General features: G+C 33.4%; 5 protein-coding genes and 1 long non-coding RNA gene across 6 annotated transcripts; 3 read left to right on the top strand and 3 right to left on the bottom strand.

Annotated features, from left to right (window-relative positions):
• The first annotated feature begins 12,523 nt into the window (after positions 1-12,523).
• LOC110230297 lies at positions 12,524-14,236 on the top strand. Its single transcript, XR_002333405.1, has 2 exons — positions 12,524-13,493; positions 13,866-14,236. It is a non-coding gene; the product is annotated as an uncharacterized LOC110230297 (long non-coding RNA).
• Positions 14,237-24,355: 10,119 nt separating this feature from the next.
• On the top strand, positions 24,356-25,291 carry LOC110229649. Its single transcript, XM_021030262.1, has 3 exons — positions 24,356-24,752; positions 24,839-24,964; positions 25,052-25,291. Exons 1-3 carry the CDS (start codon positions 24,468-24,470, stop codon positions 25,214-25,216), a joined length of 576 nt encoding a protein of 191 aa, XP_020885921.1. The 5' UTR covers positions 24,356-24,467; the 3' UTR covers positions 25,217-25,291.
• Positions 25,292-25,590: 299 nt separating this feature from the next.
• On the top strand, positions 25,591-27,615 carry LOC110229648. The gene is made up of 5 exons (XM_021030261.1): positions 25,591-25,618; positions 25,732-26,174; positions 26,255-26,529; positions 26,618-26,702; positions 26,789-27,615. Exons 3-5 carry the CDS (start codon positions 26,351-26,353, stop codon positions 27,446-27,448), a joined length of 924 nt encoding a protein of 307 aa, XP_020885920.1. The 5' UTR covers positions 25,591-25,618; positions 25,732-26,174; positions 26,255-26,350; the 3' UTR covers positions 27,449-27,615.
• Positions 27,616-44,797: 17,182 nt separating this feature from the next.
• Positions 44,798-45,483, bottom strand: LOC9319571 (pathogenesis-related protein 1). Its single transcript, XM_002883458.2, has one exon. It carries the CDS (start codon positions 45,430-45,432, stop codon positions 44,908-44,910), a length of 525 nt encoding a protein of 174 aa, XP_002883504.1. The 5' UTR covers positions 45,433-45,483; the 3' UTR covers positions 44,798-44,907.
• An 11,444-nt stretch (positions 45,484-56,927) lies between these two features.
• LOC9319569 (pathogenesis-related protein 1) lies at positions 56,928-57,607 on the bottom strand. Its single transcript, XM_002883456.2, has one exon. It carries the CDS (start codon positions 57,560-57,562, stop codon positions 57,038-57,040), a length of 525 nt encoding a protein of 174 aa, XP_002883502.1. The 5' UTR covers positions 57,563-57,607; the 3' UTR covers positions 56,928-57,037.
• An 11,275-nt stretch (positions 57,608-68,882) lies between these two features.
• LOC9321691 (pathogenesis-related protein 1) lies at positions 68,883-69,565 on the bottom strand. Its single transcript, XM_002883453.2, has one exon. It carries the CDS (start codon positions 69,512-69,514, stop codon positions 68,990-68,992), a length of 525 nt encoding a protein of 174 aa, XP_002883499.1. The 5' UTR covers positions 69,515-69,565; the 3' UTR covers positions 68,883-68,989.
• Between the last annotated feature and the right edge of the window lie 2,524 nt (positions 69,566-72,089).

The raw sequence follows: 72,089 nt of genomic DNA, 5'->3' as shown, positions 1-72,089 counted from the left end.
TATTGTTTCCCTTTTAAGTCTTTTTTGCATTGGTTTATTTTAACTTTGAGAGAAAGTCTCTCCTCTTTAGATGGATTTTAATATTTTAAATATATATCTTTTCACTTGTTTCAGTGAAGAAGAATGTTCTGGTTGACACCGTTTCCGACTCTAATTGTACTAGTTTCGAGTTTAGCATTTGTTGAAAAATCATGCCAACGACAATGTGACAAGTATAATGTATCCGTTTAGCATTGAAAAGAATTGCTACCTCAGCAAATTCTTTGAAGTTCAATGTAAGAGAGATAAGAAATATGGTGAACATGTGGCATTCCTCCCAAGTATTAACAAGACACTGCTCGAGATTATAGTCTACCAAGGAAAGACATACTCAATCCTTATGGTTCTATTCGCGTCCAAGCACAAATTATGTACATCGATATGATGCCCAAAACTTAGGTTAAAAGCGAAAGAAAAAAATTTGACAGTTTGTTAAATCTCATGGGAACTCCTTATACTACCAGGCGGTCTTATAGCCTTTTGACTATTGGTTGCAACAACCAGGCGTTGTTAACAAACCTTACACTTAGAGTTATCTCTGTTAAGGGGTGTAAGTAGATAAACCCGTAGAAAAGTTTAAAACTAGAATACATTTTCTAACTTTAAAAACCAAACAACTCCATCTAAACCCAACTCCCATTTACAGCCTTAAGTATATGAATTCAAATGAAGTTATATGTATAAGCTATTAGAAACATAATATCCAAAGTATTTTACAAAGATTTTAAAATCCGCACACATGAATTCTTGAAAATGATATCAAAATTTTAAATCATGAAGATTATAAAACATAGAGAAATAATTTTAACTTCATGATTGAGTGACAATCATGTTTCTTTAACTTTTTTATTTTATTTTATTTTTGTTGTTGTGTAAACAATTTGTTAGCTAACAAATAAACATTTTGTGAGCTAACAAATAATAATCATGCAAACCACCAATTCCATTTGGTTCGATCCCCATTAGAACACCAAAAAACTAAGCTTTCCAAAAAAACTACGTGAAAAAGAATCAAAATAGCAAATTCTTGAATTCAAGAATAATGAGTTTACTTTGCATGATATGTGAAAGAAACAAGCAAAACTAATCTAAGATCTCTCGGAAGAACCAAGAACAAATTCTTGAAGCAATATTAATGCATCGTTTGTACAAAAAACGCATGCAAATTGCACACATGCTTCTTCTAAAATATATCCCAAATATATCTAGTGGTCAAACATCATAATCGGTGTGGGTGAGAAATATGGTAGATTTTGAAAAGTTTAATAATATTTATAATTTAAATATTTATAATTTATTAAAGAAACTAAGTAAGCTATACGGAACGCAATGCCATGCAAAAAATCTAGGTTTACATTATCATGCCTAATCCAATTAATGTATCATATAATAATTAAGGTATTCATAAGTTATTATTTTTGTTTTTACTAAATCATAGTAATTGATTATTTTATAACTTTGATTTTAGTAGTTTTATTTGTTTTTTATGTAGGTTTTTTTAACCCACGAGCTCTACCACTTATGACTTTGACAAAACTTCTTACTCGTTATGGTTCATAAAATGTGTCATTCTATCCATTCTCACAAATATTAAGAAAAACAAAAAAATCTCTCTTTTGTCCTTCGCTAAAACACTAAAAATATTTTTTTTTCTATTTAATAAATCAAAATAGTAGGGGTAAATACACTACAAAAAAAAGTGTGTATTGCATCACATAAATAGTATCACAAAATTAAATGATATTATTTTAAATTATTTGTTAATAAATGATACAAATTTTGTAGTTTAACATCAATTATAATAACTGATATAATTTTTGATTTGTTTTACATCGAGTCAATAAAATTGATACAAATCTATATTGGTTTACATCACTTGTAAAGAATTGAGACAAATATATGAGTTGACATCAATTAAGTAATCGATGTATTCACTCATTTTTGTTAAAATCGTTTAAAAAATGATAGAGATTTTACATCAATAAGAAACGATTCTAATATGTATGTGACTTAGCTTCACATTCCAAAAACGATGTAATTATTTACTCATTTTACATCTGTTGGATTAAATTGATACTAACTTGTATCGGTTAAAACATTTAACACTAATAAAAGCTAGTTTACATCATTTAAAATATCGGCCTGTTAGTTTAAACTTTAATTATTGATAATAAAAATATTAATGATTTTAACTTAAGTAATTAATTGATATCAATAGTAAAAACAATAGTGAAAAAAATCAAATGGCAATATATCTATCGGCAGATATAACAACTGAAATCCCTAAAATCTCTCCCTCTAATCACGTTCTATAAACATTATTCTACAACTGTTTACTCTAATTAAAAAAAAAAAAATCATCTTTTTTTTCTAAAGATCAACTTACCTTGTTTTCGTTTTCTCTCTCGCTCTCATTCTTTCTATACTCAAATCCACCATTGATGAACAATAAGGTTTACCATTAACTACAGAAGTTTAAACACCTCTCAATCTTGCCGATTCGATTAGATAAGTTCATGGTTTTTTCTTTATATTTGTGTTTTTTTCTTTCTAACTCTTTCTATTTTCAAATCTCATGTTTGCTTCTCTGTAATTTTGTCACTTCTCATGTACTAATTTCTTACTCGTTCATTGATTTTTCCTATAGAATCCTAAATTATACATATTGGTTTTATAAATTTCAGTTTCTAAATGATATAAGATAGTACATTAAATATATCCCCAAGCTTGGTTTATTTCAAAGCATTGGAACAAGTTCTTATAAGTGATAAGATTTAAATTATTTATCTTTTTTTTTCTTGCAGGATTTAAACTATGGCAGACGAAGTTGAAACGAACAAAACATACATTCATCTATAGAAGCCTATCAAACAAAGAAAACCACCACCTCAATGACAGAAGGCTTGCCGCTAAGCTTTACCTAGTTATTATTTGTGTCTACACTTTTAATCATACTTTTGCTTTAGATTTTTGTAGTTATATGTTTTAGTTTGTAATTTTTACCATTGGTTGTACTATTATAATTATAATAAAATGATATAATGATTTCCAATTTATATTTCATTTTACGTATTTATTGAAAAATTAATAATAAATTACAACAAATTAATTATTGTCAAATTAATTAATTCAAATGACAAAAATTTTAAATCAGTTATGAAAATTGATACTAATTTGACATCAATTGATACAAGTGATAGAAATATGATTATTGGCATCAATTAGTATAACCGTTACAAATATTAACATCATTCATATTAATTGATTCAAAGTTTAACATCATTTTTTATAATTGATATATGTTAACATCGATTTACAAAGAATTGATACAAAATATTTGCATCACCACTTTTGGAGTCACTTTTTTAAGTGATGTTATTTTTTTTGCATCATTTATAACTGATATAAAATTAGAAAATAAATGATGTAAAACACACATTTTTTTGTAGTGATATGAGATTTGGTTTAAAAATTTAATTTGGAAATACAAAATGACACTCTTTGTGAAACAAAAATAAAATTTTAAAATGACACTTTTTGTGAAACGGAAGGAGTATATATAGAAAAAAAAGTAATGTCTACATTGAAATGTTATGGTTTTATTTAGAGATGTCAAAATGGATAATCCAACCCAATCAAACCCATTACCCAATAAATAGTATGTTATATGGATTATGGTCAACCCAATCCTTTAAGTAAATGGGTTGGATCAACCCATGATCCATTAAATTGAGTTGGTTAAATAATCAAATGGGTTGACCCAATAGCCCAATAGATAGATAGTCAAACATGAAACCTTGATTTCAAACCTCTATCTATTACAAAAATATAAAGAACATTGTTCTTCTCTTATCTTAAATTATACGAATACAAAGAGTACACATAGTCTCAACACCAACAAAGACCAATAGCTGTTAGAAAAAAAGAAAAAGAAACAGTTTGATAGAACTTGGAACATATTCTTACAGCCTTTGAATTTTCTATAGATTTCCAAAATCTGACAGTAGCTTGTCTGAGATTTGGTTCCAAGACACTAAAAATACAAAAATTTCCGAAAAATAAGAAAGCCAAATTTAGAGTAATCATAAACACTATTGAAGAGCAAAGTCAAAGAAGTGTACTCACAGACTAGTTAGTTTGCGTAAATCTCAAAAGCACAATTAAAAACATATTCCTTAAACATTCTATCTTTTTTTTGACGTCTAGATTTATTATTTATTGCAAATTATGAGAACTGTTACATAGACGATTCTACAACGGACAATTCCTTCCGACCCTTATTAGATCCACGACAGACGACACTTCTTTCTCCATGCTCTTGACGGACACCTTCAATGATCCACGACCTAACGACACTTCTCTCTCTGCGTAGAATCCTGGCGAACGGCTATAATTGTACTTCGCTGGAGATCTCTTGCACACTTGCCTCATTTAATCTGCAAATTTATTAATAAATCGCAGTATCTGGGACTCGAACCCCAGACCTCTTGGTGTAGAAGCATTAATTAACCCTTGGTCAACCAATGGGCCAAGGGGGCTTCCACAAACATTCTATCTTAATTTCAAAGATATCTTATTTTCACATATATTCTAAACTGATTTCATAACCACTTTAATTAGCATTCACTATTTTCCTAATTCTACCTAATTATAATTAACTAGATTCGGACCCGCACATTCGTGCGGGATTATGTTTGTAGATGTATTTATTTGGTATAACATTCATTATCCTACCTCATATCAGTTTGGTATTCGGTTTAGTTTCAATTTTGTTTAGACAAAATAATTTTTGTCAAAAAAAAAAAAAAAAAAAAAAAAAAAATAATTAATCAGATTTGTTTTTGGTTACAGTAAAGACAATTACATAATCAAAAAGAGAGAGAAAATAGACATATCAATTTTGAGACAGAAAATCTGTATGGTCACATATCTACCACACACATTTAATCACATAAGAGTTGATTTACTCGTTTGTGATTGTATATCGTGTAGGTCTAAGATTCGGATGGAATACCCGTATTTTATGTATTTTCATGTAGGTATTTAATTTTTACATAATTAGTGGAAGTTATCCATATTTTCTTTATTTTCTCAATATTTCACTATTATGTTTTTGAAAATACCCAAATTTCCCAAAATTTCCATCATGAAATAAACTTTACCCGTCCCAAAATCTTTTATTTGGCACATGCTATATATGCTAGATAATTTGAAAGAAACATTTTAAATATATGATTGCAAGCAATGTTTTATTTTAATTGTAACATGTTATACGACATTTTTTTAGGAATTCTCATCCCATCCCGTTCAATCTCGATCCCGTCCTAAAATTTAAATAGGACATAAATAACTTTTGATAGTACAAATATGGAATGTTGATTTGCAGCCATGAGGGACACTCGAGAATCAAAAATTCATGTTCGAGTTCTACTGCAAGCGTTAGAACTTCATTTACCTGTCTACAACTTAGACAATTTCTCTTCGTGCTCGTCTTAATTCATTTTTTACCGTTACATTAATTCAAAGAACACTTACTTTGATATGGATACTTTTCTACAACTTTTCCTACTTCAGTGAATTTTTTCTTTAGAAATATAGTCTACTCATGTATTTGTGTCAAATTTGTTGAAAGAAGTATGCATTCACTCTGTCTAGCTTTGTAAGATCAATGATTTGTTTCAATCTTTTTATGTGAATTATTTTATATGTCGTATTTATGTATATGTTAGAACAAAAAACAATACAATAATACAACACAAACCGAGAACTAAACACATAAAATCCAAACCACATGAATTCAATATTCCTTGCATTAGATGGCCAAGATCCGTAATATGTAGAAAACGTATCGCAGTATGAAAGGTGTTTACCTGTCAAAATGAAAAATAAAAGGAATTTTTTTTGTATACGTTTAGATTTATCTTTGTATTTAAGTCAAAACAATCGATTGTTTTTATATAAAACAACCAACAGATTCACACATGAACAACACATTGCTAATAAATGAGAAGAAGATTCAAGAAATAGCACCATGTGTTTCATTGAAGTCCTTTAGAAAACACGTATAATTAGTGAGTAGTACTGAATAATCGACTTCTATATTTATAGGATACAAAAATTCAGTTTAAATATTTAGGGTTAACAGACTATTATAATCTTAACAATATGTTTGCGAATCAAAGTATTAAATATAGATTCCAGTTATATGCTTGATTTAAAAAAAATAAAAATAGTAATCTATAATTAGAGTTATATTTGGCAAGTATAATAACTGTTCGTGATATGATTTCATAAACTAATTTAAGATTTGATTTAATCGTAAACAGATGTATTTTTCATTTTAATTATTTTGAATTTATTATTGTCAATTGTTATATATGGAAATCTTATTAAATCATAACAGTAAATTTACTTTGTTTAAGTTTTGGATACAAAAGGCAGAAAAATCTTTTTGAATATATATTGTTAATGCTCCAGTGAAATAAATATATATACTTTTTGAATATATTTTTTTCGAATCTTTTTCTTTTTTTTTGTTTTAAATTCAATAATTCTAATGGCATTTATTGTAATTAATCTATCAAAATAAGGTTTGTTAGTTTTGAGTGATTCCCAATTAATAATATAGATTTATGATATCTAGTTTTAATTAATTTCATTACCACTTTAACTAGCATTCACATATACTGGATCAAATGTTATCATGTAACCTGGCATTATAATCATAACTTAAAAAGGAATAGCAAATAAGTCCATATGCAGTATGCACATGTAATTCATAATTTGCGATATGTTTTTATCGACGTGATATTATTTATGATTAGTGATCGGTTTATACTTGGTTTTGATCAACGGTTTATAAAAAACAGGACCGGATATTGAATCGGATGTGTCTTTGGAGTGATAAAAAGATCAAGTGAGGCCTTTCCTTAATGTGTTCTTGGTTGATATTGTTGATTGTGAAACCAGAGGAAGGAAAGAAAAATGAATAGAAGTCGAGTCAAATCATGTTCTGTTCGGTGTATAATTACAATTCTGTAGGAAAACGTTTTGGGTTACCATACTAGCCACAAATCAATCATATATAATACGGGAATTTCATTTTCTCTTTATTGAATCAATTGGCATATATATATTAAAATTTTAAGAACACTTATATGTTGCACAAAAAAAATCACTATAATATATATATATTTTAATTAACTCAGTAGCAATAATCCGCAATATATCGCGGGACAAATTTTTTTTTACATAATCATAATTGAATCAATTTAATGAAATATGTATAATATTCTAATATTGATGATGTTAGCAAAATAATAAAATAATTTTTAAAACTAATTTATGTTAATATCGATTCAAACCCGATCCGCCATACAACTTGTCCCGTGATATTTTAAACTTTTTATAAGTGTAAATGTTCATAATATTTTAAAATTTTTAAAAGTTTAAAATTTATTATATCCGTTATGATTAAACGTTTCGACTAAAGAACCGAATTAAACCGGATATAAATTTTTAAATTTGGAAACTTGCTAAGTTCAACTTCTTGCTTATTCGGATTTAGATTCATTTTGATCTTATTTATAATATGACTCTCAGCCATTGTCTAAAATTTTAGACGATATAGGATGTTGAACATACAATTTTTTTTCATTGCTTGAGTAATACATGTCCGTTTTTCTAAATTCAAATCACGACAAATGCATAATTTTTTTATAGTTGCATTAATTTTATGTATTATATGGTTATTCAAAGCAAACAAAAATATATATTTAACAAAGAAAATAGGAGAATCATAATTTTAAAATATTAACAAAATCTTCTAAATATCTATACTATTAATTGTAGAACATTATATGGATATTTTTTTTAAATTTTACCAAAATCATAAATGTAGAGATATTTTAGGAAAAATGTTAATTAAATCTTAACAAATATTTGAGTTAGATCCGACTAAAGTATTCTGATCAAAATAAAACTGACCCAATAAGTATTATGGTCAAAATATACTTCAAAAATAATAATATAGATATTAACCCGCGGTACATCGCGAGACAATTCTTTTATCTAAAACATTTAAATTTTAAGTTTGTTATAATACATCATATTGGACTTATAACCGGGCCCAATAAGCCCATCAGGGTTATTCATTATGTATTCTAAAACCCTAGGTTTATATGCCTATATATATGTATCGTTATTCATGGAATGGAATAAGATAACAATAAGTTTCACAACAAAGTTGTATATGTTTGTTAATTTTGTTTGTTTTGTTTAGTTTTTAAGATTGTACAATTGTATGTTGATTGTTAATTCTAGAATTTAACCAGCTGTATACCGTGGAACAATTTTTGCTGTACATAATTAATTAAATCAGTTTGATTTGACATGTCTTATATTGATATTGTTAATAATAGTGAAATGAGGATTTAACCCGTATTGAAATATCATATTAATGAGATTTTAACATTTTAGTAATATCGATTCTAATTACCCGTCCCGTCATATAACCCGTCTTGCAATATAACCTGGTCATGGTATTTTAAACTTTTAATATGTTTAAATATTCATACTTTAAAAGTTTTTATTAAGTTTAGATATATCAAATATTTAAAACTTATTAAAAGTTTAAAATTTTATAATACGGTAAAATTAAATATTTCCAATAAAAAATCGAATTAAACCATATACAAAATTTAAATTTTGATGCTTATTAAGTGAAACTTCTTTCTTATTCTGATATGGACTCATTTTGATTTTATTTATAATATGAAATTGAATCATAATATAATTATTTTAGCCGATTTAGAATATTGAACATACATTTTTATATTAATTGAGTAATATATATCTGTTTTATAAAATTCGAATCACAATATATGCAGAATAAAATTTAGATTTTTATTATTTTTATGTATTATATGATGATTCAAAACAATTAAAATTAAAATCAACCAAAGAAGATATGAGATTCGTAATTTTAAATCTTGACAGAAGAAAAAAAATATGTAAATTCACAAAAGAAAATAGCAATAATTAATATGGATAATATTAATATTATATTTGTTTATAAAAATACCTATAAACTAGAATTTAACCCGCGGTATACCACGGAATAATTTATTTTTTATATAATAATAATTTAATCAACTTAATTTAATATGTTTAGTATTTTATTGATGTGATAAGAAAATAAAGAAATGATGATTTACCCGTGTTACAACATCGAGTCAATAATATTTTAAACCTGTCTCGCCATATATCTCCGTCCCGTGATATTTTAAACTTTTTAGAAGTGTAAAGTATTCATAATATTTTAAAATTTTGAAAGTTTGCCAGATCTTCGAACTTTCTCTCTCCAAAAGGCTTCTGGCAAATCTTGAACATCGTATCGTTAGCTCCTTTTAAAAAGGAAGATATATATGGTATAGTTAAACGGTTTGACTAAAAAACCGAGTTAAACCGGAAATAAACTTTTTAATATAGATGTTCGTTAAGTTAAGTTTTATGTTAATTCAGATTTATATCATTTTGGTCTTATTTTTAATTTGATTCTGAATTATTGTCTAAAAATTTTAGCCTAAGTGGGACGTTGAACACAATTTTTCATCATTAATTGAGTAATACATGTCTATTTTTCACAATTCGAATCACGAAAAATATAAAAAATATATTTTTTTATTTATTTTATGTATTATATGATTATTCAAATAAAGTAAAAAATATCAAACAAAGATGATAAGTGAATCATAATTTTAAACTTAAAAAAATCTTCTAAATATCTATAAAAAATATTATATGGATATTTCAGATTTTATAATTAAAATTAAAATCGTTTAACTGTGTTTGATTATATTGATAGTAGAGAAATTGTAGAAGTTTGTTTGGATGTATGTATATAATTTTTTTATATTTCTAAATTACCCTTAATGAGGTTCTTAAATTGTTCTTAAATACAATGACATTCTTTGTAAGTACTTATTAAAACGAAGACTTTTCTTCAAAATGTACTTCAAAAATGTTATATAGATTAATTAGAATAAAGGTGTTTGGAATCCAAAATGACTTTTAAAAAACTATATAGATGATGATTCAAAACAATCAAAAATAAAATCAAACAAAGATGATAAGAAAATCATAATTTTAAATCTTGACAAAGTCTTTTAAATATCTATATTTTAGAAAATCTGAAATAAATGTTAGTTTACAAAAAAAGAATCTAAAACTAATATGGATAATCTGAAATAAATGTTAGATTTATGTAGATTAGAAATTAAATATATATTCACTCTTGAAGAAAATATGTTTAGTTATTTATATTGTTGTATAATATGTGTTTTAAAACTAATTGTTGATGCAACATATTTACATCAACATCCGCTGTCATTCCTGGTACGACTATGCCACGGCCTTTTATCGAAGGACTGGATTGTCCGGATTTCTCACGTGTATAGGGAAGCTAACCGTCTTGCAGATGGATTAGCTAACTATGCGTTTTCGCTTTCTTTAGGTTTTCATTCATTTGATTCTGTTCCGATTACTTTGGATTCAATATTCAGAGAGGATAGCCTTGGGTCAACACGACCAAGGCTAATCCGTGTGTAATGACGTTTATTTACTTTTCTTGATAAAATACGGGAAACATTTGTTTCCCGGTGAATGAATAAAAAAAAAACATATTTACATCAACTAATAGTATACTATAGTTTTTAATTTCTGTATTTATATTTGTTATAGATAGGATTGGCAAAACTTATTTTACCTGGATCCGAGTTTTTTTTATTTCATCCATGGACATGCGTGTAATTCATTAATTAGAAGATGTATGTTAATGACTAATTTAACCTTAAGCAATCAACTTATATTTTTTGATTATTTTTTTTCTAATGGCATTAAGATGTGATTGTTTACACTTAATGAAGTTTGCTTTTTCTTGAACTTCCGTTTTAATAATAAAGAGATATATTTTTATTTTAAAAAAATATATTGATCATTCACAATTTTGACCCGTTATAATTTTTTATTTTCAGATTGAAAAATTTACATTTATATTCGTTTTAAAAAATTCAAATCATGCCATATGCGGAAAAAAAAATCTATATTTTTTATTATATACATGATATGATAATTTATTTGTTTCACAAATATTAAATCATATAAATATGAGAGGTGAAGTCTAATGATTAATAACAAATTAATATGGTAAGTTAGATATCAAATCTTAAATGTTCTTTTTGATTGGTTATTCAAAATTTTAAAAATTAATAATGTATTTTCGTTTTTTATAAATTAATTAAATTGTATAAATTAGTATTTGACATTTTTATCTTTAATGACTATCATTAATTTGTTCTTTGAAACCTATATTTCTAATGACATTTCATTGATAATGTTTACAATTTTCAAAGTTGTTTTCATAATGTAGTTCCATCTTCAAGATTACAAAATTATCTTTTAAAAAGTTCAACCCTGTGTTTTAGCACGGGTTCTAATCTTGTAGGGGATGTGTAACTCCTAAACACTATTGCACCAAGTATATATGATGGCCAAACCTGGACTCACAGTTCCTGCAAAAATCAGAGAAAACACAAGCTATTATGCTTATTTCAAGGTATGGTTACTAAGAAATCTATTCAAGGTACACTTCAAAACAATTTAAATATTCATGATTTTTACTGGATTGCGTTGGAGTAATTGACGGTACACACATTCATGCAATGGTGCCTGCTTCTAATGCACCAAGCTATCGTAATCGGAAAGGATATACATCACAAAATGTTATTGCTGCTTGTAACTTTGATCTAGAATTTATATATGTCCTTAGTGGATGGGAAGGTACAGCTCACGATTCAAAAGTATCAAGTGATGCTCTAATGAGAAGTGCGAGCAAGCTACTTGTTCCCGAAGGTATATACATATGCTGATAACATCATATATTGGCCCATTTTAAGCATGTTTTTGATAGGTATTTCACGAAGAATTCAGGTGTTTTGAGAATCTTCAAGGTCATTTCCAAGTATTTAAGCTTCCAGAAGCTTTTGAGAGTTTTCAGGCAAAAAGGAGTAAAAGACGAGCAAAACCCCGTTTCTGGACAGTTTCGTACCATCAGAAGTTTGGCCATCGTTGAAGACCTTCCCGTACATGAAATTGAGTGTTCTTGGTCTCTATGGAAAGCTGAAGGAGTCAAGAATCATGTCGAAGTGGAATTAGGTCGATACAATGAGCCAATTGTTTTTCACGCCCAATCTACTGAAGCCTGTCGCAGACCGGCCAGAAGAGACGAGACCGATCGTGGAGCTGCTCCCAGACCGGCCAGAGAGGCCGTGATCGGTCCCAGACGGCCAGACCTTCACCACCACCGGTCACAGCTCACGTGACCGGTCCAGACAAATTCGACCCTCATTAATCAAAACGGCGTAGTTTTGATCCCGGAAGCCCTAATCCAATTTCCCGAGCCCTAAGCCTATAAATACAGGCTCTTGCCTAGGGTTAGGGTATGCTTCAGAGTGCCTCACACGTCCTTCTTCAGAACCCTAGAGCCGCCTCTCTTCTCCTCCAGATCCGACGCCGCCTCTCTTCTCCTGAAGCCATCCTTTGAAGATCTCATCTGTTCTTCATTGTTTCTTTCATCTATTCTACTCTTTCTTGCTTTTGGATACAAGATCTCTTCTGTGACATTTAGAGAAGTTTTCTTTGAACCCTTTTTGATTATTGAATCGTTTATTATGTTGTTTCAATTCAATATGATTTCGTTTCTTTGCATCATGAGCGAGTAGTTCTTTTTGTTGGGTTTGATGGGGTGATTCAAAGGGGATTCATGGTTCAAAACTAGTTAGGTTGTTAGATCTGATTTTTTACTTTATATTTATGATTCCTCTTGGACTTCTTATTCTTAATGCATGATACTTGATTGATCACGAGTATCTGATCTCAGGGAGAGGGAAGCGCTAACCGCGTGACTTGATCTCAGATCTAGGGTTGCGAGAGCTTCGCGCCATAACCTGCGAAAGTTGAGTTATGGAGTGTCGTGGACCTATCAAACTTGTTAAAACTGCTGATCTCTATGCGTCATTGCCTGCGAAAGTTGAGTAACGGAGTATAGAGGTTTAGACATTTGGTTTCTCGAAAGAGGATCAAGTGTACTACCAGTGCTTTGAGTCGGGAATCTAGTAGACAACATTTATTAATTAATCTTCTAATTTGATTTGTAGAGAACCATGAAAACCCTGAGATAATCCCTAATGCCCAGCGCCTTTCTCTTATTGATTTACAACTTCATTTTATTTGCTTATTTCGTTTTCAACGTGACAACAAACCAAAACCCCTTAATCGTTTTTCTTAGTTGGATTTCTTTTCAGGATTCATTCGCGTAGTTATTCACTCTCTGTGGGATCGATCCTTAAATACACAACCGATTCACTGTGCACTTGTAGTATCGTGTGTCATCTAAGGTAAAACCTTGAGCTGAAATTTACAGCACATCATATGCATTACATATTATATTTTTTTTATTTTTTTTTAATTTTTTATTTTATTCTTTTTGTTAATATAACTATTAATAATGTTATCATATATGAATTTCAAGAAAACTTTATTTAGTTGATTATGGATTTGCAAATCGGCGTAATTTTTTAACTCCATTCAGAGGTACCAAGTTCTACAAGATTTTAGAGGTCAAGGTCGTGATCCTAGTAATCAAAATGAGTTGTTCAACTTGCATCATGCATCTTTGAGAAATGTGATCAAGATAATTTTTGGTATCTTCAAATCTTGTTTTCAGATTTTTAAATCAGCACCGCCTTTTCCTTTTAATGTTCAAGCAGAACTTGTATTAGCTTGTGTTGGATTACATAACTTTCTTCGTAAAGAATGTCGGTCCGATGAGTTTCTCCTGAAAAAACAGTGCAAACAACGAAGCATACAATGAGAATAACGAGAATAACAATTTTGAGGAAAATCGAGATACGGAGACTCTCCAATCGCAACAAAGAGAATATGCTAATAATTGGAGACACAATAGCTGCTAATATGTGGGCAGAAGCTACAGGAGCAGGGAGTATGCAATGAAGATCCTGAAATTTTTATTTTCAATATTTTGTGGAATCTTACTTTTCATCTGTTGGATTAATCTTTTGTTCTAAACATTGTTATTAAATTATTTCTTAGCATGTTACTAGTTTTAATTGATGCATCAGTTCCAGTAATTTTCTTCCAGCAATATTTTTCAATAGATGCAGATGATGTTGCAAGTTTTTCACAATTTCTGTTTCTTGGCCAAAAAGCAACGCGAATAACTTTCGGATCTTAACTCCGATTGACAAACCGTTAGTTGCCGTGGACTCTTGGGTTGGTGGTGGTCATGACGGTGCCTTTATTTTTTTTAGCCTCCATCTCCTCCAGCGCCGGTGAGCCTCCAAAAAAGACTACTGGAACTGCACTTCTTTTCCTTCTTTTTTTTTTTGTTTTTCTCTACTTCTCCTTCCTCTTCTATGATCTGGTCTATCTATGCTCCTTCATCACCATAGACCACAACCATAAGATGTGTGAACAGATCCACCGGTGATAACCACCACTTCCGCTACGTCTCAACCTCTACGTGAATAAAAGTTGCCACATAAATTAGCTCTACCTTGGTTAAGTTGATATTTTGACAAATCTCTATTTCAATGATATTTTCCATGATTTCATTTTATGAAGAAAAATGTTACAAATTTTAAACCAATAACATAATAATTTAATTCTTGAAAAATCCGAGATACTTTTGTTTTAATTGATTAATAAAAAAATTTTATTGACTTTATAAAAGTATGAATCCAATAACACCAAATTTATAAAGATTTTAGATTATTTTTGATAAATTATAAACCAATAACACCAAACTTCAAAAGACTTTTAAACAATCTTAATTGAATAACAAAAGATTCTTCATAACATTTTAAGTCATTAAAACTCCATGTAAATCATAAACTAATAACACCCCCAAAAATTATAGTTAGTAACTCCTACGACTTCTTCATCATTTTTTTCCTCGGAGGATTTTTCTTTTTGCCTAATCTTATTATATAAAGTTTGGTTTTAAAGTTAGTAACTCATGTGATCGTGACACGTGTCAAATATATTGATAAGATTTTGACACGTGTCAAAAAAGAAAACAATCTACTATAGTATTTTTGAAGTACTCATATGAACATATCCAAAAAATTTGAAGTATTTACAGCAAATGCCACTAGCCAAAGACACATAATAAACATTCATTAAGGGCAATTATGTACGACAATGTAGCCTAACAACATCTTTAAATTTAATCCTATTCCAACCATGGTTAAGAAAACCCGCTTTCCAAACATGATTGACTGTATCTTTTAGATTTCCTAATTCTAATATAACATATTTAAGCTAATTTCCTAAAATTTGTTTACCTAATTTAAACATAAACATATATGATTATACTTTCACTTTTATTTGATCTTATATTTAAATTATTATAAAATACATATAGTTAATAAAATTATAGATTTTTTTCTGCGTATGATGTGATTCAAAATTTTAAAAACGGACATATATTACTCAATCGAAAAAAATAGGTGTACAATGTCCCACATCGCCTAAATTGTTTTGCAATGGTTAAGAGTCATACTATAAAAAGGACAAACATGACTCCGAATAAGAATGAGCAGGGTGGTTGATTTATCAGACGTCTAAATTTACAAGTTTTATTCGGTTTATTCCGATTCTTTGCTTTAATTTAAAAAATTTAAACTTTTCAAAAGGTTTAAAATATTATAAATATTTAAACTTATAAAAATTTAAATATTATAAATATTTAATTATTTATATTTATATGAAGTTTAAATATTATAAATATTTTATAAGAAGTTTAAACATTATAAATATCTAAACTTTATAAAACTTTTAAAGTATATAAAAATTTTAAAAAACTAAAATATCACAGGACGGACTTATGTGACGGGACGAGTTTGGGTCGATATAAATATGGGAAGGTATACTGCGGGTGAAATCCTAGAATTAACAATCAAAATACAATTATAAAATTTTAAACACTAAACAAAACAAACTTACAAACAATTTTACAATCTTAAAACTAAATTTTATATTTACAAAAACTCTACATTAAAAGTTTTTAAAAATTAAACATATATCCGTGCTGTAGCACGGGTTAAGTCCCAGTTATAAAATTATAAAGTTTGGTTTCAAAGTTAGTAACTCATGTGATCGTGACACGTGTCAAATATATTGATAAGAATTTGACACGTGTCAAAATAAAAAGAAAACACTTATAAAATTAAATAAGTTTCAAAAATGTTAAAGATAATATAATAAGGAAATTATACAATATCATTATTATAAGAAAATTATACAATGTCTTACTAACAATAATGTATCTTAAAAAATATACTTCTATAATTAAAGAAATTCTACAATTAATTATTAATACAGTAAAATAATTATAAGGAAATCATACAAATATTTCTAATGATAACGTAATCGATAACAAAACAAAATCTTAGAAATTACTAATTCTAAAAGAAAAAGGATTTTTTTTCTTTAAAACTATGAACTTCAATAGTTGGAAATTATATAATTAATAATTAATCCTAGAGGAAATAAAAATTGTAAATATTCACCTCTATATAAGTTGTTTCATATTTTTTTCATCAAACAAAACACCACCACTGCTTCAACTTCGTTCTATTGGTAAATCTTCTCTTTATTTTTTTATTTTAAAAATATATTTTTTATGAGATCGTCTCAAATTATAGAGTAAAGATACACTATAACTCTATAGTTTTTTTTTTCCTATGGGGTATGTCATGACTCATGATGACGAGAACGTTCTTTTATTTATGTTTTATCTTTATTTAATTCTCAAAGTCTGTAAATATTTGACCACGTCTGTTTCTATAAACAAGTAAGTAAGACCACAACCATATGTTTGCAAACGAAAATGTTGAAGATTTATTATTCTTGATCAAGACCATGCATATATCAAATTCTTTTAGATTTTTATGATTAATAAGTTTTCTTCTAATTTCAATTGTTTTTACTTCCAATTTACAGAAAATAGTTATCATCAAAAATAAAATGAGCAAAAAATTTTCAAAATTCGCATGGTAAAATAATAGGTTTAAGTGAAATAAGAATAAGATAATCAACCGATCAATTTTTTTTTTTAAAAAAACAATTATTAAATTTCATTCAAAATAGGAATAAGAATAAAAAAACAGAAATATTTGAACATATGTGAGTAAATTACTAAATTTCATTGGAAAAAATTAGTAAAAAATTTAGGATTATTAAAATAATAATTTTCTGATTTATTTTCACATCTCATCTCCTTTTGTTTTCCACATTTTTTTGGCTTTTGATTTTTTCACACGGGTTATAAAAAGTTTTAATTACAAATCCCGCGTATACGCGGGACCTAATCTAGTAATATATAAAAAACAAATTAGTATATTTATTTATGTGTAATAAAAGTTCTATTGTTGTGATTTTCTTCGGTCATTATTAGATATATTAAATCTATATTAAATATTTAAATCGTCCACAATCGTAGATTATAGAGCATAATGTGAAGTCTCACATGTCACATCAATTGTTTAAAAGTTGATCTTACTATATAGGACGTGCACCATAGTATTGATGCACCATAAAAGTGTAGGCTCTCACAGGATGAATTTGGTAGTTGAGAATCAAAACCCTGAGGTACATAAATTTTGCAAGTCCAGTAGTTCATAACTGTGAGGATGTTATGTGGATCTTTAACGGTATGAGGTGTTCCGTCTGTTCAAGACATCAAAACTGCAACATTATTTTAACCTTCTTAGGGTCTTGGGGCACCAATAAACTCAGCTTGAAGCAATTCTGCATTAGAAGCTGTTATTGGAGATAAGATGAAGTAGTTAATTAAGAGTCGTCAATAGAATATAAAGATGGAAGTTTTAAGTACAAATACGTGTCTGAATTTTAGTTGGAGTTTGTCGTGATGGGATTTTGTGTAGTGAATAGATTTGATTCCCTTTTCTTTTACCTTGCGGAACATTAGAAGCTAAATAGCATTAAGTTACATTATGCATTTTTATTAATACCAATGGGGTTTTCTTTTGTTTGTTTTAACGTGGATTTTTGTCATAAATCCTAATCATCCAAGAAAGATTATTATTGATCGTTCAATTATTTTTGTAACAATGAGATGATATTGTGAATAGTGTGGTTGAGTTGAGGAGCCACTACGGGAGGAAGTCAAACATACCAAGGTGAAGATAAAGCGTCTAAAAATATGTAATGCAAAGCCAGTTCCGTAGCATTTTTTTTTAGTATTATCATATAATTCGTTAGATTCTAAGATAGTTAAGCTTTTAAGCATGATTAGAGGAGTTGGTATGAATAACAATGTTTTTAAAATGGTATTTAATACAAATCCCTGCGAATTCGTTTGTAACTTTGTATCTTAATTAATTACGTATGAACGATATATATTATTCTCAAAATAACATATGTATTTAGATTTACAACCTTTGTGAACCCGATGAAAATCAATTTATTCTATGTCTTTAGATTGATATTCTGCACAGGTAAAACCGAACAAACCCACCAACAACGGGTAAATCGTTATCCGGTCGGATTATTTTAGGATTTTATACCGGTATGCAAGAGAATTGTGCTAATGATTTGGTTTAGGTGCTTTTATGTCTTCAAAGCTTGCCATAGCTTCCTTGAAAAAACTCACATCAAACACACATAAGGTACGTATTTCCTCTTTAGGAAACTCTTGCTTAGCATACATTTTTTGATCTACAAAAAAAAAAAAAGCTAATGCGAAAAGTTTTGACTTGAAATAAAGTAAATTAAATGTTTGAGTCACTGCGATGAAAATGAAAAGCGATGAGAGCAGAAAGAAGATCTGTTGTTCATGTTGTTAGATATACACACATTCTCTCGCTTGTTCTCGTTGAAATTGAGTTAGACAAATTTTCTCACTTAACTTAGAAGAGTCTGTTAGAGGTAAGGAGAGAGTTGGAAATCATGAAGATTATAAAACATAGAGAAATAATTTTAAATTCATGATTGAGTGACAATCATGTTTCTTTAACTTTTTTTTTTTTTTTTTTTTTTTGGTGTAAACAATTTGTGAGCTAACAAATAATCATCATGCAAAACACCAATTCCACATGGTTCGATCCCCATTAGAACACCAAAAAACTAAGCTTTCCAAAAAAAACTACGTGAAAAAGAATCAAAATAGCAAGTTCTTGAATTAAAGAATAATGATTTATTTTGTATGATATGTGAAAGGACCAAGCAAAACTAATCTAAGATCTCTCGGATGAACCAAGACAAAATTCTTGTAGCAATATTAATGCTTCGTTTGTACAAAAAATGCATGCAAATTGCACACATACTTCTCACTCGCTTTGTTTCATAAAAAGTGTTATTCGATCCATTTTCACAAATATTAAGAAAAATAAAGAAATTTCTCTTTTGTCCTTCACTAATACACTAAAAATATTTCTTTTTCTAATTAATAAATCAAAATAGTAGGGTTAATATTAGATTTGGTTTAAAATTTTGTTTTGGAAATACAAAGTGACACTTTTTGTGACGGAGAGAGTATATATATAATAAAGTAATGTCTACATTAAAAGGTTATGTTTTACTTAAAGAAAAATTGATTGAAAGATAGATGACGCTCTCTCTCGGAAAAATGGGTAAAAAAATCCTCACCTTTCTTAAAAACATATAAAAAACCCTCAACTTTTTTTTGTGGGTTTTTAAATCCCCACCTTTTCATAATGGTAATATAAACCCTATTATTAAAACACTCAACTTAAATTCAAAGAAATCGTTATATTAAAATACAAATAAATATAAAAAATTTGATTTAGGATTTTTTCTTATAAAATTCTAGTTTACAATCTTTTTCTAAATTAAATTTTTTTTTAAATCATGATGTAAAAAAGTTAATTAATGAACTTTTATTCGGTTGTATTACAAAAATTCATCAACGTGAAACTAAACAAATTTTGTTACGAGTGATATATACATTCTTATACCGAACTGAATATGAATTTATGTTAATAAATATTTATTAGGTTCGATCACACAAATTGCTAACATGAAACCAAAGCAAATTTTATAATACTACGAAAAGTACAAGAATTTCCACGTGAAAATATTTTCATCGGACAAAATAAACTAAATAAACATTTATTAGCAGTTAATAATTCTATGTAAATTATGATATATTTAAATTATAATTTAAATTAAATTTAGTTAATCATTATTTAACTAACCTCCAACTGAATCTGAATTTTGTTATAATTTTGAATATTTCTTAAATCAAAAGCTGAAAAACTCGAACAAACCAAAACAATCAAATGTGCTATCCTATAAATTTTTGTAGTTTACATAACATAAATTTTAATTGTAACAAAATTGATTTATCCAATCTCAACTATATGTGAATAAATTGCCTACCAAAAAAACTATATGTGAATGAATTTTTATATCGCAAAAACCTTAATTTTAGAAAAAAAAATAGCAAACTCGAATTTGAAAAGAATAAATCATAAATTAAATTGTTTTCGTTTATTGTTGTTTTAATATAACGATTTTTTAAAATTTAAGTTGAGTTTATTAATATTAGGGTTTATTTTACCACTTATGAAAAGGTGAGGGTTTAAAAACCCATAAAAAAAGTTGAGGGTTTTTAATATGTTTTTAGGAAAAGTGAGGGTTTTTCTACCCATTTTTCCCTCTCTCTCTTCAAAAAAACATGTAAAAGGTACTTGTTGAACCTCTATATTAAATAAATTCATGGCTAAAACATAGAATAAATTAAAATATATCAATCTATTAGAAGAAAAAAATATGATTCTGTAATGTGTTCTTGGTTGATATTTTTTATTGTGACACCAAAGGAAATAAAGGAAACTGAATAGAAGTCGAATCAAATCATGTTATGTTCGGTTTAATAACCCATAATAGGCACAAATCAATCATCTATATAACATTTTCGAAGTATATTTTGAGAACAATTCTTTGTTTTAATAAGTATTTACAAAGAATGTAATTGTATTAAAAAATAATTTAAGAAGCTCATTAAGAGTAATTTGGTAATATAAAAATACAAATATACAAGCATCCAAACAAACTTTTACAATATCTCTACTATCCATATAACCAAACACGATAAAAAAAATTTAGTTTTAATTATAAAATATGAAATATCCATATAATGTTCTTTATAGATATTTGGAAGATTTTGTTAAGATTTAAAAAATTATGATTCACCTATCATCTTTGTTTGATATTTTATTTACTTGCTTTGAATCATCATATAATACATAAAACAAATAAATCTTTAGATTATTTTTCTGCATTTATCGTGATTCGAAGTGTGAAAAAGGACATGTATTACTCAAGTAATGATAAAAAATTATGTGTTCAAGTATTAACGTCCCACATTGGCTAAAATTTTTAGACAATAGTTCAGAGTCATATTATAAATAAGACCAAAATAATCTAAATCTGAATAAACATGAAGTTAACTTAACAAATCTATATTAAAAAGTTTGTCTCCGGTTTAATTCGGTCTTTAGTCGAACCATTAAACTATCCCGATATATAAATTTAAATTTCTAAAAAAAATAAAACATCACGGGACGGGGTTATATGACGGGACGGTTAAAAAATGATTGACTCGATGCTCCAACATGGGTAAATCATCATTTCATTATTTTGTTAACACCATCAATAGAATACTAAACATATCAAATTATGTTGATTAAACTGTGATTATATATAAAAAAAACAAAATTATTTTGTGGTATACCGCGGATTAAATAGTATATATATAATAAGGGTTTCATTTTCTCTTTATTGAGTCATTTGGCATTTATAAATTAAAGGGTTTATAAATAAAATAATATTTCTAACATAAATCCACGTAATAATTGAAAGAAATTAACCACCATGGGAAGATATTTAAATTTTATTAATTCAGGAATCGTATCATGTCTACTGTCAAAGAACACAGTTTATCTACACAATTAACAACCACATTAAATTGATGCATTTTTGTATTATATTTTTGAACAAATTGTAATGAACTTCTTACATAAAATTTTCACGTTTGGGTTGGAAAAAAGATTTTGTCTCACAGTTTGGCAAAGTGAGATTTCATTCTCATGTTTTGACAGTTACAACATTTTTTGAAGAAAATGCCCCTAACAAATTAAACCAAACCGCACAGTTACTGACCGGTTTAGTTTCTTTTGATTTTTGTTGCGGTTTAAAAAAAAAAAAAAAAAAAAAAAACTGTCGAAGAAAACGAAGAAGAAGAAGGAGAGAGAGACAGAGAGATTCGAGAGAAGTTGAAATCAGTTCGAAATTCATTCATCCATCTTCGTTTTTCGACATCACCGTTCGAATTGTTGGATACTTGATTTGAGGCATCGCATTGAACTCCAAAAACCGGCGAATAGAAAGTTGAAGTTTTTCTGGCGAAGACGACCTGAGAAACCTCCGGCGAGATAGAAACCTTCGAGATGGCTGGGAATAAACAAAACGACGAAGTACCGAGGAAGCAGCATACGCGGGAAGGCCCCGAGAAGGAGAAGCGGGTACTCAGAGTATCCCCGAGGAGGAAACTCTCTCCGACAAAGCCGCCGGAGGAATTGAGTAAGTTCTGATATTATTTTGTTTGTAGTTTCTTTGGGTGTATCGGAATCTTAAAGCTTGTTTGATTAAAGGGATAGAAGTTGCCGGATTTTGCTAAATCTGTAGTTTGAAAATTTGAAGATGAATTGGAAATCTCTTTTTCCGCCAAAATTCAGATGTTGAGTATATAATGTTGATAATTACTGTGTACGTACACGAATTTGTATTGTTTACATCCTTACTTAATTGTATATTACTTGTAATTGCAGGCAGTACAAGCGTGGCTCCGACTGAAGATCTTATAGTTGAAGAGTTACCACCTAGACTCTTTGCCCTAGACCGGTACCCTGTGAAGACGAAGATGAACGCGTACTCCAAACCGGAGTACCTTTCTGACATAGCGTAAGTTCTTAAGGGAAAAGAGGAGATGAAGTTTCTTCTCGAGTCTCCATTTGGGGACCTTTTTAGGATACGTGCTAACAAGTCTTCCTTCTCAGGTAAGCTTGTTCTTGGACTAATATGTCGTCAGTTAGTGACGAGTAAAGTGAATGAGATGTGGATGGTCTTCGGCGGTCATCCAATAAAATTCGGATTAAGAGAATTTAGTCTGGTAACTGGTCTAGAATGTGGGACATATCCCAACAAGAAAGACGTGACGGATGTGCTAAAGGTTAAAGCTGGTAGTCAAAGTGTCTGGAAAACTCTGTTTGAGGAGAAGTTTGGGGAGAAGCCGAATCCAACAGTGCATGATTTGGTGGTCTGGCTGAAGGAGGAGGAAACCATGGATGGGTGGAAGCAGCTGGCCTTATCTCTTATAATCTTGGTAGATGGTGTGATAGGGTGCCATAATAACCCCATAAGGCCTTCTGAGTTCACTGTTGAGATGACGAAGGACGTGCAATTCTTCTGCAAATACCCTTGGGGAAGGGTGTCTTTTACCCGTACTTTGGAGAGGATAGCAAAATTCCAAACCCCTTCAGATGCTCAAAAACTGATAAGGTGTGTAAAGGATGGGTCTTATGCACTACATGGATTCCCATTAGCACTCCAGCTGTTTGCGTTCGAAACAATCCCATCCCTTGCTAAGCTAGTACCTGATGATGAAGCTAACAAGACATTTACTCAGAGGTCTATCCATCATCTTGCCTCACTGCGGGCAATCAGGACATCCAGCATCTTGGAGTGTGAGGCTGCTGAAGAGGTATGTACAATTGTTTATGTACGTACATTATTTAAAAAGTAAGTGTACATTCTCTAAGTGGTCAACAAACTTATTGGTGTAGGTTGAGGTAACCTATCTTGTGAAACCAGAGGACAATATTTGTCCTTCATCCCTGTCATGGGATGATGAAGTTGAGGATCCAAGAGTTGCTTACATTGAGCGACTGTTGTTAGCTGGTCATGAGTGGAAGGAGGAAGAATGGGTTGGAGGTAATGCTGCATTTCCAAAGCAGGAGCGCCCACCACAACTTGGAGAGATACGTGAGTGTAAATGTTGTTTTATACTTTCTGATTATTGTCCCTTGAAGACCAATCAATGATTAAACTGGTCTATCGTAGGTGTGAAGAAGAGGAAAAGAAATGTACCAGCCCCGAATGCACCTTCTTTGAAAAAACAGAAATATGTTGTGGAAGAAGAAAATGAGGACACTGCTGAGGATTGTTCTGAAGATCCCCAGTTTGAGAAGTTTGTAGTTGAACTTAGGAGGTGTTTCAAGAGGCAGGAAGCACAAAATAAACAAATGCAAGAAGACTTGAAGAAATTTGTCCGTAAGGAGATTCGTGCTGCCTTAGATCCAAAGGTCAAAAAGACAGAACCAACCAAAACTTCCCATGCTTCACAGGGCCCAAATAAATCGGTGGTTAAGGCACCGATGAGTGTGACGAAGGCATCTAAAAAGATGTCTACAAAGAAAGTCTTCAAGTCTGGAACAAGAAAGTCTTCAAGGCTGAAGAATATAATGACGTCAGTTGCGGAGATTACTCAGCTTTCTGATGGTAACTCTTCCTCTGAGGAAGATGACCAGGTATGGCATGTACGTACATTTATATATAGTATTTTAAATGTACGTACATGAAGATTAATAACTGTAACTTGTCTGCTATGGTACAGGATGAAGCCAACAATGAAGGTGGTTTTTCTGTAAATGATGGAGGAGATTTTTCGAACAGAGACGAAGGTATGGTTGACACTGGAGTAGCTAACATTTCAGTTGGTGGACCTACACCTTCCCATCAGGTATGTCGTGTACAAATTTTTTTTCAATTATTTCCAGTTGTGTACGTACACATAGGCTTCAGAAGTGTATGGTATACTATGTTTCAGGATGAAGGAGCACGTGATGGTGGTGAGTCTGTCCTTGTTGGTACACAGTCAGGGACCGAGGAAAAAGCTAGTGCTGACACAGAGATGGAAGAAATTCCATCTTTTGTACCTTCAACCTCTGTACAGGTATGTCTTGTGCTAATAGTCACATACTGTTTTCCATAAGTGTACGCGTATCAATTATTTTCAGTTCTCCACGTACATATAGCTTAAGAAGTGTATGGTATACTATGTTTTAGGATAAAGAACCAATTGATGGTGGTGAGCCTGTCGTAGTTGGTACACAGCGAGGGACAGATGAAAAACCAACTGCTGACACAGAGATGGTAGAAAATCCATCAGGTTTACCTGCAACATCTGGACAGGTATATGGTTTGCTAATAGTCAAATGTAGTTTTCCATATGTGTACTCACATAAAGCTTAAGACGTGTATGGTATATTTGTTTCAGGGAGAAGAACATGGTGCCGGTCTTGAGAGTGAAGCAAATGTTGGGGAGCAACCAGAAATTTCTGAGGATAATGATAGAGATACATCTTATCAGGCTGAACACACCGAGGAACCCGGTGTAAGTGTACGTACATTTGTCTTTCTTATTTCCCGTGTATGTATAAGTAATGATTGTTTCAGACATCACAAAATAGAGGATATAGCTGATGAAGTTGATAACTACTGCCACAGGTTGATGCGGGAGATGTACCCAATGTAGTTGCAGAGAGTAAAGTGGATGACTCAGTACTTGAGGGCACCCTAGGGGATCCCCCTTCACCATTTGCAGTAGTTAAGAATGTAAGCTAACTATATTTTTAAATAAAATAGTGTAGGCTTGTTTAAATTTATAATCTTCTATTATGCAGGTGTTACAGGAGTTGGCAACGATAGCCTCCATGGATGTGGATGCAGCTAATGTAAAAGAGGTAAAAATCTCGTGTTTGGTTTAAAATTATACACAGTTATTAACATACGTACATAGGATTGTATGCGTACATTTAAATAATTCTGCACGTTAATTTGAAAAGGGAGTGTTGCAGCAGCAGGGGATTGTCGACGGGGTGGAAGAACAAGAGGATTCAAACCCAGGGTTAGATGAAGCAGACACGACAGTTGGTACACTGGAAAATATTGTGAGTATCTTCCCAGTAAATATTATCATTACATTTTGAAATTGTTTAATCATGCTGTTTACAATAATACTTCTTTACAGGATGAACCAAACAACGATGCTGCAGTCGAAGCAATAGCAGTTAAAATTCCTACGCCGGTTGTACCCAAAAAAGTGAAGAAGCAAATAATTGTTGAGATGGATGAAGCCCTTCCGGAAGGTTTTAAGGAAACAACAGTCCTCGTGGAGGATGTTCCTGGACGAGCTGAAGATTCAGAGGTGGTTATAGCGGCTGGAAATGTCCCTTACAACCCCTTGGAGAAGGTTGATGCTTCCAAATTAGAGCTCTTAACCAATGTCCTCCGCGGTCCGAATGTGTAAGTATCGTGCATTATCAAAATTATCCCTTAATTGATACATTGGTTTTCTATAACAACCAGTCATACTATAATATTGGATATACAGGAAGCACACTCTTTTCGGGTATCGCAAAGTGGACAACGAGTTTTTCTCCATGCTTATAGCACAAGGACAGTGGGTGGATAATATGGTAAGTTGAAATAGTACATTTGTGTACATTTTTTTAAATATGCCTGAATTGTACGTACACTGACTGCCTATGCTATTATCATTCAGGTCTTGGAAATGCTCGCAATCTTGATGTGGCACAAGAACGGTCAACAAATGATAGCAAACCGATGCGTTGTTTTGGACTCCTTCCTGCTTTATGAGCTTACTAAGCGTGCTGTCAGCTTCAGGAATTGTATAAATAAGCTTGGGTTCAAATGGGGCGACCGGCTATACGACATGGCCAATGGAATACACATACACCATGAACCTAGTCTTAGGTGGTTCAAGGATGTCGACGTGGTATATGCTCTGATGAACTGGAAAGGTGATCATTGGGTTGGGTTGGCAATCCACCTCAGAGCCCGGAATATAGTTGTCTATGACGCTCTCATAGAACACACGCGGGAGTCTGTTGCATGGTCAAAGATGCAGCCTGTCTGCGAGATGATGCCGTACCTAGTGAGAGCGATGTGCGCGGATGTATTGCCTGCGAAGTACTCAGTTGAACCTTTTGCCTATGAGAGAAATGTTATGGTCGCTCAAAACCCAAGTACAGGAGATTGCGGGCCTTACGCAATGAAGTTCTTGGAGTTGCTGGCGTTTGGTAACCCAATGTCAGACTTGGTGAATATTCAAGAAGCAGATATGGCCACCTACCGTCAGGTGTACGCAACAGAAATCTACGAGCACGGCAAGCGCGAGTGTGGTAATCGGCGTTTATTGTAATCATCCCTGGATGTTGAATTATTTTTATTTCCTAGTACTTATTTCCTTATTTCAACAACCTAATTAGAACAACGTAATTAATTATGGAGATCCTCAAAATATTTATGTAATCGTTATAACTATCTTCTCTAAACAATCTGCACATCGTACACTTATTCAAAAACCAACATGTGTACGTACATCTTATATAACGTACGTCTTTTACACAAAGTCGATTTTTCTCATAATAAGATATCTATTTCTTTACTTACATTGATTTGACAACCCTCCCCCACTGCATCATCACTTACGTAAGATTGCATTAACTACAACCATAACTTAACCAACTAACTTCATTGTTCTTTATTTAAGAGTAGGAATTGCATTGTTTTGAAACACCAAATTCCAAGAAATGTCTACACCAAATCTACCAGAAGATTTGCTAGCCAAGATAGCCAAAAAAATGGCTGAAAAATGTTGGTGGTACCTCGGACCTCTGTTAAGATCAGGGCGTGGTGGAAGAAACATTGTCTACAGGCCGGATGTCTTGAAAGATGCTAATATTTATAGAATGTGCAGTGATCCCGATGACTTCCATGCGGCAGGCCATGATCCGAATGACATCAACGCTGAAGGTCGATATAGACCCTTTTTCAAAAGGTGTCTAGAGGCTGGTAACCCGATTGCTATTTACCATGAAGGACTGCGTCTAGTTACCCATGAGTCTGACATTAAGGGCGCCATTGTACTTTTACAGCGGAATGTACCAAGGCATGCCGATGCAACCCTGGCCTGCGCTATTCTGTGCATATGCGACGGGAATGCTCACATGGGTGGTGTGTACCTACGCCTGTTCGCAAACAACCATTACGCTTTGGAATCAGAAGAAACACGTGACATATGTGAGGAACTCCTAGAAGAAATAAAAAATTATGGAATTAGGTTAAACAACACATACGGCGCAACCTTTTCGTACCCTGAGGAACGTGGTATTCAAACGCCTCCTTGCGCGATGCTGTGTTACATCAGATTTGGACCCTTCAAGAATGTGTGCAACGTATGTTACCTCTGGTGGTGTGCGAGAAGAATTAGTCAAATTCTCTAGGGATTTCTTACGTAATATTATCTGAATTTCTAAGTTTTTATGTTATAATATGTGGCCTTTGCAATTGTACTTTGCTTATCAGTAATGAATATCTTTTTATCTACATCCTTGCTTGTTTCTCATATACTACTCAATCTTATGAATGGTTACAAATAATTGTAATATTTTATATTAAATTGAGAAACAAGTTTCTTAATGTTAGATAATGGTGCCTTGTCTACACTGGCTTACGAATTATCAGTAAATACATATTGACCTGATTTAGCCATTGATAATGACCTCTATCTTTTCAAAAAAAAAAAAAAGAAACGCAAATTAATGTACATATATACGTACACATCCCTGTAATTAATGTACACTGTCTTTTGTCAGATAAAACGAAATTGCAAAAGAAAGAGATTTGGTTTTTAATGCGTTTCCCCCAGATTTAGCCATATACATGAACTCAATATTTTCCCCTAATTCGGCGACAGACATTAACTCAAACTTTTAGTCAGAGAACGTAATAAGGGTAGACATACGTACACGGGTATACGTTACTGTGTACACGATTTTAGTTGGTTTGAAACTAGAAATATGAGAAGCGACTTTTGAGATGGTAGTAAATGATGATGCAATGCTGATTGATTTGACCTGTAATAACCCATATCTACAAGTTTTGGAGTGGTTATTTAATGCATACTGTCAAGCTCTATTCATAGAATGACCTCTATCTTTTCGCACTAAATCTCCTTACTTTACGTACACGGTTTGCAATTAATGTACACTTGCATTTGTCAGATAAGAGGAACTTTAAAATAATGACACTTTATTAATGCGTTCCCCCCCCAAATGTAGCCATATACATGAACTCAATATTTAGGCCCTATATAAACGATATCACACACACTAATTTATTTGCTCACATTATTCTAAAACCTCCTTCTTTTATCAACTACAAGATTATTTCTAAACCTCCTTTGTTAACAACATGGCTTTCCCCGCAACCCCTCCAACCGAGATGTACCTTGCAATACAATTACCAAACCCGATTTCCGTCCTCATCAACTACCTGCCCGTATCCCAGACTCCCATCGAGACCCTCCGCCACTTGGTCGAAGCAAGTGACGTAAACGCAATAGTGATGGACGACTTCATCACATGGCCTCACTTCGTGCAGCCGGAGTCTCCCTTTAGGGCCTACTTCAGCCTCTTGCTGGAAAGGGGTGCGATCCCGGCTATATACCTCGAAGGTGTCCGCCATGCAAGCAGCTTCCTAACGGTGGCCCACGGCATTACACTACTCAACTCCGTCGCTCCATCTAACCCTCTCGCCTGCTTCGCGACCGGCTTATTCCTAACTTGTACTGGCAACCATGTCGACTTTCTTCCAGTCAGCGATATGTTCTGGGCGATGACACCCACATTAACGGCAGCTCACGCAGTGGGGGAGATGGTGATGTATCACATAAGCCAGCTTCACACCGAAGGTCCTCGGCTCTGGCAACGTTCATGGATGTATGTGCACACACCGGCATGTGTTGGCCTTTGCACGTACAGTTCCGGCTGCAGAGGGTGTTTCTTTTACTGGTACGCGAGGGAGATGTGTGTCTTCTATTAGATATGACTTTGATAATGACGGATGAGGCATACAATTTTCCGGCTCATGTGTATGCTTCGGGCTCTACTTTTTAGTTTATTGCTTCCGCATCTAATATATAGTTTGTCTTTCTTGAATGTATGTCCTTCTTCGGGCACTTAATTATGAATGAATGAAGTTTTTGTTGTTTGAGGACAACAATTATGATATATGTATGTTTTCGTGTACGAACACGGGTTTCGTACAATTTGCTGATTGAAGAACCAAAAAGCGAGTAAAACGTACATGGCAAATTAATTGTAATTGTAGACACTGTACGTATAAAATGTACGTACAATTACCCAATAGTTTATTATACAAATTCAAGTAATTAGAAAACGACAACAAGTTTATGTAGTTTTACAATACTTAATATAAATCTGGTCTTTAATAATAAGAAGACTGGGGAAAACAAATCCCCCTATCTAAAAAACGACCTGCTTGATCTCTTCCTCTTCCGGTGTGTCCGGATCGGCAAAGACCTTTGACACAGGACCATGACTCACAACCTTAGGATTAGCTCTGTCGGTTAAACGCCAGAAGACGAGTGCGACAACAACATTGCGCTGACCTAGACTCCGAAAGAAGGTTTGGAATTCCAACGCCTGTTCATTGTGTGCTTCGCATTCCAAAACTTCGTTGCTACATTAGATTAAAAGAAGAATCAAGTCAGCGTTTAGATTAAAAAGTGTAAGTGAATCAAATGTGAAAAGAACATTTACTATCTATCTTTGATCTTGAAAGGAAGCTTGAGACCGTAGAAGTCTCCGGTCAAGTGGCCAACCTCCAACAACGCTCCAATGACATCTACATCAAGGGCCAAAAAATAGAAACAAACTTCTAATTTCAAAAATGTGTAAATAAAACGTAACTTAAAAAACATCTCACCGACTAAAACTTTCTTATCAACTGTTTTCTCCAAAATGTAGTCGAATTGAGTGAAATCGTAAAACGATATTGGGTCCCTTCGTAAGGCGTTAGTAACAACGGTCCGATCCATAAACCATATGCCGTAGTCATGAGATGTTGCTCTCACTGGGTCAGCGACGTTACGGACCAAGAAAGTGGTCACAATTTTCCACTCATTTTCTTTGATTCGGTCTATGTAAAAAGGAGCAAGGCGACGATCAATGGTGGCCTCGATACGGGAACGGGATCCCTACAGAATATGATATATAACAGATTTATATAGAATTGAACCTAACGTATGATAAAAAAACATAAACACGGCACAGGGAAACTACCGAATTATCTGCCAAGATAAGGCCGAGTTCGAAGATGTTGGGCGCAACAAACTTCTTAAACACTCTCACGACAAATACACAAATTGTCCACCCAGTGATCTGAGGACACAATTCAGAGATGGTGTGATACCCGTCCATCACACGGTTAGCAAGAACAATCGAAAGACTTTGTGTTTGATTGATGTAACTGCCGAATGTGAAAGGGTTTTCGTTTGAAGGAACGTGGATAAAATTGAGGAGGAGATGTGGCTTAAATAAGGAAATTCCGTAACGGACGCGGTGGGTAGTGCGAAAGTGTTCCAACGGTTGAGATACAAATGTTTGTAACCGTTTGTAACCGTTTATTGCATGAAGATTATACGTACACAGACACAACAAACACGTACACTAACAAAAACGTACACTCAGAAAACGTACATAGTTATACGATGGCAAACATTAAACGTACGTACACCGTCACAACACTTTGGTACACACTGTCCACACATAAACGTACACTGTCTTCGCGGAGACATAAAGCTTATGAGGAGAACTAAATAGGATTTTTGTAAGTCTTCTTGTTATGACCTGCTTGTCTACATCGTGTGCACTGATTCGGAATAAGTCTTTTCTGTCTCTTTTTCTGAAATGACAACAACAATAAGTTAATAATCTACGTATCTTATATTCAAAACATAATGTTTGAAAAATCTGTACACGTTTGAATGATACCACTTACCCGGTTTTCACCTCTAGATGGAATCCTTTTGGTTGTTGGTCTTCCTGGTGGTCGTCTACAGTATGGAGGAATTAGTATCAAATCCGATATATGTTGTGGGATGACAACATCCTTCGGATCCGCGATAGGTAGAATCGGTTCTTGAAAAGAATCGGAAAACGTTTGAAGTCCATACCACCATCCTACAACAACCTTCGGATCTATTCCAAACTCGATTGCAGCTGCTAGACCGTGTTCACATGGGATTCTCAACTTTGTGTACCTAAGACACGTACACGTACACTCGTCCAGAACGACATGAAAATGCTCACCTGACTTGCTTGTAACTTGATAACTCCACGGTCCAGACATCTTAACCGCAAATTTCCCTGACGCAGGCAAATCTTGGAGAAAACGCTCATCAACCTCAGGCGTCACTAAAGACTTACACCTAGCCACTTTTTGCCTCCTCGCTGCGAACCATCGCATTAGGACCTCTCGAATGAACTCTATCATGTACACAATCGGATATGATTTGGCTCTTGTTAAGACATTATTCATAGACTCCGAATTGTTGCTAGACATGATATTGTAGCGTTCCCCTTTACAGTGAGCTCTTGTCCAATGCTCAAATCCAATTTCCTCTAAGTAATTTGCGCATGCAGCACTCTTAGCCCTTAACTGTTCGAAGTATTTTTCAAAATCTCTCACTCTGTAAGCTTTAGCAGCGCTGAAGAATAATCCAGATACACCATACTTACCATAATGGGTGGAGATATTTCGCTCAAGGTGTACTGCACATGCACCATGATGAGCTTTCGGATAAACCACACTGAGGCCTTTATATATTGAAGAATGTCTGTCCGATACAATCATTAAATCTTCACTGTCTGGAACAATGTCAGCTAATTTATCAAAGAACCACACCCATGAAGCGTCAGTCTCACCATCCACAACACCAAACGCTATTGGAAATATTTGGAAGTTCCCGTCTTGGGCACATGCAATGAGGAGACATCCCTTGTAACGTCCTACTAGCTGCGTTCCATCTACGATAATTACCTTCCTCATATACTTCAGACCTTTTATAGAAGCCCCGAGAGATACAAAAACATACTTAAAGCACTGCGTACCATCAGCTTCAGGTGTAGAGTGTAGGTGAGTTATCGTACCCGGATTAGCTAATTTAAGAAGATACAAATATGTAGGCAAAAACCTGTAACTTTTTATATCACCCCCCCTTACATTTTCCACTGCAACCTCTTTAGCTCTCCAAGCGGTAGAATATGAAATCCGAACATTGAGATCATTTAGGAGCAACTGTGGTAAATCGACAGCTCTCGGACCCCCTTGCGTAGAACTGTATCTGCTCTTCACTACCTCTCCGAGAAGCTTATAACTAGCATGTTTATTATAATTCTTACGAGTGTCGATGTCACACGTATGGGTGGTATCATACGATGTGATTTTGAAACATTCTGAATTCTTGACAACTTGAGCTGTCAAATGCCATGGACAAGTATCATCAACGTAGACCATCTCCAATCTTGTAGGACATGACCTACGTTGCTTGTAGCAAAAGCATTGTTTGATTGCGAGATAAGACATTGTTTGTTGTATGACTTTTCTGTTCTTAAAAACACTCCCGACATACAAAGTCTCACCTGTCGTACTCAGTTCGACTTGTGTCTCATCATCTCGTAAATTGGCTAAATCATCGAATACCGGAGCAGCATCATTATCGAGAATCTCCAACTCGCCACCATGTAATGTAGAAAAGTCATTATACACTTCGTAAGCCTCAGCTGCGGTAACTAACCGATTATCATTCAGTGTCCCACTTGCGGAAGCTCCAATACCACGGTCGATAGTGACTTTGTATATACCATTAATATTGGTATCCGTGTTACCTTCGCAGCCTGTATCTTGTACACACTCTGTGGTGTACGTACATTGGTACAAACCATGTTGACACGTACGTCTTGGAGTCACCGTTGGTGTACGGTCACCCGAATGAGAAATGTTATCTCCGCCAGGTGCAGTAACTAGCCGATTATCATTCAGTGTCCCACTTGGGGAATCTCCAATACCACGGTCGATAACATCGTCCCCAGAGACATCGTCTATACCATTAATATTGTTATCGGTGTTACCTTCGCAGCCTGTATCTTGTACACATTCTGTTGTGTACGTACATTGGTACAAACCATGTTGACACGTACGTCTTGGAGTCACCGTTGGTGTACGGTCAACCGAGTTATCTCCCCCACGTACACGATGACTTGTGTACGTACACTCTGCCAATAGACGACTGAATTCCCCTGGATGTTGAACCGTTTGTTGAGTGAGAATGACGTCCTCCTCAACATTCCCTATTCCATATTCTTCAATAATTAAATCGTTCCACTTGTTGTAATCGTAATCTTCGCCACTGCCTTCACTACCGTCTATAGTAGGATCGAGGGTACTTCCCCCCATAGATCCATCATCACCCTGATAATCATCATACCCAGCACCATCTTCGTTGTCCTCCTCCTCTTCTTCATCCTCATCTGTTTTATCGTCTTCAACATCGTCTTGCTCATCTACGGCCTCATTATTTCCATCTACATTTGAAGCCGCTACGATGGGATTTGGTGTCGTTGCACTCCCACACACACGGTAACTCTCACCATCGGTCCTAGGGACAGTATTCCCGAGTGCCTTGACGGTTGTAATGAAAGAGACAAACAAGGTGACACTAGGATCCCCACCATGAATCAAAAAGAATGTATCCAGGTTCATTTGATTGTCAATGTATACAGGAGGGCGTTTACTTTCTATCATCACTGACATCTTTCCCGGCATCCAGTAACTAATTATTGGATTGCATTCGGTGCACTTCAAACTGAAAACCTCGCATAATATACGTACAAATGCCGTGTACGTCATGTTTTGCCTAACACGTACACAACGACCAAACCAGCCTTCCCATGGTTCAAATTTCCATTCTTCTTCTTTGCATTTCCACTCACCCACCATAGTAAATACGGGAATATCCATTACCAACCTGCATCATAAATTCAGCAGAACCTCATTAAATGCAAATGAAAGCATGATTATATCTACAAAAAACAAAAAGAATTCCCAACTACACACTTATAAACATAAATCTATCCTCATTTAGCAATTTCAACTAAAAAAAGTGGAAATAAAAATATTCTGGGTTTTTATATAAAAACAATGTTGATCTTAGCACACAATCAAGACCCTAGTGTGTTAAAACAAAAAACTTCTTAACCAATTTCATTACTTACACGTTCAATGCTTGTCTTGGCTCCAAACTTTGTAAATCAAGAAGATCAAACCGATGCAGAATCACATTCGTTCAGAAAAATTTGTTTGTTTGATGGATCATGTTTGTCTCTTACAACTATTCACACATATAAACTAATATTAGAAAAAGTAATGATGACTTTTGCATTAATTGTGACATGAGTCATGTCTAAACTTTTTGGTCATTAAATACTGATGTCTCATTGTGTTTTAATGTTATTAATCCCAACTTGTCACTGTACTCCCGCACGAATCAATTAAGAACGAAATATATTGCTTAACCAGAACAGTGTACGTAACTGAACCGCTTCACTGAACCGTACAGTGAACAGTACATCGGTAGGGGTAAAATGGTCAGATTTTGGCTAAATTGTCAAAACTTGAAAGCCCATTTTCACTTTGCCAAAACTTGAAATTAAAACTTGGTCAACTGCCATAACATGAAATTTACCCTCATTTTAATCTATACTAATAAAAGGGACAATTTGAGCCCGTGTCCACATCAGCATTCTAAAGTCTTTTCCTGTAGTGCCACGTCAGCCATTCCACTCTTAAAATGTAGCTCTCGAAACGACTTCATTCGGGAATCTACATTCATCGCTCCCCTCTTATATCCTAAACGTATCATCTCCCATAAGGCCACGATCCCATCAGTTTCAACTTCTTTTTTCAAGCTCAGAAATGGATCGTCGTAAGGATCGAACTTTGAGTTTGAATAAGGGGAAGAAGAGGTAGAGGAGGTCGTGCAATAAGAAAAACACCATTTTTTCATTGAAACATCTCTTACCTCGGTGGAAAACGTCTCTTCGACTTCAAAATGGCTCGATGTTATTGGCAAGGCAAGTATCAGCGTGACTACGTCTCAACAATTGTCTTAAGTTTGCGAGGAGGAATATATTTCTTTCTGAAGTTTTGGATAACATAAGAGTAAATCTGTTTCATAAATCTATGGCTATCAACTGGCGCTTGCGTTAGGAACTATGAAACTCGCTGGTCGTATCTAACCGTTTTTCTTTCTCTTTTTGGGTTTAACTTCGCCTCCCTCCGGCTTTGAACATGTTCGTGAGTTTTTTGATGGGAAGAGTGAGATCTTTATTACTTCATTACGACGACATTCTCTCTCGATCGTCTCATTTTCCTCTGTCAAGCATATTTTACGGTACTTAATTATTATTTTGAATGTAATATGATTATGTGTAAGTTTTGCAAGTGCAACAAGCTACAGAAGATATATATGGCTTATTACTTTGTAATGGCGATTGAATTGATTTAGTAATCCCATCCCAATTTAAGATACATATATGATGATTAGTATGATTTATTCTCAAACTCACATTCTAACTTCAGATTTTTACGTGTTTTCTTCCTAGATTTCATTACATCATTTCATCCAGCTTCGTCCTGGACTTGGTGAGTTATTACACTTATGTTATTTGTAGTAATAAAGCAAAGGAGTTTAAAATTAAAAACAAAATAAGAAGCGAATGAGTTATGTACTATTTTTAAGAGTTTAGATTGTGGAAAGGTTTATTGTATCTTCTTCATGGAGCTCTTCTTTTGACTTAGCTTTTACCCTGTAAAAAGAAAACTTAATTCTCCTCTTTGCCTATTTTTACAATTAGTATTCTCTTACTGGTGGTGTTTAGACATAGGAGTTATTGATCACAGTTTTGGTGCCTAAAACATTTTCTACATTTTGTGCCTTCACAACATTTCCTCCGCCACCACTATTTGTAGATTGTCAATCACACTTCTCTGGGGTAAAATTTTGTTCATTTTCATTCGAACTCTTTGGATATGAGATGTTAGTTATATAAATTCCTACGTTTTCTTCCATATGTGTCACTTCATTTAGAAATTAAATAGAAACTAAATCCATGTGTCTTTGAACTTAATTGACAGTGGCTTTTGGGTTTAGAGAAATGAACATTGTTACCTAATATTCTTGCAGTTGTAGTGTTTATGAATGATGAAATATTTTCCCTAGGTTTTCAGATAGTTTGCTGGTCATTTAAGCTTTCAAATCATGTTTCACGTCAAAAATGATATGAAACTCTTTCTAAAGCAATCCCACTAATATTAACAGAGTCAGTGGAACATAAAGAAGCGGTTTTGTGCTGCAACAGGGGAAGAGAAAGCGACGTAGATGTGTGAAGGTAAGGAAAGATCAGGACCCTGCAAATAAAAAATATTGTGCTCCACCCCGGTGAACTCACGAGAATCCGACGTGCCGAGAGCGATTTTTTGCAAAAAGATGAGGGGGAAACTCAGTAAGATGTCGTAGAGACGACTGAATCTTAATATACCTCAGAAAAATATATTTTAGGTAGAATCCAATCCTTATAGTAGGCTAACCTGTTTCGAACCAGGTGTTCAACGAAAGAATAACTGGGTTTTAGGTAGGCCTCGGCATTCGGATACCCGTTCGGGTTCGGTTCTTTTTTTTCGGGTATCGGGTTTATTCGAGTAGGGGGTATTGCTTTGTTAGTGTAATTTTCATGTGTTAAATTTAAACAATGTACTCTTTGGTGATAGGATAAAATATGGTCGGTTCGGGTCGGTTCGGGTCGGTTCGGTCATTTTAATAAAAAAGAAGCAAGAGCTCTGTCAGCTTACACTCCCGTTTTTCCGTTTTGTTTTTAGTTCTGCAATCATAAATTATAGTGTAGATAAGCGGTTCCCTCTTTCTCGGTCACTTACGAATTGTTTCTTTCATTTGTATGACTCTTGGTGATCCTTCTTGGAGATATTTTTGTGGCTGCAAAAAAGATCTGCAAATAAGGTCCGCATCAAAGGTATTGTAGAGGAAAATTAACCATAAGGATGTTTTTTTAAAATATCAAAAATCATAAGGGGTTTCAACGATAGAGAAAATAACAGATGATTAATTTCAGAAAATGTTTATCTCCTTATGCAAAAAACTCAACACTGTGTTGTATTCTGAGGGGTTTTACTATCATATGTCATATGTGCTATGTGGTCAGGTCATTAACGTATTTTTTAGGAAATTTTTTTTTTGTAAATTGTTACGAACTGAGTTATATATTATGTTTGGTTGGTTACTGAACTTGCAAATTTTGCTATATATATATATATGGTTTACGTTTAGTCTTCACAAAAAAATCCAGGACTGAAACAAAAATATCTTAGAAATTGAAAATAGATGTCTCATTTTTAGTGTAGGATTTGCTTTAGCAAGTCCTGTTTGGTTGGACTTAAACAAAGTGAATTCATTCTTAAGCAAAAGAGAAGTCAACTGTTAATCTGTTATGCTAAAATTACGGAAGAGCAACATGAACGCTTAGCCTTAGCTTAACAAACGTGGGGTCCTCAACATATTAGAATTCTCAACATTGTTGGTTAGATAATTGGCACCACATGCTTTGTTACTAGTGATTCTAAAGTTCCAATTCATACTACGTACCATAAGCATGCTATTTTCTCCCAATTATATACATAGTAGTTCTCTCAGTTTCTAGCGCTTATGTTACACAAGGCTATTGTTAAAAATTATTAGCTATATTGCTGATTTTAAATCCCTAATCAAAGAATTGTGTAGTCAAGAAAATGTTTTCAAACAATAGTCCACAAGTTAACAGTTCCTCTGTTTTGAAGTAACAGATAATCTCGAGAAATCAGACATTAAGTTTTAATATAAATAACAATAACAATAACAAAAAGGTTATAAATAATTTTAATGAAATCATATATGTTTTCTTTATTAAAATGTTGAATACAACATCACATGAGTTTACACAATGTATTATAAAAAAATTAAGAAAAATGTTTGGTTATAAACTTTATAATAATATCAAATTTTAAATATACCCGGGCGTAGCCCGAGTTCGCCCCTAGTCTATACTGATAAAAATGACAATTTGAGCCCTCTCAAAGTGTCCACATCAGCTTCTCAAACTTCTCTCTTAGATTGCCACATCAACACACTTATGCTTCTTATTTGCGTTAAACAATAATCAGAAATTCTAAACCATAAATTTAGTTACTTAATGAATGATATAATTGGACAATTATAAAACGCTTTCAACTACCGTGACAATCCCTTAGACTTCTTTGATTTCCTCAATACGGTGTTCCTCTAACCTCTCCAATATATTTATCAAATGCGAACGATCAGATTCATCACTCTTTCGTGTCACAGGAAGTGGAAGAGAAGATGCAACGGGAGTTTCACTTCACGATTGAGATTCGACAGGTAAAGCCATCTATTTATTATTTTGATTTTTACTCCTTTTTTGGGGTTTCCATCCCTCGATTAAAGTGATAATGAATTACCAAAATCATCGTCGGAAATTCATTTCTTCATGTTTGTTATTCTTTAGGAATTTGAATCGAAGATTAAATGGGAAAAAAACTTGAAGAAGTTAGACCCATTTGCTCTTTTATTGTAACAGATAAAATATTGGAAAATAAGATTTGTGTCAAAAAGTGAAAAAACCAAAATCTAGAAGGAAATGTCAGAGACATCATCAATCGTCATAAGTTACCAAATTTGGAAAAATATCTCATTCTCTCTACAAACTAACACACACTTCTCTTTTTTTTTTTTTTTCCTACACTCTTTTTTTATCTTTTCTTCTCAGCTTTCATAACAAATTTCAAAAGCCACATATTATAACTCCTAAGAAAGCGCTCCTAGGAGAAAGAGATCTCAGACAACTCTCATACATATCATTCCATGTTTCAAAACCCTTCTAATGAGCTTTGATCGTGCGGCTAGACACACCATGTAGCAATTTCACAAATCCGAGAAAGCTAAGCTTTCCATCGGTATGCCTAAGCCAATCGTGAAGCACTGCGTGAACCGGTACAGAAGGACCAAGACCAAGTTCCTGAAATATATTTTAACCAACGAGTTGATTTGGGCATTTTCAAAGACTTGAAACAGACTTTTGTATAAAGATAGGGTTAGATAAAAAGAGACGAACCGAAGCGAGTTCATCGATCATGATGGGTCGGTTTCCTTCCTTTTCGAAAAGCTCATAAGCTCATAAGCACCAAGTTTATAGGCAAAACTTTTCCTTGCAGAGATAGAGCTCGTTTCACCTTCTTGCGCCTTTAATTTATCCAAAGAGATTCTCGGGTTCATATATGGTGCTATGTCACTTGTGATAGAAATGATCCCCACAACATTTGGTCTTGACAGCAAACTCCCCGGTCCAGCTCTCTCCATTGACACAACGTTGAGCAACATTCTACGCAAAGGCAGCATTCTGATCATCTACAATAACATGAAGTACCCATAAAGCTTTTTTGACATAGCATTCCTGGAACAATCATGTAACACGCACTCTGAATTCAGGAATATGGTGGTGCATGCGGAGAGGTTTATAAGAATTGATTTGGCCACCTATGTCACCAAAGTGCACTTATGTTTTCGGTCAACTGTCCTGAGAGAACTCCAGAGTTAAGCGTGCTTATGTTGGAGTAGTTTCAGGATGGGTGACCTTCCGGGAAATGATTGTCGGAACTGTGTGAGTGGGGACAAAACACGGGGAAAGATCACGTGGTGATTTGTAGGGTCGGTAAACAAGTCTTTAAAGCCTCTCGGACGTAGCGAATTGACCGTCGGACAAGAGTGGGGCCCACGGACCTGAGATTGGACGTGGGTGCTCACTGGCAGGGACGGTTGGGGCGTTACAAGTGGTATCAGAGCCGAACCCAGATGAGTGTGGAGTCAAGAGAGCTCACACCATTGGGGGTGACGGTCTTGGTGCGCAACGAGGACGTTGCGATCAGTTAGTGGGGGTGAATTGTAACACTCCGAATTCAGGAATATGGTGGTGCATGCGGAGAGGTTTATAAGAATTGATTTGGCCACCTATGTCACCAAAGTGCACTTATCTTTCCGGTCAACTGTCCTGAGAGAACTTCATAGTTAAGCGTGCTTATGCTGGAGTAGTTTCAGGATAGATGACCTTTCGGAAAATGATTGTCGGAACCGTGTAAGTGAGGACAAAACACGGGGAAAGATCACGTGGTGATTTGTAGGGTCGGTAAACAAGTCTTTCAACCCTCCCGAACGTAGCGAATCGACCGTCGGACAAGGATGAGGCCCACAGGCCTGAGATTGGACGTGGGTGCTCACTGGTAGGGATGGTCGGAGCGTTACAAATCATGTCATCGAATTGTAATATGAGAACAATGCAAAACGTCTATACATGAAATCACATCACTGGCTCATTAACGAACAAATGGTTAATCAAATAGAATGAAATCCAGAATCATAGCAATTGAGTACAATTCCAAAAAAAAAAAGCCTCAGAAATTTCTAAAATCAAAAATGTAGGAGGAAGCCATAGACTAACTCACCAAAAGATAATTCGGGTATTTAGATCTAAGACATGAACAATGTCTTGTATGGATCTCAAGAAGCATTTGGATAATTATTTGGGTCATTTAATTTGCATATAAAAATTCAATTACTCTGAAATCCTCTTACCGTAAGAGGGCATGAAGGGGAACATACATAACATATAGTTGATTACAATTTCTTAAGTTCCCAGCAGCTTTTTAAACTCCTTTCTCTAGTCGTAATTTATGAATTCTCTCCTTTTTTGTGTGCCTGGAACTTGAAACAAAACCACACGTGACTGTAAGACACTGACTTTGGTTAAAGCTGGCATGTTCGAAAAAGTCTAAGGTGCATCCCCAGGCTCAGCAAAGTTACTCACAAGCTGAGCCATACCTAAAATGAATACACGAAACAAATTCAAAGCTCGTGAGAATAAACTTAAAAAACAATCAGATATAAATGTGGGCATTTTCTCTTCTCCGATGGTGGTTTGTACTCCAATGGCGGCCGTGGTTCAAAGAGCTTCAAGAGATTATTTTTGGATAAGCCAGTAGGGTGGCTTTGAACCATCTGCAAAATAGAAAGATATATCAACACTAAAGCAACAAGAAATCTTCCCTAAACAAGCCTTACATCAATCAAACTGATTCTAAACTCTTAAAAAGGCTCAAGATCAATACACAAGACCTTGTGTACAGTCAATCATAAGGCCTAGAATCTGAATCTCGATAATAAATTCAATCAAAAACTGAATACCGAGTGTTAAAATGCAATTGAATATAGAATCGAAGAGCACCAAACGAGTTGAGTATTCAAATTGACGAAGTAGAATCATTAGCTAGACCTAATAGACAGCGAAACTAAAATCTAGACAGAGGGAGAAAATAAACAAGAGTAATCACGAATCATCGAATTTGAGATAAGAGACGAACCAGCTTAAGGTGGAGAACAATGGCTCTGTTCTGAGTAACGACGGCGATTGGCGACAAGTGATCTCGGAGCTCAGCTATGGTGGATTGAGAAATGAATCAATGGCTAGAAAGCCACTATCTGAGAAAAAAAATGCTGGAATGCCACCTCCTAATTTCTAATTTCATTTAACATTTTTTTCTAAATCAAAAGCTAAGGAAATGTCCAAAAACCCTTTCAAAAGATCAATAATTACAAATCCTACCTCAAATTTACTATCTCTACAACCATGTATACCCTCAAAATCACCACAACCAAATACATGGTTGTTTTGAGGTATACATGGTTGTGGTGATTTTGATTGGTTGTAAAATCACCACAACCATGTATACCCTCAAAATCACCACAACCATGTATACTTCTCTGCGCACAACCACCGCTGCTTCTCGTCTCCTCCGCTCCTCCTCTTCTTCCAGATCATGTTACCTGCCTTTGCCAATCGTTTGTTTCCAAAATCAACAAAAAAAAAAAATGGCGAGACTTTTCGTCTCTTTCCCTATGCAACCCACACAAATAAGCTTCTCTGCGTCTTCTTCCCAGCCACTATTCTCTCCGCTGGTGAAAAATTTCCCCGATGGTGTAGCCGGGGGATTATGTCTTAGACGGAGAATCAGAGACTGTTCTGTGGTGACCCGAGTAAAGCTTAGTACGAGCAGCTACTTGCTCACGTTCGCAAATTCCTGCTACTCTTGTCGCCGCCACTGTCTGCACTTCAATCAAAATCGCTGATAAACTCGACGAAGATTTACTTGAGGACGTAAGATCACCGTTTCCAAAAACAATTCCTTCAATCTTTGTCATATCTAATTCAGATTCGAATTTCTTCTAGCTATTTAGTGGAAGTGTTAAACTTGCTTTAGGTCTAGTTTGGTTTAGTGCTAGTTATAGGATTTGAGGTACATAGAAGGTAATTTTAATTTCTAGAACAAGAAACGTTCGAATAATTTGGGGAAAACAGTGAAAAATGAATTATTAGCACTAACTTTTGAATTTGGGTTGACTTGGTTCAAGTTTAGTTAAAGTTGTTGAATTGACGGCATCCTTAGAAAGTAAGAGATAATCACATCCTCTTAGAGTCCATTTTGCATTCTAGTATAATTGGTTAGCATCTTTTACACTTGTTTGTTTCGTTTGTTTGCTATAAGCTTTGTTTGTTTCTTTTGTTTAAGTGATGTAAATGCTTTAAACTTGATTAAGGATATCGAAGAAAAATAATCTAGGGAAATGATTCGTAGGTTCTGATTTATTTAGTAAGTATAAAACTTTTTAGCGTGAATCTGTTGGTTATGAAGTTTAGATTTCCGACATGAGGAAGTAGATTACCTTGTATGCATTAGCTACATCTCCACAATTGACGTATAAATAAAGCAGAGATTTCTGAGCATATATCAACGAACCAAACCCACTTCTTATAACAACAGAATGAATCGTCATCGTCGTCGGAGCGGTGGTGGTTGTTGTTGATATCCATGGCGGAAGATTGAGGAACTAAGAAAGAATCTCCCAGTTTCATCAATGGCGGAGGAGAGAGAAGAACAAACAGATTGCAAGGATGAGACGCCGAAGACGACGGCCGGCGAGATCGGTGGGCAAACCGCTCCGGTGTGGGAGGAGAAAATCGGAGGTCTCGTGAGGATGCGAGAAAATTGTTTTTATTTTTTTGTTTTTCTTTTAGTTTTAATTTCTCAAAATTAATTAAATCAAAAATATTCAGTAAGGGCAAAATAGAAATAACACATACTATGATGGCATACATACTCTAAAATGGCAGGTGTGATTCATTTTTCTGGTTTAGTGGCATTCTAGCCTCTGGCTCTTGAGAAATTGCAGAGACAAATCAAAATTAACAAAATCCAAATAAATCTCAAACCGGATTCCGGTTATTAAAAAATCCGAAAAGATCACAAAATGTGGAAACGGTGTCGTTTCGATATTTTTCAAATGTTCTTGTGAGTTGTGATTATAGTTGTCACACTGGCTTAGCTTAACTATACAATTGGTCAATAGGGAGTACGTAAATTTATTACGTATATGATTGCTTTTATTTTATTTTATTGATTTGCAATGTAATTGTTTATACTAGGTCAAATGTTATCATGTAACCAGGCATTATTAATCATAATAACTATAAAATTTTCATTGATTAGTTTATTCTTTGTTTAATTAATATCATAAAAGCACATAGCTCAATATATGCTTTAGATTCATTATAGTAAACATCAATAGGGACGTTCACCAGGGATATTTCCCGGAGGATCGTAGCTACATATGATCCATACGTTCGCATCATTCTGACATCTCACCGAACCGCAACCGAGCCGGACCGAATTGCGCCAAACGATCTGAGTATAGTCATGGCACGCAAAATCACACTTATTGAGTTTATAATTGTAATTTGGTTTCTCCTCCATCCAATATCCAACCGCGACGGGTCCGCTCAGGTTGGAGTCCGGATATCTCCCGAGAATAATATTCTCACCATAAGGTCCCGAGGAATGCGTTAGAGCACAATCTCCGATACGTTTGTTAGCAAAGCTCTGTGCATAGGCTGCAAGAGTATCGTTCCACACCATTGGACCCACCCCATCTTCTGCTCGGGCTTTGTTATGAGCCGCAAGAGTTTGTTGCGGGTTGATATCGGCTCCTGGATGTCCCTTTGGAGGTTGAGCTAGGGTGACTCGAGCCACGACCGACAATAATGTGACGACGATGATGATATAGCCATAAATTGACTTGTTCTTCATTTTTGTTTTCTACGAGAGTTTTTTTTAATTTTTTTGGCTAATGTGTTATATATAAAAGTTGTATAGATTTAATTAGTAAAGATATTCATTAATTTGGAAACTGTTGACTATTAATTAGTAGAGAGATTATCATTAACTGTTTAACTCTTTGACCCTCAAAATGAAAAGAAAAAACATTAATTGTGTTACTCTGATTTATTAAGAAAATTTATTAACTTAGCAATCTATATATATAATGGGAGAGTTTTTCTCCTCTTAGGGTGTCCACATCATCACCAAATTAATATTATGGATCCCACTAATAATTATTTCAAAATATTTAATTTTATGGTTAATTACATCTCATTATCAAAGAAGTAATCATCAATTAATGCACAATTTTAAATAAAGGTTACTTGAATAATAATAACACAAGTGTAACATATATACATATAAAAAACTTAAAATTAATTTTTTGTCAATATATAACTTAAAATGAACATAATCCCTAAATATTTAATTAAGAAATAAAAAAATAATTATGAAAATTTCATAGAAATACTAATGCTATTTAAAATGGACAAAAGGATTCTTAATGAAATTTATTATACAATTACAAACAAATAATAACTTATTAAAAATTAAAAAAAAACGTTTAATAAGAAAACGTCAAATATAATTTAGGATGAACAAAAGAATTCAATTGAAATGGAAGACTATAAGAGTTTTTTGTTTTTAATAATAAGAAGATATTCATATTTCATTGAAACATTAACTTTAAGAGATAATAATGAAGTGGAAGAAATTTATTTAAAATAATATTATTTTTATATTTAAAAAATAAATGGTTAAATGTTATAGTAAATGTATGATTGTATAAGTTTTTTAAGATATAAGAAATAATTCATATTTAAAATTGAAAATTATATTTCAAGAGAGTAATAGTATAAATTCACATTGACGAAAAAATAGAAAGATTAATTGTATCTTAATATTAAATTATATTAAAATATAAGAATTAAAATAATATAATTATATCTATATTATTGTTTGCTTTCTAAATAAAAAGGTGAAGTTGCTTAAATATAGGTAATTAAGAATCTAAATAAATACTGTTGAAGAAATTTTAACAAATATATATCTTTCGTAAAATTATATTACGTTAAAGCGTGGAAACCATATAATTAATAAAAGAAAAATAAACTAAGAAGATGAAAATGAGGAAATAGTTTTGAATTAAGAATCAATTTAAAGTTTTATTATATGTAAGTGAGCATAGAAGATAAAAGAATAGTAGATGTTGGGTAGCGAACAAGTGCATTATAGAAGATGACGAAAAAATGTTTGAAGAGAAATTTAGTAATGTTTGAAGCATTAGATATATGTATGCATTATCGGATAGTTTGGTTTAGTAAACCAGACTATAAACCAGACTAACATATTCAACCTCGAGTTAAATCGTCGAGCCATGTAAGCGTAGTAGGATAGATAAGATAAAAACATTCATGATTTGGTCAAAACTTTCTTTAAGGTATGATGGTCTTGCTTCAATAGGTAAAATGTGCTCTCCAAACCTATTGAAACGACATGAATATTACGTTTATACATTTTCATAAATTGATGTTCAAACTCAGCAAATTTACTTTTAGTATGAGGTACGAATAGGTCAAAACATCACGACAAATATACTTACAAGATTTGTTTATAGAAATAACTCTCTTTTTGATAAAAGTTCATTGATGACTACCGAAACCGATTGATCTTATATAACTTTTGTTATTACGTGGTACCTACCAAATGTATTTTATAATTTCTATGTTGTATAAAATAAGTATGAATATATATATATATATATATATATATAGTTTTTGAAATTCAAATGATTATGATTATTTTTAACATTTTGTATTGTAGCCAGTTAAAATTTGATGCGCGGGCGAGTAAATCTAGTATATATATAGAGAGAGAGATAGATATCAAAAGAATTGGCAAAAAATTCCAAATGTACACGTATTTAATAAGTTACGGTCATTGACGTGATATTATTTGTGATAAGTGATCGGTTAACATTTGATTTTGAGTTTTGACCAACGATTTATAAAAACCGGACTGGGACAGGTCTTCGGAGTTTGAGAAAGAAGTTACCGTTGTGTTTGCTGATGCAGTTAATGTTGTTTGTGCATATTGATATTAATAATTAGATTTCATGTAGGCAAAAAATAACTTTTTTTATTTATTTTTTTGTCAAAAAAATGTATGAGTGGGTAATGAATTTGTTCATAATTGTTCACCAAAAAAAAATGAATTTGTTCATAATTTATTATATTTTTTACTTTTCAAGGAAAAAAAATAAGAGAAGAATACGTTGAGCTTGTAATTAACTAAAGAAAAAAAATGGAGAGAAATGAGTCGTGATGGACACATATGACATGAAAAAAAAACAAATAAGAACATCAATGTGGCCTGTGGAACATGGCGACAGCCCACCAAACTACTCATGTTTTTAAAGAGAGAAATTGACAAATTTTAAAATCAATAGAAGCTTCAAATTCCTATACTTTAGGACAACTAAAGACGCGAAGTAAAGTAATGAAGAAAACTAGAAAAGAAATTAGAAGCAAGGTCAACCTTTTTGGTACTATATCATCTATTCTAGGTGTTTGTTTAATATAGGGTTTAGTTTGGATTGTTTCATTTCATATTAACGCTTTTCATCTTTGCATATTTAAGAATTTGTTTCTAACCCAATTGTCACAAATGAAGGAATGATAAAGAAAATAAAATAAATCATTCAAGTGCATTTTATCGATCTGATGGTGTATAAGCATAAATAACTCTTTTAAAAATATAATTATTGTAAATTTTTGACAATATATTTAACTTTAGCAAATATTTTTATTCTGCTTGATTTCATTCGCGCTTTTTTATAGAAAACATTGCATATTTTATATTTCATTAGAAAATACCTAAAAAAATAATCGAGTATTTTTCTTTAAGACTGAAATTATTGGTCAAAAGATCTCTCATACTACAACATTCCTAGTAACAAATGAACTCTCATCTATATGAGTAGCAGTGTAGCACATCTGACATGCATAAATTTTTAAGAACTACACAATAATTATCAATAGCAGATATTAACCATTTTCTCAATATCCCTAACAACTGATTGGGTGCTTTCCAATTGTCTATCCTTTATAGCTAGAGATAGACTTAAAATTGATGATTTTATGTGCAGACACAAACTTGTATATATCAATGAAATGAGCAATGACCACCATATAGCTACAAATTTAAGCTATCATTGTCCATGTGAGGCACAATCATTGTTTATATAGAGTGAAAAAACTCTTAAACATTTTTCTTTGAAGTTAGGCCAAAAAGCCATACCACGTTTTGGTTCTACTGTTCTAGGGTTTTACGTACATTATACTTTTCTTGTTAAATAGCTAAACCAACCAAACAAACTAATACCATCTCAAATTCAATCTTAAGAACTCGAAAAACCGATCGGTTTTGTAGAACTGAACCAAACCTACACCAAAAACTTTGTACTAGTGTGGTAATTTAATGAGGGTTTTAGGTAGGCCTCGGCATTCGGATACCCGTTCGGGTTCGGTTCTTTTTTTTTCGGGTATCGGGTTTATTCGAGTAGGGGGTCGAGACCCATTCGGGTATTCTAAAAATTCGGTTCGGGTTCGGTTCGGGTTCGGGTCGGTTCGGGTCGGTTCGGGTCGGTTCGGTCATTTTAATAAAAAAGAAGCAAGAGCTCTGTCAGCTTACACTCCCGTTTTTCCGTTTTGTTTTTAGTTCTGCAATCATAAATTATAGTGTAGATAAGCGGTTCCCTCTTTCTCGGTCACTTACGAATTGTTTCTTCCATTTGTATGACTCTTGGTGATCCTTCTTGGAGATATTTTTGTGGCTGCAAAAAAGATCTGCAAATAAGGTCCGCATCAAAGGTATTGTAGAGGAAAATTAACCATAAGGATGTTTTTTTAAAATATCAAAAATCATAAGGGGTTTCAACGATAGAGAAAATAACAGATGATTAATTTCAGAAAATGTTTATCTCCTTATGCAAAAAACTCAACACTGTGTTGTATTCTGAGGGGTTTTACTATCATATGTCATATGTGCTATGTGGTCAGGTCATTAACGTATTTTTTAGGAAATTTTTTTTTTGTAAATTGTTACGAATTGAGTTATATATTATGTTTGGTTGGTTACTGAACTTGCAAATTTTGCTATATATATATGGTTTACGTTTAGTATTCACAAAAAAATCCAGGACTGAAACAAAAATATCTTAGAAATTGAAAATAGATGTCTCATTTTTAGTGTAGGATTTGCTTTAGCAAGTCCTGTTTGGTTGGACTTAAACAAAGTGAATTCATTCTTAAGCAAAAGAGAAGTCAACTGTTAATCTGTTATGCTAAAATTACGTACGGAAGAGCAACATGAACGCTTAGCCTTAGCTTAACAAACGTGGGGTCCTCAACATATTAGAATTCTCAACATTGTTGGTTAGATAATTGGCACCACATGCTTTGTTACTAGTGATTCTAAAGTTCCAATTCATACTACGTACCATAAGCATGCTATTTTCTCCCAATTATATACATAGTAGTTCTCTCAGTTTCTAGCGCTTATGTTACACAAGGCTATTGTTAAAAATTATTAGCTATATTGCTGATTTTAAATCCCTAATCAAAGAATTGTGTAGTCAAGAAAATGTTTTCAAACAATAGTCCACAAGTTAACAGTTCCTCTGTTTTGAAGTAACAGATAATCTCGAGAAATCAGACATTAAGTTTTAATATAAATAACAATAACAATAACAAAAAGGTTATAAATAATTTTAATGAAATCATATATGTTTTCTTTATTAAAATGTTGAATACAACATCACATGAGTTTACACAATGTATTATAAAAAAATTAAGAAAAATGTTTGGTTATAAACTTTATAATAATATCAAATTTTAAATATACCCGGGCGTAGCCCGGGTTCGCCCCTAGTCTATACTCATAAAAAGGACAATTTGAGCCCTCTCAAAGTGTCCACATCAGCTTCTCAAACTTCTCTCTTAGATTGCCACATCAACACACTTATGCTTCTTATTTGCGTTAAACAATAATCAGAAATTCTAAACCATAAATTTAGTTACTTAATGAATGATATAATTGGACAATTATAAAACGCTTTCAACTACAGTGACAATCCCTTAGACTTCTTTGATTTTCCTCAATACGGTGTTCCTCTAACCTCTCCAATATATTTATCAAATGCGAACGATCAGATTCATCACTCTTTCGTGTCACAGGAAGTGGGAGAGAAGATGCAACGGGAGTTTCACTTCACGATCGAGATTCGACAGGTAAAGCCATCTATTTATTATTTTGATTTTTACTCCTTTTTTGGGGGTTCCATCCCTCGATTAAAGTGATAATGAATTACCAAAATCATCGTCGGAAATTCATTTCTTCATGTTTGTTATTCTTTATGAATTTGAATCGAAGATTAAATGGGAAAAAAACTTGAAGAAGTTAGACCCATTTGCTCTTTTATTGTAACAGATAAAATATTGGAAAATAAGATTTGTGTCAAAAAGTGAAAAAACCAAATCGAGAAGGAAATGTCAGAGACATCATCAATCGTCATAAGTTACCAAATTTGGAAAAATATCTCATTCTCTCTACAAACTAACACACACTTCTCTTTTTTTTTTTTTTGCTACACTCTTTTTTAATCTTTTCTTCTCAGCTTTCATAACAAATTTCAAAAGCCACATATTATAACTCCTAAGAAAGCGCTCCTAGGAGAAAGAGATCTCAGACAAATCTCATACATATCATTCCATGTTTCAAAACCCTTCTAATGAGCTTTGATCGTGCGGCTAGAAATCCGAGAAAGCTAAGCTTTTCATCGGTATGCCTAAGCCAATCGTGAAGCACTGCGTGAACCGGTACAGAAGGACCAAGACCAAGTTCCTGAAATATATTTTAACCAACGAGTTAATTTGGGCATTTTCAAAGACTTGAAACAGACTTTTGTATAAAGATAGGGTTAGATAAAAAGAGACAGACCGAAGCGAGTTCATCGATCATGATGGGTCGGTTTCCTTCCTTTTCGAAAAGCTCATAAGCTCATAAGCACCAAGTTTATAGGCAAAACTTTTCCTTGCAGGGATAGAGCTCGTTTCACCTTCTTGCGCCTTTAATTTAGCCAAAGAGATTCTCGGGTTCCTATATGGTGATATGTCACTTGTGATAGAAATGATCCCCACAACATTTGGTCTTGACAGGAAACTCCCCGGTTCAGCTCTCTCCATTGACACAACGTTGAGCAACATTCTACGCAAAGGCAGCATTCTGATCATCTACAATAACATGAAGTACCCATAAAGCTTTTTTGACATAGCATTCTTGGAACAATCATGTAACACGCACCCCGAATTCAGGAAAATGGTGGTGCATGCGGAGAGGTTTATAAGAATTGATTTGGCCACCTATGTCACCAAAGTGCACTTATGTTTTCGGTCAACTGTCCTGAGAGAACTCCACAGTTAAGCGTGCTTATGTTGGAGTAGTTTCAGGATGGGTGACCTTCCGGGAAATGATTGTCGGAACCGTGTGAGTGGGGACAAAACACGGGGAAAGATCACGTGGTGATTTGTAGGGTTGGTAAACAAGTCTTTAAAGCCTCTCGGACGTAGCGAATTGACCGTCGGACAAGAGTGGGGCCCACGGACCTGAGATTGGACGTGGGTGCTCACTAGCATGGACGGTTGGGGCGTTACAAGTGGTATCAGGGCCAAACCCAGATGAGTGTGGAGTCAAGAGAGCTCACACCATCGGGGGTGACGGTCTTGGTGCCCAACGAGGACGTTGCGATCAGTTAGTGGGGGTGAATTGTAACACCCCGAATTCAGGAATATGGTGGTGCATGCGGAGAGGTTTATAAGAATTGATTTGGCCACCTATGTCACCAAAGTGCACTTATCTTTCCGGTCAACTGTCCTGAGAGAACTCCATAGTTAAGCGTGCTTATGCTGGAGTAGTTTCAGGATAGATGACCTTTCGGAAAATGATTGTCGGAACCGTGTGAGTGGGGACAAAACACGGGGAAAGATCACGTGGTGATTTGTAGGGTCGGTAAACAAGTCTTTCAACCCTCCCGAACGTAGCGAATCGACCGTCGGACAAGGATGAGGCCCACAGGCCTGAGATTGGACGTGGGTGCTCACTGGTAGGGATGGTCGGAGCGTTACAAATCATGTCATCGAATTGTAATATGAGAACAATGCAAAACGTCTATACATGAAATCACATCACTGGCTCATTAACGAACAAATGGTTAATCAAATAGAATGAAATCCAGAATCATAGCAATTGACTATACAATTCCAAAAAAAAAAGCCTCAGAAATTTCTAAAATCAAAAATGTAGGAGGAAGCCATAGACTAACTCACCAAAAGATAATTCGGGTATTTAGATCTAAGACATGAACAATGTCTTGTATGGATCTCAAGAAGCATTTGGATAATTATTTGGGTCATTTAATTTGCATATAAAAATTCAATTACTCTGAAATCCTCTTACCGTAAGAGGGCATGAAGGGGAACATACATAACATATAGTTGATTACAATTTCTTAAGTTCCAAGCAGCTTTTTAAACTCCTTTCTCTAGTCGTAATTTATGAATGCTCTCCTTTTTTCTGTGCCTGGAACTTGAAACAAAACCACACGTGACTGTAAGACACTGTCTTTGGTTAAAGCTGGCATGTTCTAAAAAGTCTAAGGTGCATCCCCAGGCTCAGCAAAGTTACTCACAAGCTGAGCCATACCTAAAATGCATACACGAAACAAATTCAAAGCTCGTGAGAATAAAGTTAAAAACAATCAGATATACAATGTGGGCATTTTCTCTTCTCCGATGGTGGTTTGTACTCCAATGGCGGCCGTGGCTCAAAGAGCTTCAAGAGATTATTTTTGGATAAGCCAGTAGGGTGGCTTTGAACCATCTGCAAAACAGAGAGATATATCATACACTATATCAACAAGACATCTTCCCTAAACAAGCCTTACATCAATCAAACTGATTCTAAACTCTTAAAAAGGCTCAAGATCAATACACAAGATCTTGTGTACAGTCAATCATAAGGCCTAGAATCTGAATCTCGATAATAAATTCAATCAAAAACTGAATACCGAGTGTTAAAATGCAATTGAATATAGAATCGAAGAGCACCAAACGAGTTGAGTATTCAAATTGACGAAGTAGAATCATTAGCTAGACCTAATAGACAACGAAACTAAAATCTAGACAGAGGGAGAAAATAAACAAGAGTAATCACGAATCATCGAATTTGAGATAAGAGACGAACCAGCTTAAGGTGGAGAACAATGGCTCTGTTCTGAGTAACGACGGCGATTGGCGACAAGTGATCTCGGAGCTCAGGTATGGTGGATTGAGAAATGAATCAATGGCTAGAAAGCCACTATCTGAGAAAAAAAATGCTGGAATGCCACCTCCTAATTTCTAATTTCATTTAACATTTTTTCTAAATCAAAAGCTAAGGAAATGTCCAAAAACCCTTTCAAAAGATCAATAATTACAAATCCTACCTCAAATTTACTATCTCTACAACCATGTATACCCTCAAAATCACCACAACCATGTATACTTCTCTGCGCACGACCACCGCTGCTTCTCGTCTCCTCCGCTCCTCCTCTTCTTCCAGATCATGTTACTTGCCTTTGCCAATCGTTTGTTTCCAAAATCATCAAAAAAAAATGGCGAGACTTTTCGTCTCTTTCCCTATGCAACCCACACAAATAAGCTTCTCTGCGTCTTCTTCCCAGCCACTATTCTCTCCGCTGGTGAAAAATTTCCCCGATGGTGTAGCCGGGGGATTATGTCTTAGACGGAGAATCAGAGACTGTTCTGTGGTGACCCGAGTAAAGCTTAGTACGAGCAGCTACTTGCTCACGTTCGCAAATTCCTGCTACTCTTGTCGCCGCCACTGTCTTCACTTCAATCAAAATCGCTGATAAACTCGACGAAGATTTACTTGAGGACGTAAGATCACCGTTTCCAAAAACAATTCCTTCAATCTTTGTCATATCTAATTCAGATTCGAATTTCTTCTAGCTATTTAGTGGAAGTGTTAAACTTGCTTTAGGTCTAGTTTGGTTCAGTGCTAGTTATAGGATTTGAGGTACATAGAAGGTAATTTTAATTTCTAGAACAAGAAACGTTCGAAGAATTTGGGGAAAACAGTGAAAAATGAATTATTAGCACTAACTTTTGAATTTGGGTTGACTTGGTTCAAGTTTAGTTAAAGTTGTTGAATTTATGGCATCCTTAGAAAGTAAGAGATAATCACATCCTCTTAGAGTCCATTTTGCATTCTAGTATAATTGGTTAGCATCTTTTACACTTGTTTGTTTCGTTTGTTTGTTATAAGCTTTGTTTGTTTCTTTTGTTTAGGTGTTGTAAATGCTTTAAACTTGATTAAGGATATCGAAGAAAAATAATCTAGGGAAATGATTCATAGGTTCTGATTTGTTTAGTAAGTATAAAACTTTTTAGCGTGTATCTGTTGGTTATGAAGTTTAGATTTCCGACATGAGGAAGTAGATTACATTAGTTTATGGATGGGATTTGATCCGTGTGAAAATCTCTTAGGCACTCAGTAGGAATGGTTTCACTTTTTCCTTTAGTCTAGGACCTTTGTCTAGGCTTCTTGTTTCATTCATTCATCTGCTTAAATTGGCTGGTTTTGGCTTTGCAGTGTTGCTTTGTCAAAGATAGAGAATAAGTGGAAGGAAGAGCTTCATCAAGAACTAGAAAGAAAGCGCACAAGTCAAGTCTTTTTTGTGACAATCATGATTGTACACTGCACGTGGAAGCAACAACTTCTGCTATAATGAGCTGAAGATTAAAGAGTTGCAGCAGATACTAAAAGACTGAGATTTGTTTGATTGTAAATAATAAAATCATATGGTGAAAGTGAGGTATTTTGTACAACTAGATCACTTAGGTACAACTGAGACAATTTTTTGTATAACTAGAACTACTCAGTGCAACTGCATTATATAATTGTCGGATAGTTTGTTGTTTTTGGTACAACTGATAAATTTAAATATAATTACATGTAATAAAATTTGACCTTTTGTTTATGTATGGTAAAGTGGATTTTTTGTTTATGTACTTTGATGGTATTTTGGTACAACTGCAATTATTAGGTACAACAGAGATCTAATTATTCGGTCCAACTGGGTAAACTAAGAAAGAAGAAAAGTAGAAAATTTTTTCACTTGTCCAATTCTAACTAGCAAATCGAAAATACAACCAAAATGTCAATTCTACGATCAATCTTATACTCTTCTTTCATTCTCCTGAAATACTAAAACCCTTCCTTCACCATCCCGCAATGGCTACATACAGATAAGATCCCCACAAACGTGATCTCACACAGTAATACATCCTCCTTTGATTCCATATTAGTGAAAAGCTCAATCGCTTCTTACCCAATATCAAAGCACCAAGCTTTGCACAAGCAGACAACAAGCTAACAACTGTGAACCAATTAGGCTTGATACCCTTAGAATCCATTTAAGTATAAAGCGTCAAAGCTTTGTTTGGTTTACCGTTTTCTCCAAACCCATTAATCACAAAATTTCAAGCCACAAAATCTTTCTCAAGCATTTTATCAAACACCTTGTATACATTAGCTACATCTCCACAATTGACGTATAAATAAAGCAGAGATTTCTGAGCATATATCAACGAACCAAACCAACTTCTTATAACAACAGAATGAATCGTCATCGTCGTCGGAGCGGTGGTGGTTGTTGTTGATATCCATGACGGAAGATTGAGGAACTAAGAAAGAATTTCTCAGTTTCATCAATGGCGGAGGAGAGAGAAGAACAAACAGATTGCAAGGATGAGACGCCGAAGACGACGGCCGGCGAGATCGGTGGGCGAACCGCTCCGGTGTGGGAGGAGAAAATCGGAGGTCTCGTGAGGATGCGAGAAAATTGTTTTTATTTTTTTGTTTTTCTTTTAGTTTTAGTTTCTCAAAATTAATTAAATCAAAAATATTCAGTAAGGGCAAAATAGAAATAACACATACTATGATGGCATACATACTCTAAAATGGCAGGTGTGATTCATTTTTCTGGTTTAGTGGCATTCTAGCGTCTGGCTCTTGAGAAATTGCAGAGACAAATCAAAATTAACAAAATCCAAATAAATCTCAAACCGGATTCCGGTTATTAAAAAATCCGAAAAGATCACAAAATGTGGAAACGGTGTCGTTTCGATATTTTTCAAATGTTCTTGTGAGTTGTGATTATAGTTGTCACACTGGCTTAGCTTAACTATACAATTGGTCAATAGGGAGTACGTAAATTTATTACGTATATGATTGCTTTTATTTTATTTTATTGATTTGCAATGTAATTGTTTATACTAGGTCAAATGTTATCATGTAACCAGGCATTATTAATCATAATAACTATAAAATTTTCATTGATTAGTTTATTCTTTGTTTAATTAATATCATAAAAGCACATAGCTCAATATATGCTTTAGATTCATTATAGTAAACATCAATAGGGACGTTCACCAGGGATATTTCCCGGAGGATCGTAGCTACATATGATCCATACGTTCGCATCATTCTGACATCTCACCGAACCGCAACCGAGCCGGACCGAATTGCGCCAAACGATCTGAGTATAGTCATGGCACACAAAATCACACTTATTGAGTTTATAATTGTAATTTGGTTTCTCCTCCATCCAATATCCAACCGCGACGGGTCCGCTCAGGTTGGAGTCCGGATATCTCCCGAGAATAATATTCTCACCATAAGGTCCCGAGGAATGCGTTAGAGCACAATCTCCGATACGTTTGTTAGCAAAGCTCTGTGCATAGGCTGCAAGAGTATCGTTCCACACCATTGGACCCACCCCATCTTCTGCTCGGGCTTTGTTATGAGCCGCAAGAGTTTGTTGCGGGTTGATATCGGCTCCTGGATGTCCCTTTGGAGGTTGAGCTAGGGTGACTCGAGCCACGACCGACAATAATGTGACGACGATGATGATATAGCCATAAATTGACTTGTTCTTCATTTTTGTTTTCTACGAGAGTTTTTTTTAATTTTTTTGGCTAATGTGTTATATATAAAAGTTGTATAGATTTAATTAGTAAAGATATTCATTAATTTGGAAACTGTTGACTATTAATTAGTAGAGAGATTATCATTAACTGTTTAACTCTTTGACCCTCAAAATGAAAAGAAAAAACATTAATTGTGTTACTCTGATTTATTAAGAAAATTTATTAACTTAGCAATCTATATATATAATGGGAGAGTTTTTCTCCTCTTAGGGTGTCCACATCATCACCAAATTAATATTATGGATCCCACTAATAATTATTTCAAAATATTTAATTTTATGGTTAATTACATCTCATTATCAAAGAAGTAATCATCAATTAATGCACAATTTTAAATAAAGGTTACTTGAATAATAATAACACAAGTGTAACATATATACATATAAAAAACTTAAAATTAATTTTTTTGTCAATATATAACTTAAAATGAACATAATCCCTAAATATTTAATTAAGAAATAAAAAAATAATTATGAAAATTTCATAGAAATACTAATGCTATTTAAGATGGACAAAAGGATTCTTAATGAAATTTATTAAAACAAATAATAACTTATTAAAAATAAAAAAACGTTTAATAAGAAAACGTCAAATATAATTTAGGATGAACAAAAGAATTCAATTGAAATGGAAGACTATAAGAGTTTTTTTGTTTTTAATAATAAGAAGATATTCATATTTCATTGAAACATTAACTTTAAGAGATAATAATGAAGTGGAAGAAATTTATTTAAAATGATATTATTTTTATATTTAAAAAATAAATGGTTAAATGTTATAGTAAATGTATGATTGTATAAGTTTTTTAAGATATAAGAAATAATTCATATTTGAAATTGAAAATTATATTTCAAGAGAGTAATAGTATAAATTCATATTGACGAAAAAATAGAAAGATTAATTGTATCTTAATATTAAATTATATTAAAATATAAGAATTAAAATAATATAATTATATCTATATTATTGTTTGCTTTCTAAATAAAAAGGTGAAGTTGCTTAAATATAGGTAATTAAGAATCTAAATAAATACTGTTGAAGAAATTTTAACAAATATATATCTTTCGTAAAATTATATTACGTTAAAGCGTGGAAACCATATAATTAATAAAAGAAAAATAAACTAAGAAGATGAAAATGAGGAAATAGTTTTGAATTAAGAATCAATTTAAAGTTTTATTATATGTAAGTGAGCATAGAAGATAAAAGAATAGTAGATGTTGGGTAGCGAACAAGTGCATTATAGAAGATGACGAAAAAATGTTTGAAGAGAAATTTAGTAATGCTTGAAGCATCAGATATATGTATGCATTATCGGATAGTTTGGTTTAGTAAACCAGACTATAAACCAGACTAACATATTCAACCTCGAGTTAAATCGTCGAGCCATGTAAGCGTAGTAGAATAGATAAGATAAAAACATTCATGATTTGGTCAAAACTTTCTTTAAGGTATGATGGTCTTGCTTCAATAGGTAAAATGTGCTCTCCAAACCTATTGAAACGACATGAATATTATGTTTATACATTTTCATAAATTGATGTTCAAACTCAGCAAATTTACTTTTAGTATGAGGTACGAATAGGTCAAAACATCACGACAAATATACTTACAAGATTTGTTTATGGAAATAACTCTCTTTTTGATAAAAGTTCATTGATGACTACCGAGACCGATTGATCTTATATAACTTTTGTTATTACGTGGTACCTACCAAATGTATTTTATAATTTCTATGTTGTATATTGTTTTGTAAAATAAGTATGAATATATATATATATATATATATATAGTTTTTGAAATTCAAATGATTATGATTATTTTTAACATTTTATATTGTAGCCAGTTAAAATTTGATGCGCGGGCGAGTAAATCTAGTATATATATAGAGAGAGATAAATATCAAAAGAATTGGCAAAAAATTCCAAATGTACACGTATTTAATAAGTTACGGTCATTGACGTGATTATTTGTGATAAGTGATCGGTTCACATTTGATTTTGAGTTTTGACCAACGATTTATAAAAACCGGACTGGGACAGGTCTTCGGAGTTTGAGAAAGAAGTTACCGTTGTGTTTGCTGATGCAGTTAATGTTGTTTGTGCATATTGATATTAATAATTAGATTTCATGTAGGCAAAAAATAACTTTTTTATTTATTTTTTTGTCAAAAAAATGTATGAGTGGGTAATGAATTTGTTCATAATTGTTCACCAAAAAAAAATGAATTTGTTCATAATTTATTATATTTTTTACTTTTCAAGGTCAACCTTTTTGGTACTATATCATCTAAGTGTTTGTTTAATATAGGGTTTAGTTTGGATTGTTTCATTTCATATTAACGCTTTTCATCTTTGCATATTTAAGAATTTGTTTCTAACCCAATTGTCACAAATGAAGGAATGATAAAGAAAATAAAATAAATCATTCAAGTGCATTTTATCGATCTGATGGTGTATAAGCATAAATAACTCTTTTAAAAATATAATTATTGTAAATTTTTGACAATATATTTAACTTTAGCAAATATTTTTATTCGGCTTGATTTCATTCGCGCTTTTTTATAGAAAACATTGCATATTTTATATTTCATTAGAAAATACCTAAAAAAATAATCGAGTATTTTTCTTTAAGACTGAAATTATTGGTCAAAAGATCTCTCATACTACAACATTCCTAGTAACAAATGAACTCTCATCTATATGAGTAGCAGTGTAGCACATCTGACATGCATAAATTTTTAAGAACTACACAATAATTATCAATAGCAGATATGAACCATTTTCTCAATATCCCTAACAACTCATTGGGTGCTTTCCAATTGTCTATCCTTTATAGCTAGAGATAGACTTAAAATTGATGATTTTATGTGCAGACACAAACTTGTATATATCAATGAAATGAGCATTGACCACCATATAGCTACAAATTTAAGCTATCATTGTCCATGTGAGGCACAATCATTGTTTATATAGAGTGAAAAAACTCTTAAACATTTTTCTTTGAAGTTAGGCCAAAAAGCCATACCACGTTTTGGTTCTACTGTTCTAGGGTTTTACGTACATTATACTTTTCTTGTTAAATAGCTAAACCAACCAAACAAACTAATACCATCTCAAATTCAATCTTAAGAACTCGAAAAACCGATCGGTTTTGTAGAACTGAACCAAACCTACACCAAAAACTTTGTACTAGTGTGGTAATTTAATGAGGGTTTTAGGTAGGCCTCGGCATTCGGATACCCGTTCGGGTTCGGTTCTTTTTTTTCGGGTATCGGGTTTATTCGAGTAGGGGGTCGAGACCCATTCGGGTATTCTAAAAATTCGGTTCGGGTTCGGTTCGGGTTCGGGTCGGTTCGGGTCGGTTCGGGTCGGTTCGGTCATTTTAATAAAAAAGAAGCAAGAGCTCTGTCAGCTTACACTCCCGTTTTTCCGTTTTGTTTTTAGTTCTGCAATCATAAATTATAGTGTAGATAAGCGGTTCCCTCTTTCTCGGTCACTTACGAATTGTTTCTTTCATTTGTATGACTCTTGGTGATCCTTCTTGGAGATATTTTTGTGGCTGCAAAAAAGATCTGCAAATAAGGTCCGCATCAAAGGTATTGTAGAGGAAAATTAACCATAAGGATGTTTTTTTAAAATATCAAAAATCATAAGGGGTTTCAACGATAGAGAAAATAACAGATGATTAATTTCAGAAAATGTTTATCTCCTTATGCAAAAAACTCAACACTGTGTTGTATTCTGAGGGGTTTTACTATCATATGTCATATGTGCTATGTGGTCAGGTCATTAACGTATTTTTTAGGAAATTTTTTTTTTGTAAATTGTTACGAATTGAGTTATATATTATGTTTGGTTGGTTACTGAACTTGCAAATTTTGCTATATATATATGGTTTACGTTTAGTCTTCACATAAAAATCCAGGACTGAAACAAAAATATCTTAGAAATTGAAAATAGATGTCTCATTTTTAGTGTAGGATTTGCTTTAGCAAGTCCTGTTTGGTTGGACTTAAACAAAGTGAATTCATTCTTAAGCAAAAGAGAAGTCAACTGTTAATCTGTTATGCTAAAATTACGGAAGAGCAACATGAACGCTTAGCCTTAGCTTAACAAACGTGGGGTCCTCAACATATTAGAATTCTCAACATTGTTGGTTAGATAATTGGCACCACATGCTTTGTTACTAGTGATTCTAAAGTTCCAATTCATACTACGTACCATAAGCATGCTATTTTCTCCCAATTATATACATAGTAGTTCTCTCAGTTTCTAGCGCTTATGTTACACAAGGCTATTGTTAAAAATTATTAGGTATATTGCTGATTTTAAATCCCTAATCAAAGAATTGTGTAGTCAAGAAAATGTTTTCAAACAATAGTCCACAAGTTAACAGTTCATCTGTTTTGAAGTAACAGATAATCTCGAGAAATCAGACATTAAGTTTTAATATAAATAACAATAACAATAACAAAAAGGTTATAAATAATTTTAATGAAATCATATATGTTTTCTTTATTAAAATGTTGAATACAACATCACATGAGTTTACACAATGTATTATAAAAAAATTAAGAAAAATGTTTGGTTATAAACTTTATAATAATATCAAATTTTAGATATACCCGGGCGTAGCCCGGGTTCGCCCCTAGTCTATACTAATAAAAAGGACAATTTGAGCCCTCTCAAAGTGTCCACATCAGCTTCTCAAACTTCTCTCTTAGATTGCCACATCAACACACATATGCTTCTTATTTGCGTTAAACAATAATCAGAAATTCTAAACCATAAATTTAGTTACTTAATGAATGATATAATTGGACAATTATAAAACGCTTTCAACTACAGTGACAATCCCTTAGACTTCTTTGATTTTCCTCAATAAGGTGTTCCTCTAACCTCTCCAATATATTTATCAAATGCGAACGATCAGATTCATTACTCATTCGTGTCACAGGAAGTGGAAGAGAAGATGCAACGGGAGTTTCACTTCACGATCGAGATTCGACAGGTAAAGCCATCTATTTATTATTTTGATTTTTACTCCTTTTTTGGGGTTTCCATCCCTCGATTAAAGTGATAATGAATTACCAAAATCATCGTCGGAAATTCATTTCTTCATGTTTGTTATTCTTTATGAATTTGAATCGAAGATTAAATGGGAAAAAAACTTGAAGAAGTTAGACCCATTTGCTCTTTTATTGTAAGAGATAAAATATTGGAAAATAAGATTTGTGTCAAAAAGTGAAAAAACCAAAATCTAGAAGGAAATGTCAGAGACATCATCAATCGTCATAAGTTACCAAATTTGGAAAAATATCTCATTCTCTCTACAAACTAACACACACTTCTCTTTTTCTTTTTTGCTACACTCTTTTTTAATCTTTTCTTCTCAGCTTTCATAACAAATTTCAAAAGCCACATATTATAACTCCTAAGAAAGCGCTCCTAGGAGAAAGAGATCTCACACAAATCTCATACATATCATTCCATGTTTCAAAACCCTTCTAATGAGCTTTGATCGTGCGGCTAGACACACCATGTAGCAATTTCACAAATCCGAGAAAGCTAAGCTTTCCATCGGTATGCCTAAGCCAATCGTGAAGCACTGCGTGAACCGGTACAGAAGGACCAAGACCAAGTTCCTGAAATATATTTTAACCAACGAGTTGATTTGGGCATTTTCAAAGACTTGAAACAGACTTTTGTATAAAGATAGGGTTAGATAAAAAGAGACAGACCGAAGCGAGTTCATCGATCATGATGGGTCGGTTTCCTTCCTTTTCGAAAAGCTCATAAGCTCATAAGCACCAAGTTTATAGGCAAAACTTTTCCTTGCAGAGATAGAGCTCGTTTCACCTTCTTGCGCCTTTAATTTAGCCAAAGAGATTCTCGGGTTCATATATGGTGCTATGTCACTTGTGATAGAAATGATCCCCACAACATTTGGTCTTGACAGGAAACTCCCCGGTCCAGCTCTCTCCATTGACACAACGTTGAGCAACATTCTACGCAAAGGCAACATTCTGATCATCTACAATAACATGAAGTACCCATAAAGCTTTTTTGACATAGCATTCCTGGAACAATCATGTAACACGCACCCCGAATTCAGGAATATGGTGGTGCATGCGGAGAGGTTTATAAGAATTGATTTGGCCACCTATGTCACCAAAGTGCACTTATGTTTTCGGTCAACTGTCCTGAGAGAATTCCACAGTTAAGCGTGCTTATGTTGGAGTAGTTTCAGGATGGGTGACCTTCCGGGAAATGATTGTCGGAACCGTGTGAGTGGGGACAAAACACGGGGAAAGATCACGTGGTGATTTGTAGGGTCGGTAAACAAGTCTTTAAAGCCTCTCGGACGTAGCGAATTTACCGTCGGACAAGAGTGGGGCCCACGGACCTGAGATTGGACGTGGGTGCTCACTGGCAGGGACGGTTGGGGCGTTACAAGTGGTATCAGAGCCGAACCCAGATGAATGTGGAGTCAAGAGAGCTCACACCATTGGGGGTGACGGTCTTGGTGCGCAACGAGGACGTTGCGATCAGTTAGTGGGGGTGAATTGTAACACTCCGAATTCAGGAATATGGTGGTGCATGCGGAGAGGTTTATAAGAATTGATTTGGCTACCTATGTCACCAAAGTGCACTTATCTTTCCGGTCAACTGTCCTGAGAGAACTTCATAGTTAAGCGTGCTTATGCTGGAGTAGTTTCAGGATAGATGACCTTTCGGAAAATGATTGTCGGAACCGTGTGAGTGAGGACAAAACACGGGGAAAGATCACGTGGTGATTTGTAGGGTCGGTAAACAAGTCTTTCAACCCTCCCGAACGTAGCGAATCGACCGTCGGACAAGGATGAGGCCCACAGGCCTGAGATTGGACGTGGGTGCTCACTGGTAGGGATGGTCGGAGCGTTACAAATCATGTCATCGAATTATAATATGAGAACAATGCAAAACGTCTATACATGAAATCACATCACTGGCTCATTAACGAACAAATGGTTAATCAAATAGAATGAAATCCAGAATCATAGCAATTGACTTGACAATTCCAGAAAAAAAAGCCTCAGAAATTTCTAAAATCAAAAATGTAGGAGGAAGCCATAGACTAACTCACCAAAAGATAATTCGGGTATTTAGATCTAAGACATGAACAATGTCTTGTATGGATCTCAAGAAGCATTTGGATAATTATTTGGGTCATTTAATTTGCATATAAAAATTCAATTACTCTGAAATCCTCTTACCATAAGAGGGCATGAAGGGGAACATACATAACATATAGTTGATTACAATTTCTTAAGTTCCCAGCAGCTTTTTAAACTCCTTTCTCTAGTCGTAATTTATGAATTCTCTCCTTTTTTGTGTGCCTGGAACTTGAAACAAAACCACACGTGACTGTAAGACACTGACTTTGGTTAAAGCTGGCATGTTCGAAAAAGTCTAAGGTGCATCCCCAGGCTCAGCAAAGTTACTCACAAGCTGAGCCATACCTAAAATGAATACACGAAACAAATTTAAAGCTCGTGAGAATAAAGTTAAAAAACAATCAGATATACAATGTGGGCATTTTCTCTTCTCCGATGGTGGTTTGTACTCCAATGGCGGCCGTGGCTCAAAGAGCTTCAAGAGATTATTTTTGGATAAGCCAGTAGGGTGGCTTTGAACCATCTGCAAAACAAAGAGATATATCATACACTATATCAACAAGAAATCTTCCCTAAACAAGCCTTACATCAATCAAACTGATTCTAAACTCTTAAAAAGGCTCAAGATCAATACACAAGACCTTGTGTACAGTCAATCATAAGGCCTAGAATCTGAATCTCGATAATAAATTCAATCAAAAACTGAATACCGAGTGTTAAAATGCAATTGAATATAGAATCGAAGAGCACCAAACGAGTTGAGTATTCAAATTGACGAAGTAGAATCATTAGCTAGACCTAATAGACAATGAAACTAAAATCTAGACAGAGGGAGAAAATAAACAAGAGTAATCACGAATCATCGAATTTGAGATAAGAGACGAACCAGCTTAAGGTGGAGAACAATGGCTCTGTTCTGAGTAACGACGGCGATTGGCGACAAGTGATCTCGGAGCTCAGCTATGGTGGATTGAGAAATGAATCAATGGCTAGAAAGCCACTATCTGAGAAAAAAAATGCTGGAATGCCACCTCCTAATTTCTAATTTCATTTAACATTTTTTCTAAATCAAAAGCGAAGGAAATGTCCAAAAACCCTTTCAAAAGATCAATAATTACAAATCCTACCTCAAATTTACTATCTCTACAACCATGTATACCCTCAAAATCACCACAACCAAATACACGGTTGTTTTGAGGTATACATGGTTGTGGTGATTTTGATTGGTTGTAAAATCACCACAACCATGTATACCCTCAAAATCACCACAACCATGTATACTTCTCTGCGCACGACCACCGCTGCTTCTCGTCTCCTCCGCTCCTCCTCTTCTTCCAGATCATGTTACTTGCCTTTGCCAATCGTTTGTTTCCAAAATCAACAAAAAAAAAAATGGCGAGACTTTTCGTCTCTTTCCCTATGCAACCCACACAAATAAGCTTCTCTGCGTCTTCTTCCCAGCCACTATTCTCTCCGCTGGTGAAAAATTTCCCCGATGGTGTAGCCGGGGGATTATGTCTTAGACGGAGAATCAGAGACTGTTCTGTGGTGACCCGAGTAAGGCTTAGTACGAGCAGCTACTTGCTCACGTTCGCAAATTCCTGCTACTCTTGTCGCCACCACTGTCTTCACTTCAATCAAAATCGCTGATAAACTCGACGAAGATTTACTTGAGGACGTAAGATCACCGTTTCCAAAAACAATTCCTTCAATCTTTGTCATATCTAATTCAGATTCGAATTTCTTCTAGCTATTTAGTGGAAGTGTTAAACTTGCTTTAGGTCTAGTTTGGTTCAGTGCTAGTTATAGGATTTGAGGTACATAGAAGGTAATTTTAATTTCTAGAACAAGAAACGTTCGAAGAATTTGGGGAAAACAGTGAAAAATGAATTATTAGCACTAACTTTTGAATTTGGGTTTACTTGGTTCAAGTTTAGTTAAAGTTGTTGAATTTACGGCATCCTTAGAAAGTAAGAGATAATCACATCCTCTTAGAGTCCATTTTGCATTCTAGTATAATTGGTTAGCATCTTTTACACTTGTTTGTTTCGTTTGTTTGCTATAAGCTTTGTTTGTTTCTTTTGTTTAGGTGTTGTAAATGCTTTAAACTTGATTAAGGATATCAAAGAAAAATAATCTAGGGAAATGATTCATAGGTTCTGATTTGTTTAGTAAGTATAAAACTTTTTAGCGTGAATCTGTTGGTTATGAAGTTTAGATTTCCGACATGAGGAAGTAGATTACATTAGTTTCTGGATGGGATTTGATCCGTGTGAAAATCTCTTAGGCACTCAGTAAGAATGGTTTCACTTTTTCCTTTAGTCTAGGACCTTTGTCTAGGCTTCTTGTTTCATTCATTCATCTGCTTAAATTGGCTGGTTTTGGCTTTGCAGTGTTGCTTTGTCAAAGATAGAGAATAAGTGCAAGGAAGAGCTTCATCAAGAACTAGAAAGAAAGCGCACAAGTCAAGTCTTTCTTTGTGACAATCATGATTGTACACTGCACGTGGAAGCAACAACTTCTGCTATAATCAGCAGAAGATTAAAGAGTTGCAGCAGATACTAAAAGACTGAGATTTGTTTGATTGTAAATAATAAAATCATATGGTGAAAGTGAGGTATTTTGTACAACTAGATCACTTAGGTACAACTGAGACAATTTTTTGTATAACTAGAACTACTCAGTGCAACTGCATTATATAATTGTCGGATAGTTTGTTGTTTTTGGTACAACTGATAAATTTAAATATAATTACATGTAATAAAATTTGACCTTTTGTTTATGTATGGTAAAGTAGATTTTTTGTTTATGTACTTTGATGGTATTTTGGTACAACTGCAATTATTAGGTACAACAGAGATCTAATTATTCGGTCCAACTGGGTAAACTAAGAAAGAAGAAAAGTAGAAAATTTTTTCACTTGTCTAATTCTAACTAGCAAATCGAAAATACAACCAAAATGTCAATTCTACGATCAATCTTATACTCTTCTTTCATTCTCCTGAAATACTAAAACCCTTCCTTCACCATCCCGCAATGGCTACATACAGATAAGATCCCCACAAACGTGATCTCACACAGTAATACATCCTCCTTTGATTCCATATTAGTGAAAAGCTCAATCGCTTCTTACCCAATATCAAAGCACCAAGCTTTGCACAAGCAGACAACAAGCTAACAACTGTGAACCAATTAGGCTTGATACCCTTAGAATCCATTTAAGTATAAAGCGTCAAAGCTTTGTTTGGTTTACCGTTTTCTCCAAACCCATTAATCACAAAATTTCAAGCCACAAAATCTTTCTCAAGCATTTTATCAAACACCTTGTATACATTAGCTACATCTCCACAATTGACGTATAAATAAAGCAGAGATTTCTGAGCATATATCAACGAACCAAACCAACTTCTTATAACAACAGAATGAATCGTCATCGTCGTCGGAGCGGTGGTGGTTGTTGTTGATATCCATGACGGAAGATTGAGGAACTAAGAAAGAATTTCTCAGTTTCATCAATGGCGGAGGAGAGAGAAGAACAAACAGATTGCAAGGATGAGACGCCGAAGACGACGGCCGGCGAGATCGGTGGGCGAACCGCTCCGGTGTGGGAGGAGAAAATCGGAGGTCTCGTGAGGATGCGAGAAAATTGTTTTTATTTTTTTGTTTTTCTTTTAGTTTTAGTTTCTCAAAATTAATTAAATCAAAAATATTCAGTAAGGGCAAAATAGAAATAACACATACTATGATGGCATACATACTCTAAAATGGCAGGTGTGATTCATTTTTCTGGTTTAGTGGCATTCTAGCCTCTGGCTCTTGAGAAATTGCAGAGACAAATCAAAATTAACAAAATCCAAATAAATCTCAAACCGGATTCCGGTTATTAAAAAATCCGAAAAGATCACAAAATGTGGAAACGGTGTCGTTTCGATATTTTTCAAATGTTCTTGTGAGTTGTGATTATAGTTGTCATACTGGCTTAGCTTAACTATACAATTGGTCAATAGGGAGTACGTAAATTTATTACGTATATGATTGCTTTTATTTTATTTTATTGATTTGCAATGTAATTGTTTATACTAGGTCAAATGTTATCATGTAACCAGGCATTATTAATCATAATAACTATAAAATTTTCATTGATTAGTTTATTCTTTGTTTAATTAATATCATAAAAGCACATAGCTCAATATATGCTTTAGATTCATTATAGTAAACATCAATAGGGACGTTCACCAGGGATATTTCCCGGAGGATCGTAGCTACATATGATCCATACGTTCGCATCATTCTGACATCTCACCGAACCGCAACCGAGCCGGACCGAATTGCGCCAAACGATCTGAGTATAGTCATGGCACGCAAAATCACACTTATTGAGTTTATAATTGTAATTTGGTTTCTCCTCCATCCAATATCCAACCGCGACGGGTCCGCTCAGGTTGGAGTCCGGATATCTCCCGAGAATAATATTCTCACCATAAGGTCCCGAGGAATGCGTTAGAGCACAATCTCCGATACGTTTGTTAGCAAAGCTCTGTGCATAGGCTGCAAGAGTATCGTTCCACACCATTGGACCCACCCCATCTTCTGCTCGGGCTTTGTTATGAGCCGCAAGAGTTTGTTGCGGGTTGATATCGGCTCCTGGATGTCCCTTTGGAGGTTGAGCTAGGGTGACTCGAGCCACGACCGACAATAATGTGACGACGATGATGATATAGCCATAAATTGACTTGTTCTTCATTTTTGTTTTCTACGAGAGTTTTTTTTAATTTTTTTGGCTAATGTGTTATATATAAAAGTTGTATAGATTTAATTAGTAAAGATATTCATTAATTTGGAAACTGTTGACTATTAATTAGTAGAGAGATTATCATTAACTGTTTAACTCTTTGACCCTCAAAATGAAAAGAAAAAACATTAATTGTGTTACTCTGATTTATTAAGAAAATTTATTAACTTAGCAATCTATATATATAATGGGAGAGTTTTTCTCCTCTTAGGGTGTCCACATCATCACCAAATTAATATTATGGATCCCACTAATAATTATTTCAAAATATTTAATTTTATGGTTAATTACATCTCATTATCAAAGAAGTAATCATCAATTAATGCACAATTTTAAATAAAGGTTACTTGAATAATAATAACACAAGTGTAACATATATACATATAAAAAACTTAAAATTAATTTTTTGTCAATATATAACTTAAAATGAACATAATCCCTAAATATTTAATTAAGAAATAAAAAAATAATTATGAAAATTTCATAGAAATACTAATGCTATTTAAGATGGACAAAGGGATTCTTAATGAAATTTATTATACAATTACAAACAAATAATAACTTATTAAAAATAAAAAAATGTTTAATAAGAAAACGTCAAATATAATTTAGGATGAACAAAAGAATTCAATTGAAATGGAAGACTATAAGAGTTTTTTTGTTTTTAATAATAAGAAGATATTCATATTTCATTGAAACATTAACTTTAAGAGATAATAATGAAGTGGAAGAAATTTATTTAAAATAATATTATTTTTATATTTAAAAAATAAATGGTTAAATGTTATAGTAAATGTATGATTGTATAAGTTTTTTAAGATATAAGAAATAATTCATATTTGAAATTGAAAATTATATTTCAAGAGAGTAATAGTATAAATTCACATTGACGAAAAAATAGAAAGATTAATTGTATCTTAATATTAAATTATATTAAAATATAAGAATTAAAATAATATAATTATATCTATATTATTGTTTGCTTTCTAAATAAAAAGGTGAAGTTGCTTAAATATAGGTAATTAAGAATCTAAATAAATACTGTTGAAGAAATTTTAACAAATATATATCTTTCGTATAATTATATTACGTTAAAGCGTGGAAACCATATAATTAATAAAAGAAAAATAAACTAAGAAGATGAAAATGAGGAAATAGTTTTGAATTAAGAATCAATTTAAAGTTTTATTATATGTAAGTGAGCATAGAAGATAAAAGAATAGTAGATGTTGGGTAGCGAACAAGTGCATTATAGAAGATGACGAAAAAATGTTTGAAGAGAAATTTAGTAATGCTTGAAGCATCAGATATATGTATGCATTATCAGATAGTTTGGTTTAGTAAACCAGACTATAAACCAGACTAACATATTCAACCTCGAGTTAAATCGTCGAGCCATGTAAGCGTAGTAGGATAGATAAGATAAAAACATTCATGATTTGGTCAAAACTTTCTTTAAGGTATGATGGTCTTGCTTCAATAGGTAAAATGTGCTCTCCAAACCTATTGAAACGGCATGAATATTACGTTTATACATTTTCATAAATTGATGTTCAAACTCAGCAAATTTACTTTTAGTATGAGGTACGAATAGGTCAAATTTTGATAAAAGTTCATTGATGACTACCGAGACCGATTGATCTTATATAACTTTTGTTATTACGTGGTACCTACCAAATGTATTTTATAATTTCTATGTTGTATATTGTTTTGTAAAATAAGTATGAATATATATATATATATATATATATATAAGTAAAATAAGTATGATGAATATATATATATATATAGTTTTTGAAATTCAAATGATTATGATTATTTTTAACATTTTATATTGTAGCCAGTTAAAATTTGATGCGCGGGCGAGTAAATCTAGTATATATATAGAGAGAGATAGATATCAAAAGAATTGGCAAAAAATTCCAAATGTACACGTATTTAATAAGTTACGGTCATTGACGTGATTATTTGTGATAAGTGATCGGTTAACATTTGATTTTGAGTTTTGACCAACGATTTATAAAAACCGGACTGGGACAGGTCTTCGGAGTTTGAGAAAGAAGTTACCGTTGTGTTTGCTGATGCAGTTAATGTTGTTTGTGCATATTGATATTAATAATTAGATTTCATGTAGGCAAAAAATAACTTTTTTTATTTATTTTTTTGTCAAAAAAATGTATGAGTGGGTAATGAATTTGTTCATAATTGTTCACCAAAAAAAAATGAATTTGTTCATAATTTATTATATTTTTTACTTTTCAAGGAAAAAAAATAAGAGAAGAATACGTTGAGCTTGTAATTAACTAAAGAAAAAAAATGGAGAGAAATGAGTCGTGATGGACACATATGACATGAAAAGAAAACAAATAAGAACATCAATGTGGCCCGTGGAACATGGCGACAGCCCACCAAACTACTCATGTTTTTAAAGAGAGAAATTGACAAATTTTAAAATCAATAGAAGCTTCAAATTCCTACACTTTAGGACAACTAAAGACGCGAAGTAAAGTAATGAAGAAAACTAGAA

This window comes from Arabidopsis lyrata (genome assembly GCF_000004255.2).
Source record: "Arabidopsis lyrata subsp. lyrata unplaced genomic scaffold ARALYscaffold_3, whole genome shotgun sequence".
NCBI classification, from domain to species: Eukaryota; Viridiplantae; Streptophyta; class Magnoliopsida; order Brassicales; family Brassicaceae; genus Arabidopsis; species Arabidopsis lyrata.
The sequence above is the reverse complement of the archived record's forward strand: the minus strand, read 5'-3'. Positions and strand labels throughout refer to the sequence as shown.

What these genes read in the sequence shown, in the direction of transcription:
- LOC110229649 (XM_021030262.1), top strand. Translation starts at nt 24,468, where the DNA reads ATGCAAGAAGACTTGAAGAAATTTGTCCGTAAGGAGATTCGTGCTGCC. An exon ending in CCTCTGAGGAAGATGACCAG is followed by an intron (nt 24,753 to 24,838) that starts GTATGGCATGTA and finishes GCTATGGTACAG; the next exon opens with GATGAAGCCAACAATGAAGG. An exon ending in GACCTACACCTTCCCATCAG is followed by an intron (nt 24,965 to 25,051) that starts GTATGTCGTGTA and finishes ACTATGTTTCAG; the next exon opens with GATGAAGGAGCACGTGATGG.
- LOC110229648 (XM_021030261.1), top strand. Translation starts at nt 26,351, where the DNA reads ATGGATGAAGCCCTTCCGGAAGGTTTTAAGGAAACAACAGTCCTCGTG. An exon ending in GTCCTCCGCGGTCCGAATGT is followed by an intron (nt 26,530 to 26,617) that starts GTAAGTATCGTG and finishes TTGGATATACAG; the next exon opens with GAAGCACACTCTTTTCGGGT. An exon ending in GACAGTGGGTGGATAATATG is followed by an intron (nt 26,703 to 26,788) that starts GTAAGTTGAAAT and finishes ATTATCATTCAG; the next exon opens with GTCTTGGAAATGCTCGCAAT.
- LOC9321691 (XM_002883453.2), bottom strand. Translation starts at nt 69,514, where the DNA reads ATGAAGAACAAGTCAATTTATGGCTATATCATCATCGTCGTCACATTA.
- LOC9319571 (XM_002883458.2), bottom strand. Translation starts at nt 45,432, where the DNA reads ATGAAGAACAAGTCAATTTATGGCTATATCATCATCGTCGTCACATTA.
- LOC9319569 (XM_002883456.2), bottom strand. Translation starts at nt 57,562, where the DNA reads ATGAAGAACAAGTCAATTTATGGCTATATCATCATCGTCGTCACATTA.